A 72,089-nucleotide genomic window follows, 5' to 3' on the forward strand; every position below is an offset into this window, starting at 1 on the left:
ATGGTATCTAGTTTCCATAACAAGTGTACACATCTAGCACACAGAAAAGTCAATAAACTTTAATAGACAACTGACTAAGTTAACAATTACCTATAGAACTTGGAAAAAAAGACTAGATACAATTTTGGCTAGGTGTTGAGATTGTGAACTTCGAACAATTAGTTGTATGAGCATCCTTTTCAATCCTTAATTTGATTGTGTAAATCAATCTAAGAAACAAGTTAATTTTAAATATGAAAGCAAATGAATGCTTTAAAGCAGTATCCACAAGATCCAGTATGAAGTTTGTTGACAAATTTGGTTTGAGCATTGACCTGATAAACCCAGCATTGTGAGGTCACTCCCTGAGGCGGCCATTTAGGGGTCTGAGGCAAATAGATATTTAAAAAACAAAACAGAAGTGTCAGGGATGGTGCTTGGTCCTGCCAAGAGGGCAGGGGCCTAGACTTGCTGACCTGCAGAGGTCCCTTCCAGCTCTATGAGATTTGTATCTCCATGTATTAAATTATATTAATTTAGAACACCCACTACAACCACCATACCATCAGGATCTTCTGTGTTCTCATTTATTACTTCACATCTTTTGGCTTGTCTACATTGATCAGAAGATAGATCAACCAGGGCAGAATATTCAATTTAGTGTGCCTAATAGGAATGCACTAAATCAAATTCTAAGGGCACCCCCATCAAGCATGGTACTCCTTGTTGTGAAGAGTAAGGGAAGTTGGAGAGAGTTCTCTCATCAACCTCCCACATTGGGGCTATGCCAGAAATTCACCAAAGGTACGTCAATTCCAGCTATGCAATTCTTGTAGTTGGAGTTGTGTATCTCAGGTTAAATTTTCTAGTGTAGACCTGACCTTTGTGACAGGTATGAACTGGGAGATCATGCCCCACCCTCAACAGGTGTTCAAGTTTTCCTCAGATGTTTATAAAGTGGGCTGAAGATGTAAACTGCTATGAGGCCTATGAGCCAAAACCCATGAGAGTAAATATGCAGCATTTTGTTGCCTTCAGCAGACTCAGGATCAATACTACATAGTAGTATTAACAATGAGGTACAGTGAGATTTTCAAAAGCATCTAAGTGCTTAGAACATGCAGTTCAGGCCTACTTATTTTCTTTGAGACTTGGGCATGGATCATCTTTGAAAATCCCAGCACTCATTGGCTAGGTCTACACTGCAGAATTTTGTTAACAGAAGTTACTCTCAGAACATATTTCCTTACAGAACCTCTGTTGACACAACACATCCACACCTAATAGATGCTCCCCTTGTTGACGCCTAGGCCCTTGGGGACAGAATGGCAAATTAGAACCTCTGCAAACAGGGCTGCCTGGTGAACCAGAAGCCTTCTTTGTCGACAGAGGTCCCTCCAGAGTATCTACACTATTTTTTTTTGTCTACAGAATCTGTTGACAGAAGCATTACGCCTTGTATGAAAGAGACTTAACTCTCCCGCAAAAACTGCTACATTCTGTCAGCAGTTTCTCGACGCTCCATTCGTTGTGTCAACAAAACCCTGTAGTGTACACACAGCCATTTATAAACCAAAAGAATTAAAAACAAAACAAAAAGAGGTTACTAAGAACTCAATATTTTTGTTCTGAATGGCAGTATTATAAACTAAATAAATAAGGAAATGGACAATCTCAACATATTCCTTTATTTGAAGTTCCATGAAAATATAGAAATCCATACAAAAAGGTCATGTATAAAATCAGAATAAATCTATTTTCCCTACATGTATGAAAAAAGAGCAGCTATACATTCAAATTCATGCTTGGAATGAAATACAGGTCCATGTCACATACTTTAAAAATTACACCCAGAGATACAAACCCTAATTCAGCAAAGTACGTAAACGTGCCAAATTTAAGCACGTGTATGTACATTAACGTATATGGAAAGCTTCATATTTCCCCCTACTGAAACACAAGTTTCTGTTTTAAATTGCTTTCCATATAGGTCTTGAAATTCCCCCTCCTTTTTCAAATATATCTCTGTTCAAAAAAAAATTCAGGCAGAAAATAATATGGAGATGCATAGCAATGCAATTGCTCAGAAATTTGATTAGAAATGGAGTGAAACTGAAAAGTGATAATTAGAATCACTTTGAAGTCCTGGCTCTGCAACTGAAGGTCCTAGTTCTTTACACACACATACATGTGCTTCGTGTGGCCACCGCAGTTCCATCTCTTTAACATGCTTGAGTGTCGGCAAGTGCAGGGCTTTAACAAATAGGCACTGAATGGTAATTAACACCACTTAATATTTGTTATTTGTCATAACAGTTCCAAAAGACATTATGGTTCTCCTGATTCATAACATCTTCAAGCTTACATTTTAAACAAAACTCAGCTGGATTTTCCTGAATTTCATAAAAATAAGTATTTACACACTCCGATATATACATACTTTACTCTCCCTTCCTTGTTATGAATACATGTGTTTCCCCTTTTCCAATATTTAAATATCAAGAAAATTAAATGACTAACTGGAAGTTCTGTAAAAATTGTTGTAAGTGCCATCATTTTTCACCCAGGAAACAAGGCCCCAGTCATGCAGCAGAAACTTTAGTGGAAAGAGGATCTGGCTCTTGATGTCAAATTGCAGCCTGCGCCTCCAGTTTTCTGCTTGCAATTTCAGAACACAATTTGTCACTTATCTGACTGTATCTGGAAATCAGCTCTCACAGATGCCTGTCATCTCAGTTACGCCCAGCTCTCTGGTCCCTGGATCTCTGCTCATAGTGGTGGAAAGAAGAGATATGTTTTTCATATGTTATTAAACGACCAATAAAAGTAAGCAAAAATATGGAAGATTAAATGCTTGTGTATTACATCAAAGCTGGTGGCAACATGACAAAAATTAATTGACTTTCTTCAGTATTCAGTGGTCTGCAGGCAGCTCAATTGTCTTGAGCTCCAGTTGTCTCCAAGCTCTGCACTTGCACTGCTTTGAATGACAAGACATGCTGATATCACAGCTTGCAGCTATTGCTCTTGTGAGTTCTCTAAGTGGTATTTCTGGAAACACAACAGGTCTGGCTACTTGGCTTCTTCTCAGAACCTTTCTAGCTATTTTATTTTGGCTAAAAGTGTTGCATATTTTAAAGACGAAAAAGACAAAGATCCCCACTGATAAGATCTGCAGATTATTGAAGAGGCTTGAGGAAACAGTGGAACATAAATTCTCATATTTTAAGGCACATTTTTCTTTGGTGTTTGGACTGGAATCACTGCAAGGAAAATTTTCTTTTAATTTTCTAATGTAAGCATTAAACCATAACTTGAAGCAAAATGGGAGGGAAATTATGTTTTCACGACGACATGTTCAATAGTTCAATAAATGATTATAGAAAATGTTTTAAATAAATTGCAAAGTTACAACCAATTATTTTAAAATTAAATATCTTCCAATAATGTTATTCATTGTTGTTTCCATTTTCATTTAATGAAGTGCACATAGCAGCTAGAATTGGCTTTGATGGGGGTCTGTGAACCGTTTGGAGGGCCTCTGTGGGTCCGCATTAGTGAAAAGGTTGGAAACCATGGCATTAGGAGATAGGTAACAAACAGTTCACACAAATTTAGTTTAACAATGTTTTTTGTTGATCATTAGAGAGACTTTTCTGGCTTTCTAAATATGTTATTCTCTGCATGTGGGAGATGGGTCTTAGCCTTCAACAACATTATCCTACATGTGAAGAATTACACAGTAGAAAAAGAAAAAAAAAGGAAACATCATCCGTATTAATTGCTCACTGTAAAAGAATTATTAAAAACACTTAAAAGACGGCTGCTTTTTTCCCCTATTCTGATTTCTTATTTACAGACACTAGTGTAAGAAAACTCGTGCCATTTTTAGAAGCACAAGAAAGTTGGACATCTTCAGATATTAAGAACTGAAAGTTGTCAGTGTTGCTGGTACTGGTAGAGATGATGCCTAGTCAAGCTGTCTGAGGGATATGTATATTATGAGTGTGTATACTGCACAGTGCTGTATTTTGTGATCTTTGAAGACTTACTCAGGGTAGAAGAATCCTGCAAACCTAAACCTGTTTGGTTAAGGAGGGGGTCTGTGATTAGTATACGCTCCTGCCTTCCAGGTCCAGAAATGGTGGTCTGTGCTCTGATATTCTGCATCCCTAGAACCTCAGCTGGAGATTTGTAACTCGCCTGCAGGCCTGAGAGGGGTGTCCCCGCACTTTCAGTTATCACCACTTTCTGCCCCTCTGATAAACTGGGAATGCATAGTGAGGCCTTTAGATCTGAACTAGGTACGAGCAACCTCTCCCTCTCCCTCACAACAACATATTGCGAATCAGGCAGGTCATGAACTTTTAGGACTCCAGGCGTAGGGTCATCTGACCCAATCAGCCTTTCTGTAACGCTGACGTTATGGCCATTTGGCAAATCAGGTATTTCTAACATGTCCTGCAAACCAGATGCAGGGGCAAGCACTCTTTCTGTTACGAGAATGTTCTCCTTAAACTGCGGATCCAGAACAATGGTTTTGGGGTGCCCCTTAGGGCCAGGAGCATAGGATGTTTCTCTCATTATAACATTGCTCTTAGTCAAGGAATGAGCAATAGGACTAGCTTGTTGCAGGTCAGCCCTAGAGGCATCAGATGTTTCTGTGACCACCTCCTGTGACATGGTTTCTGAGCTGACACCATTTACTCCATGCACAGGCTCAGGTGGTTGGAAGCTGGTGCCTAACGAATAGGCACGCTCTGCACCGAAAGCATTGTGCTGATCTAAGAACTGTGGCAAGGCATCATTATGACGCAAACTTGACTCATGCACTGCTGGACTAGCATTCCTGTCTTTCAACACGTGGGAACTACGCTGGTTGACTTCCACTTCTGCACGTCTGCCCAGGCAGATATCTGCTAGGGTCTTAAATTTATCTCCCAAGTCATCCAGGAGGTGGTCATCAAAATCATCCTCAATAAAGCTGCAGCAGCCAATGGAACCGTCTAGAGAGCCTGCTTCTTCCTGGCAGTAAAGCAAGAGAGAGTCTGTCGCTTGCCGAGCTCCATCTTGACCAGCAAAAGAGTCAGCTTTCTGAAATAAAGGGAACAAAAAACAACAAAACTGTTAAATAAATGTTGGTTTAAAGCTTTAAAGGCACATTACCAACTTTTAAATAAACAATTGAATTTTTGTCAAAACAGTTTTCACTCACTGCAGTTATAGGTAATATCTAAGGCTACATCTAAACCAGTGTTTCCTGTGAGCTGTGCGCTTGTGTGGCCACTTAGGAGACACTCAGATGCCACCCAGCTGACTAGCAAAGTGTGCACAGCTAGGTTTTGGTTCAACTGATGGTGCAAATTCTCACATGCCTTGGGGCAGACAAATTTATTCCACACACAGATGGAAAAAAGCCAGACATTAATGGAGAACAAGAAGAAATCTTGTGGCACCTTATAGACTAACAGATATTTTGGAGCATAAGCAGGTCTTTGCCCAGGAAAGCTTATGCTCCAAAATATCTGTTAGTCTATAAGGTGTCACAGGATTTCTTGTTGTTTTCGAAGATACAGACTAACACGGCTACCTCTCTGATACATTAATGGAAACGATTAGTGGGAACACTGGTCTAAACCATGAGCAAAGGGTGCGACTGCCCTGCTAATGTACACATACTTGCATTGGCTCTCATTGTTCTAGCAGTACAAAGAGCAGTGCAGCTAGGGTAGTGTAAGTAGCAACACCAGAGTCATGGCTGAGCTATGCCAACTACATACATACCTGAAATTGATGGGTATGTACTTGGCACAGCACTGCCACCTATGCTACCCTGGTGACAGTGCTATGTGTTTTCATCCTAGTGTGGGAGAGCGAGTACCAGTAAGCATGAATGAGCAGAGGAATTATAAGCCCTCGCTTGTAGTACAGACATGCCCACAACAAACTGTAACCAAAAGCCAAGAATAGAATAGAAGGTTTCTGTCTTTCTCTGTTTGCATAGATGGCACCATTGGTGCCAGTCAATTTGCCAGTTCCTCTTTGCACCTGGGTATTTCACATGGCAACAGATAGTGGAGAGGAAAAAAAAACGTAACACAAATAAAGTTTGACTAAACCCACATAAGTAATCAACAGCAGTCAGAGAGTAGCTGAAACCAGTTTGTACTCTCTAGAGAGGGCCATAACACTGACAGTACCCTTAAAATGTTTACTTTTTTTTTAGGAAATCAGCTCTTATTAGACTGGTGCCCATTCATGCTCTTCATTTCCTCATTTCCCCAAAAATGCAAGCCTTCATTCTTTGGCAGATGGGCTAGAACACATAATTGGTATTTTTCCTCACTAATTTCTAATGTATTCAAGTCATTTATGAGGTATAGTAGCTGGAACTGGAAAATAATGCTTTCTGATTTAAATGTGTAGCATTGGTATAACACTAAAGCCCTGATCCTGTGAAGACTTAATAATGTATGTTAATTTATTTGTAGCAATCCTGTTATGGAAGCCACAGTTACACACTTGGTTATGTTTTATTGCTGGATTGAGCCCAAGGAAGCAACAGAAGTTGATTGTGAAGAGAAAATTTCTGTCAAAATAAAATTTCTAGCATATAAACACTCCTGATAAAATGTTTTTAGCTTTGAAACAGAACTAATCCCCGTTAGCAACTTACTTCTACTGTGTTTACCTATTTTAAGTTAACAATGTATGGACATTCTCAAAACAGGGCTCTTACATCACTGAAGTAGTTTCTCAAAAATTCTTCATTGATGGCTCCTTCCATTCCCATTGTCATGGCCCCGCCAGCTCCCGCTGCCATGGCCCCGCCAGCTCCATATTCTGCACCAGAAAGATGTCTTTGGTCCTCCCATCTCCTGTTGGCAGCATAAAGTCCTTTGACATGGGATGCAGAATGGCTTCCTCCTGCATCATCTGTCTCTCTGCGCATCACTGTTGCTGCTCCACTGCGCCCATTTGCCGATGAGTGGCTCACTGGAGTGGGAGTAATGAAATTCAGGCTTGCCTAAAACAACAATTAAAATACAACATGAAACGCTCACTGTGGAACTCTCTGGACACTTGGGCTGGATGGCATCCAGGCGGGAGGTGGTTGGCATGATTGTCTGTAACTGCTCATCTAAAACCAAATCAAAGGGCAAAGTGCCTCATACGGGCCTGAGCCTACACCATTTCCTCTATGAAAAGGACTGGGGCCTTTATGGTTGTGTAGCCAAAGAAGTGCATAAAAGCCATTTAAGGGATATCTTACATCATCCTCTGTTAAAACCAGCAAGAGGCAAGTAAGAAGCATCATGAACTTGCTGGAATTTCCTCTGGCAAAAAAATTTCAAATACTCCTTTCAGTGAGAAAAGCATGTGATCTCGTGCTACACCCTAAACCCTCAGATACAAGAGCCTCTGCAGAATCTGCAGGCCTTTGGTGGTGCAGCTTGGCCATATTGGCACTTTCTCTGGCACCAGTCTGGCTTGGTGGAGAACTTATGGTATAAGTAGGGAACTACGCAGCTTGGAAAAGAACCCTGTTAGGAGGAAGGGAGGGAACACAAGTCTCTATCCAGCAGAGGTGATGGCTGGGGAGCCAGAAGCTTAAGAACAGGTGCCCTTGATACACCACAAGGACAAATAGAGGTGCAGTTGCCTTGGACTGTGAGAATCACTATCTGCTCAATTATTTCTCTCTTTTTCTTTGAAATTTAGATACTTTAGTTGATATTTCCAGAAAGGTATACGGAACATAGACACATTTTTAAATTAATTAACATTAACAGGTGCCTAAATACTCTGCAGTTTTGAAATCTCAACCCACAATCTAAAACTGACACCAAGTGAGAAACTGAAGCATGTAGATGAAAAGAAAAAGATGATACGTGGCTAAAGTAAACTTGCCTTTTGTTCAGGTGCCACGCCTTCACTGTTCCATGTACGTAGCATCTCTTCGCTACTGTCAGGTATTGCTGTGAATCCTTTAGCACCTGATCCAGAATGGCACAACAGCAGTAAGAGTGGTGCAACTGCCGGGAAGCACAATGTATCATTAAAAATAGGACAACAACAAGAACCCAAATCACGTTTAAGTAACTGTGTAGTTAGTTAGATAATGAACGTGGATTGCATGTGTGCATGCAAATAAGATGTGTGTTACGGTCACCAGAGAATACATGTGTACTCTGGCTCTGATCCTGCAAACACTTGTGCACATGCTTAATTATGTTAATGTAATTAGTCCCAGGGTGTGCCTACACTAGAAACTAACTTTGAAGTTAGGCACTACTTCAAAGTAGCCATCAGAGAACTTACACACGCTGTCCTTTACTTCAAAGTTAACTTCAGAGTTAACTTTGAAGTAGGGAGCCCAACTTCGAAGTCCTTACTCCATTTCCGGGAATGAAGTAGTGCCCTACTTCGAAGTAAGCAACTTCGAGTTTATTTTTGTAGTGTAGACACAGATTGAGCCCTATATACAATTAAGTCCACCATCTTCTGGGTTTTTTTGTTTGTATTTTCTTCTGTAAATAGCTGACTCTATATAAACCTCTTGCCACTCGCAAACCAGAGGATTTCAGCCCAGCCTGCCTTTGTTTCCAGCTGGGTTACTGGAATAAGGAAAGAAGAGTTGGCATTTTGGAGAGGGACGGCCATGGGGACATTATCTGAAGGGAATGGGAAGGGTCTCATGATAATTCAGTGGACCAATAAGAGGAGTCCTAAGAAGAAAACAAAAGGATTTCGTAATGCTTTATTGTCTGTTCTAGTTTATTATGAGTAAATGTTAATGTTTATAAGCCACTAGAAAGACTGACACAGTTTTCTGTCCCCCGTACTTCCTCCAAGATGTCCAGGGTGAAATCCTGGCTCCACTGAAAGTCAGTGGGAATGGTACCACTGATACACACAAAGTATCCTTACATTATAAACCCTTGTGGGGTAGAAGCCATTTGTAAGTGTCTGGTATTGCACAGAACATGCAGTCAGTGCTAAAAAAAAAACCATATAAAATAGTTACTTACGTAGCAATAATAAAATTGCCAGGATAATTAGTGCAATTGCTCCAGCTCCCAGCCCAACAGAAGAGTTGATTTGTCTGTCTTGGCAGAAACCCCCATCCACACATGTACAAACTTCCAGTGTAAGGATCTGCTTTTCAGCACATCTTAGACCTTGCATATCTTTCACTACAATTTGAACTTGACTTGTGCCGGGTTTTATATCTGGTGGTAGTAACAACTGCATGCTTGTTTCTTTGTGAGGACAGCATTGGGGTAAAGGAAAAAACAATCAGTGAAACAAGAACCAGGTGGAGAGAACAAGTTAGAAATCATTGTCTCTTACTAGAGAACAACAAAACCGAGTTCTACCAATGCAATGCAACTGGCCTTTATTCACATCTATTGCTATTTTCACCATATAATCCACACTCTGTGATAAAATACAACCAGGCTGTGGCCACACTTGGCCAAACCTTAGAAATGGCCAAATCGAAGAATACTAACGAGGCATTGAACTGAATATTCAGCACCTCTTTAGCTTTCACATGATTCTGGCTGGGGCACTTTGAAAGCACTGCTTTCGAACGCGCGCGGCTACATGGGGTTCCTTTTCGAAAGGACCCTGTGCATTTTGAAATCCCCTTATTCCCCTCAGCCGAGGGGATTTTGAAATGTGCTGGGTCCTTTCGAAAAGGACCCCTGTATACCTGCAACAAGCGGCGCTTTTGAAGTGCCACAGCTGGAAGCATGCAAATGCTAATGAAGCACTGAATATTCAATTCAGTGCCTCATTAGCATTCTTCAATTTGGCCATTAGCATGTCCACTTCGAAGGTTTGTCCAAGTGTGGCCACAACCCCAATATTTATCTTTACACTTCTAGACTGTGGAAAAGCCCTGGTTAAAAGATTGTTGAATGGTCTATATGAAACCCTGCAAAATAGCATTTTAACAAGTTACAGTTGTCTAGTCTTCCACTTTCAGAAGGCAAGGAGGGCCCTGATGCAACGGAAACACCATAATTGTGCTGAGAAGGAGGGAGGGAGTAGGTTCGCAGGAATAGCCCTATAGGTAACCCGGAGAATAGCTCTGGAACATGTCTGTGTGCCCGATTCTTTTGGAGTGAGTGCAGGGGGGCAAAGGATTCTCCCTCATTACCTGATCAGACATGAGCACATGTGCTTGGAGGATTTCTCCCCAGTGGTGCTCTCAAGGAGATTGTGTATTATTTGGGCTAGGCATTGCAGCTCTCATGAACAATCTAAATAATATGGACAGATCTAACATACTATCCAAAACCATATATCTGCAACTAGCTAGGCAGCAGTAAATCAAGAAGGTTGCAAATGCTAGTGAGGTGACTAACAAGCTAATCTGTTGTGGAGAGGTGGTAGGATGTGCTGGGCAGCCCTCTGGCAAACCTCTGCGGGCGAGTTGCAGAGCTGCCTTGGAAGCAGAGGATCAGCCATTGAGCAGACAAACTCCTTGATTTACATGCAGCACTTCTAAGTGCCCGCACAAGTACTGGGGTGTGGCAGTGTGTTGTGGGGGCAGCACTGCATTGCTTATCACACTGTGCTATGGTCAAAGACAACAACCTATGATTGGGGGAGCTCCTGCCTCACCCAAATCAGAGAACAGACAAGACCTCACATTGTGAATATACTCTGGCAGAGTAGGACTCCTCTGGCAGATGGACACTATTGTGGGGTTCTTCTTTCTTACCCTATAACACTAGAGCAGTGTTTCCCGAACCATGTTCCACAGCACACGGGTGTTCTGCGTGATGTGCCCTGGCACAGTCAAAGTACTACAAGGTCGTTTGAATAACAGAAACTTGGTGGGATGATTCGCATAACTGGAACATGGTCATGGAAGGGTATATACTGTTTAGGAAGAACAGGCAGGGGAGAAGAGGAGGAAGAGTTGTGCTCTATGTGAGGGAGAAGTATGATTGCTCAGAGCTCCAGTATAAGGAGGGAGAAAAGCCAGCTGAATGTCTTTAGGTTAAGCTCAGATGCAGAAACAATAGAGGTGATGTTGTAGTTGGTGTCTGCTATAGACTGCCAGATCAATGAGATGAGGTAGATGAGGATTTCTTCTGACAGCTAAGAGAGGCTTCAAAATCACAGCCCCCTGGTTCTCATGGGAGACTTTAATCATCCAGACATTTGTTGGGAGACCAATACAGCAGCACACAGACAATCCAGGGAGTTTTTGGACAATATTTGGGATAACTGCTTGGTACAAGTGCTGATGGAACCGACCAGCAGCTGTGCGCAACTTTACCTGCTGCTCACAAACAGGGAAGAGCTAGTGGGAGAAATAGAAGTGGTGGCAACCTGGGCTGCAGCAAACATGAGATGGTAGATTTCAGGATCCTGACAAAAGGAAGAAAGGTGAGCAGTAATATAGAGACCCTTGATTTCAAAAGAGCAAACTTCAACTCCCTGACAGAACTGATGGGCAGGATCCCCTGGGAAACAAAAATGAAGGGGAAAAAGAGTTCAAGAGAACTGGAAGTATTTTAAGTAAGTCTTACTGAAGGCACAGGAACAACCCATCCCACTGCATAGTAAGAAATGCAACTATGGTAGGCAACCAGCTTGACTTAATAGGGAAATACTCAGTCAGCTTAAACTCAAAAAGGATGCGTATAAGTAGTGGAAACATGGACAGTTGGCTAAGGAGGAGTATAAACATATGGCTGGAGAATGCCGGGGAATAAATCAGAAAACTGAAAGCACAATTGGAACTGCAGCTGGCAAGGGATGTGAAAGGTAACAAGAAGGATTTCTACAGGCATGTTAACAATAAGAGGGTTATCAGGGAAGGTGAGGGACTTACTGGATGAGAGAGGTAACTTAGTGATGGATGATGTAAGAAAAGCTGAAGTACTCAATGCTTTTTTTGCCTCAGTCTTCACGGACAAGGACAGCTCCAACTATATAGTGTTAAGACAGTGAAGTATGGGAAGGTGGAGGGCAGCCCTCGGTGGGGAAGGAACGAGTTAAGAGCTACTTAGAAAAACTAGATGTATACAAATCCATGGGTACTGAGGGAATTAGCAATGTCATTGCTGAGCCTTTGGACGTTGACTATGCCTACACTAGCCCCCCACTTTCAAAAGGGGGATAATAGTAACTATGCAGATATGTCTGACATTAAGAATGAAATCCTGGCCCCATTAAAATCAAAGCCAAAATTACCACTGATGTCAATAGTAATAGGATCAGGTCCTAAATTTGTAGGGAAGTAGACAGGGGAGTTTAAGAGGGAGGATATGATATACACTGATTTCAGCAAAGCTTTTCATACAGTCTCCCACAATAGTCTTGCCCATAAGTTAAGGAAGTATGGATTGGATACATGGACTATAAGATGGATAGAAAGCTGGCTTGATGATCAGGCCCAATGGGTAATGGTCAATGGCTCAATATCTGGATGGCAGTCAGTTTGAAGTGGAGTGCCCCCAGGCTCAGTTCTGGGGCCAGTGGGGGTCAGGACAAAATGTAAGTGGCTGAAAAGAAGTTTCTTGTCCAAGCACGATCCCCACCTACAGACTAGCTGCCACGTAATGCCAGTGAGGGAAAGTTCCAGACTCTGTTGTACCTCTGGAGGGAGGAAAGGAAAGGGATATGTGGGGCAGGACAACATGTAAATGGCTGAAAAGAAGTTTCTCATCCTATTAGACAAGCACGATCCCCACCCACAGCCTAGCTGCAACATGGTGTGGGGGGCGGGGAGGGTGGGCAGTAGCTGGCACTAGGCAGCACAAAAGAAAAAGGCAGCTAGCAGAGGTAGACACAGAACCACAGACTCCACCGCCACATTAATAGCAAAGAAAAAGAAGGAAGATTTTTCAGCCTCTCATGACCCTACAACCATGGGCTTCTGGGTGACAAATTTAAATGGTTTTCCTATTGCCTAATTCCTCAGCAACTGAGAGCAGTGGAGATGGAAGAGTCCAGAGCGAAGAACTGTGGGGCATATACAGGACATCTCTGGAGGCCAATGAATTCAATTTAAAGACGTGGATCTTCTCAACTTCATTCAGAATTTTATATTTGAACTGAACGCTACACCTGTCAGGTTATTACAATATTATGATATTGATATTACGTCTATTTTAGTGCACCATAAATTGAGCTAATGGAATGTACAGTGAAAACTGGCACTTGCTAAAATTGGGCTAAATGACTTAAAATCAATATCTCAAAGTGTAGACATAGCCTTGTATTTATTTTCCCATAGTTTTCTGTAAAAATAACAAATGTATAAAAACAGAAAATTTAAAAGTATTTTTCCATACCTAATTTGTTTTTCATTTCTTTTTCACAAAAATATTTTTTTTAAGATTTAAGGAAGGACAGTCTTTTTTGAACAATATTGTCCTCTCTGTTTATGTACAAAAGAATGACACTAACCATCCTTCTTTCAACTGTTATATTGACATTTTTGTTTTGGGTTTGTACTTAATTTTTAATTTTTATACTTAAATACAGGGTTGCTAACTGTTCTATCAGGACATTAGTTGTTCATTCAGATGATTTTATCTTGTTTTTTTATGTTCTTTGTACAATAAAAGATATCTAAAAACCCCTAAATTCTTTTAAATAAACTTTTGACCATTACGTGCAGCAATATTTCAGTATGAAACCCTCCTCCTGCCCCCACAACCAGCACGTATGGGTTCCGTCAATATATTCCAAGTCCAAAAGTATTACATGGACAAATCAGTTTGGGAAACACCACACTAGAATAACTTGGACAGCCAATTAAGGATTTAGTTGATGTGTGTGTCAATTTCCTTTTTCTGGGTAGCTCAGCCCCTGAACTGCAGTGCAGTTCAGGAATGCGATCACTGCAAATTCAGTCTTGTAGGGAGGAACATCCATCACCTGAATACTGTGAGGTCAGGAGAAGGGAAGTGGACTTAGTCCCAACATCATTCTCAAGAGCCCAATGACAAGTGATCAGGTTACCTAGAACCACTTCGACTCCCAAAACACAGAATTTTGTATTCTATGACACTTAAAAAAAAGGGGTGGGAGGAAGGAGACAGCTTCAAACTCTAGATACAGCTCTTGGTGTGTCACAGAAGATGTGGCTGGATCAAGACCTAAGATTCCGATCTGCCCAGAGTTAATAACATATGATATAAATGCAGAACTGCAAAGAACTAAAACATCACAACGATGTTTATTGCACTTCAGATTGATACTTACCATTTACGTCTCCGATCAACCATCTCTTTGCCATCCCTTCAGGCTCATCAATGACATTAAACGTGAAAGGAGCACCATTTGGATAAGCATCTTGATCCTCAGCTGTAAAACTGAAGAACTTTGCATCTGAACAAACCGTTTGTGCTGGTGTCATAATGATTGGACAATTGTCATTGTTATCCACAACTTGAATTGCAATGGTACCAGTGGCTGTTTTCTGAGGATAATCTGCAGGTATAATTGTGAAAGTTTGAACTCGTGTACACACATTTCTGCTTTTAAAAAAGTCACACTTTTTCCCCCAAGAGTATAAAATGCATACAAATACAAATTTAGGACCTGATCCTGTTACTATTGACACCAGTGGTAGTTTTGTCTTTGATTTTAATGGGGCCAGGATTTCATTCTTAATGTTAGACATATCTGCATAGTTACGCATGCTAAATAGAATACATTTTTCAACTGAGGTCATGTCTACATTGGAACTTTACTGAGCTGCAACTTTCTGACTCAGGTGTGAAAAAACAATCCCATCATCCCCACCCTGGATGCAGCAAATTATAACGCTCTAATGTGCCAGTGTAAATGGACACCCAGTGCTCCTTGTTTAGATGGTTTACACAGAGTGCTGAGAGAGCTGGGATGTGGATGTAGTGGCATGAGCTTTGGCAAAGGTTAGTCACCACCAGAGGAAGCCTACCTGGTTATTTACCTGTGTTGTTGGCCTGAGCTAGGGTTCATGCAGTCATAGCGTCACTACTATTGTTATCTGTGCTAGCTAATTTTTTTTTTTTTTTTAAAAGAGTGCAGGTACGGCCTACCTGTGCTACAATCATGCGGTTGAGGCTAGCCACACCCTTCAGGAGGCACAGCACATAACTTGCAGCCCAGGAGGAGGAAGTGCTATTTGACTTTAAGGCACTTTTATACTGCATAGGTTCTGGACTGCTCTGGGGGCCAGAACATCCCCCAGCATAACTTAGACAGTCTTGGGGGACAGTCTGTGTTACGGCACCCTGTCCTTAGCTATTACAGGCAGCAATGCTGTGTATGATCTTTGCAGTGTGATATGCTATACCCCCACATGCACATGGAGCCACAGCATGCATCTCAGGCTAGTACTTGCAAGGGAGTCTCTGGAGGACAGCCTACAGATGTCTTCTACACTTTTTGTGCAAGGAGACAAAGAATTCTCCCCAGTTCGGAGCCCTTTTATGCTGCTGCTATCTTTTTACATAGCATATAGGGGTCAGAGTGGGGTGGAAGTCTCATGCTTTAAGCTAATCATCTTGTAAAATAGCTACAAAAAGGAAACAATCAGAATTTTAAAATAAAATAAAGCGCAGAATTTAGAAACCTTTTTATATGGTGTTAAAAAGGATGACAAAAAACTTCTTCCAGCTACATTTCCAGATTGCATAAGAACCAGGAAGTAACCATAATATACACAGACTTACAGTCAAAGGAGCCCTGCCAGCTTATGCCAGAGAAACTGACATTTACACTATTAATGTGTTAGGCCACAGAGCCCTTGTTTATGTTGGTGAGCACTTGCTTTCATTTTGATGGGCATCAAAATATGGCTGCAACGTTTTTCCTTGGATAGGTACTGATCATATGGTAAGATTTGTTCTCTCTTGCTATGCAACATTGGGTTCAGACCTCAGAAACGCAAGAAGCTTGTAAAGAAAGGTTTATGAATACATATGACATGAAATGTAATGCGTCACAACTTACCATTCGTTATGGCCAGAATAGTGACGTTGTAGGTACCATTGATTACATAAATTGATTCATAATCAGGTGTTTTTATGAGCTTGATTTCAGCGGTTGCAGAATTTATTGCAATCCAATTATCTCTGTCATATTTTTTGACATATCTGTTTGAAATAAAAAAAAACAACAACAAATTCTAATAAGCAATACAACCATAAGGTGGAGATGATAGAAGCTGCTACACATACACACATGCACACACACACTGAATATTTCCTCTGCACTCCTGTATCTCCATTTGCAGGGCATTCCCACATTTCATCCTAAATATCAGTTCACAGTATGAAACCAAAAATGTCATGCATTGGCTTACTTGTAGATTTACTAAATGGACACATCAATATAGATGGTTTCTATAGGGAGATACACTTCTCATCATGGCTGTGTCTACACTAGCCCAAAACTTCGAAATGGCCACGCAAATGGCCATTTCGAAGTTTACTAATGAAGTGCTGAAATACATATTCAGCACCTCATTAGCATGCTGGCAGCCGCGGCACTTCAAAATTGACGCAGCTCATCACCGCGCGGCTCGTTCAGACGGGGCTCCTTTTCGAAAGGACCCTGGCAACTTTGAAATCCCCTTATTCCTAACAGCAGATAGGAATAAGAGGATTTCGAAGTTGCCGGGGTCCTTTCGAAAAGGAGCCCTGTCTGGATGAGCCACATCAATTTCAAAGTGCCACTGCTGCCAGCGTTCTAATGAGGCGCTGAAAGACAGGTTAGTCACCGTAGTAACAGTGGTTCTTCGAGATGTGTCCCCGTGGGTGCTCCACATTAGGTGTCGGGCTCGCCCGGCGCCGCAGATCGGATCTTCCAAGCAGTTTCTGCCGGACCGCGCATGCGCCGGCGCGCGCCGCTCCCTTGCGCGCTCCTGGCCACATGCGCGATCCGGTCCCCGCCAGTTCCTTGACCAACCGCCTCGGATGCCCCTGCAAAACACTAACAGAGATCCGAAGCGGGGAGGATGGGCGGGTAGTGGAGCACCCACGGGGACACATCTCGAAGAACCACCGTTACTACGGTGAGTAACCTGTCTTTCTTCTTCGAATGTCCCCGTGGGTGCTCCACATTAGGTGACTACCCAGCAGTAACCCAAGATAGGAGGTGGGTAATCGGATTATGTGCAGCTTGTCCCCGAGAGGACCGCTGTCGAGAGACGGGTATCCTCTTGGAATACCCTGTGAAGGGCGTAATGTTTGGTGAAGGTGTCGTAGGATGACCAGGTCGCCGCTCTGTAAATGTCTTTTAGCGCAACACCCTTGAAACAGGCTGTTGATGCCGCCACTGCCCTAGTGGAATGAGCCCTGGGAGTGGCCAATAAAGGAGTCTTTTTGAGCTCGTAGCACATTTTTATGCAGGATACGATGTGCTTCGAGATTCTCTGCGAAGAGAGACCTTCTCCTTTCGATTTGGGAGCGAGAGCGCCTAGGAGTCTATCCGTTTTCTGGAAGGACTTGGTCCTGTCTACATAGAAGGCTAGCGCCCTCCTCACGTCCAGGAGGTGTAGGCGCGCCTCTTTGTTAGAGTTATGAGGCTTTGGATAAAACGAGGGTAGAACAATAGGTTCGTTAATGTGAAACTCAGAAGAAACCTTGGGAACAAAGGCTGGATGCAGCCGTATGGTTACCGCCCCCTTGGGAAAAACAGTGCAGGGTGGCGTTGCCATAACCGCCGCAAGCTCGCTCACACTGCGAGCTGACGTAATTGCGAGAAGAAAGGTCGTCTTTATCATAAGGAGGCGGAGGGGAACCGTGGCCAAGGGCTCGAACGGTGGTCCCGTTAGCGCGTTAAGCACCAGGTCCAAGTTCCACGAAGGTGGAATCGGTTTCCGAGGGGGGTATAGGTTTACCAACCCTTTGAGGAACCTGGTAACCATGGGATGGGCGAACACCATGTACCCTTCCTCCTCGTGTCTGAACGCCGAAATGGCGGCAAGGTGGACCTTTAACGAGGATAGTGAGAGTCCTCCTCTCTTGAGGTCCAGTAAATACTCTAATATTATAGGTATAGGCACCGAAAGGGGGGCCAGCTGTTTGGTAGAACACCAAGCCGTGCAGCGAGTCCATTTCTGCTTGTAGGTCTTCCTGGTGGAAGTCCTCCTGCTACTTTCTAGGACTTGCTGCACTTCCTCTGTGCATGTGCTCTCTAGGGAGCTGAGCCATGGATTAACCACGCTTGTAGTCGCAGGCCTTGGGGGTGCGGATGCACTATGGACCCCTGGGCTTGCGTGAGCAGATCCGCGCCACCGGAAGAGGCATCGGTGGATGGTCCGACATGCGCAGGATTAGGGGGAACCATTGCTGTCGATCCCACGTTGGGACTATCAGGATCATCCGGGCTCCTCCCCTCCTGGCTTTCTGCAAGACTTTGTGGATCAGCACTGTGGGAGGAAAAGCATAAAGCAGGGGGCCCCTCCACGAGATCGCGAACGCGTCCCCCAGGGACCCCCATCCCAGTCCTGCCCTGGAACAGAATCATGGGCACTTCTTGTTGTGTTGAGTGGCAAACAGGTCTATCTGGGGAAAACCCCATGCGTGGAAAATCGGTCGTAGCAGATCGGGACGGATCTGCCACTCATGCGCGAGTGCGAAACGCCTGCTCAGCTGGTCTGCCTTCACATTGGTGAGCGCCTGGCAAGTACGAGGCTTTCAAGATTATATTGTTGGCGATGCACCAGTTCCATAATCGGACTGCTTCCGCACATAAGGCACGGGACCAAGCTCCTCCTTGCCGGTTTATATAAAACATGGTGGAGGTATTGTCTGTACTGATCCCGACGACTTTGCCTTGTATATGGTCTCAAAAGTGTCTGCAGGTGTTGAACACTGCTCTGAGCTCCAGTATATTTATGTGCAGTGACTGCTCCGTGGAGGACCACAGCCCTTGCGTCACCTCTTCGCCCATGTGTGCTCCCCACCCTATGAGGGAGGCATCTGTAGTAAGAAAAACCGATATTTGTGGTTGGTGGAAGGGTACCCCTGTTAGCAAGTTCTTGGGGTTTACCCACCATTGCAGGGATTTGCGCACCTCTGCTGTGGGCGACACCACCCTGTGAACGGTGTGTGCTGCTGGTTCGTACACGCTCGCCAGCCAGTGCTGCATGCTGCGCATGTGTAACCTGGCGTTCTGTACTACGAATGTCGCCGCTGCCATGTGGCCCAGCAGCTGTAAGCACGTCAGGACCGGCACCGTAGGGCTGAAGGTGATGACCTGCACGAGGGAGCCGATGGCTCGAAAGCGAGTCTCTGGTAGATATACTCTCACTGTAATAGAATTTATGCGTGCCCCTATGAACTCTATGTCCTGTGTGGGGTCTATCTTTGATTTTGCCAGATTGATAACCAGGCCAAGCAAAGAGAACGTGCCTGCTGTGACGCGTATCATGCGTAGTACCTTCTCCTTCGAGGCCCCTTTGAGTAGGCAGTCATCCAGATACGGGAATATAAATACCCCCCGTCTGTGCAGATAGGCTGACACCACTGCCAAGGTCTTGGTGAAGACTCTGGGGGCCGAGGAGAGGCCAAACGGTAGGACCTTGTATTGAAAATGTTCGTTGCCTACCATGAACAGGAGGAATCGCCTGTGAGCCGGATGGATAGTTATGTGAAAATACGCGTCTTGTAAATCGAGGGCTGCGAACCAATCTCCATCGTCCAGTGCCGTAAGGATGGCGGCGATTGTGATCATCCGAAAGCGTTGCTTGCGCAGGTACCGGTTGAGGCCGCGAAGATCTAAGATGGGCCTCCAGCCTCCTGTCTTTTTCTCCGTGAGGAAGTACCTCGAGTAGAACCCTTTTCCTTGCAGTTGCTCCAGCACTCTTTCCACTGCCACTATGAGCATGAGATGGTCTACCTCCTGCTTGAGCCTCGCTACATGGGAGGCCTCCTGGAGCTGGGGCCTGGGTGGAGGTCGTGGCGGTGGGAGCGACTGGAAGGGGATGGCGTACCCCGTGGCTATGATCTCCAGCACCCATTTGTCTGTGGTGATCCTTTGCCACTGGTCGTAGAATGGTCGGAGGCGATGGTGGAATAGCCGCTTCGGATGACCTTGTGCGATGGTAGTGATGGCGCAGCTCTAGATCTGTGTGTCAAACTTGTGGCCTTTGGCCCTGCCCCGAGGACGCATGGCTCTGTTGGGAACGTCGCCTGGGAGTTCTGTACTGCTGGTGCTGTTGATGTCGCCCTTGCTCGTAACCCCTGTGGTACTGGGGACGCTGTTGCTGGTACTGGTACCGTCTTTGTTGAGGGTAGTACTTTTTCTTTCTGTATGGAGGGGTGTAAATCCCCAGGGTCCTAAGTGTGGCTCTTGAATCTTTACTGGAATGAAGGACCGAGTCAGTTGATTCAGCAAACAGCTTCTGCGAGTCGAAGGGAAGATCGACTATCTTTGCCTGCAGATCCCTCGGTATACCCGAAGTCTGGAGCCAGGACTCCCTTCGCATCACCACTGCCGTTGCTGTGGAACGTGCTGCTGTGTCCGCAACATCCAGGGCGATCTGAACTCCCATCCTCGAGGCCGCGTAGCCTTCTTGCACGATGGCCTTGAGCACCGGTTTCTTGTCCTCTGGAAGCAAGTCCATGAGGGAGGTTAACCTAGTATAGCTGTCGAAATTATGGTTCGCTAAATGCGCTGCGTAATTTGCCATTCGCAACAGTAGAGTGGAGGAGGAGGAGACCTTTCTGCCGAACAGCTCTAGCTTCTTGGCATCTTTGTCTGTTCCCCCTGTCCTGAATTGAGATGTCTTTGATCTTTGTTGCGACGACTCCACCACCAAGGAATTTGGTTGTGGGTGGCTGAACAGGAACTCCATGCCCTTCGCCGGCACGAAGTATTTCTTATCCGCTCTCTTGTGGACAGGCGGAATAGTCGCAGGGGTCTGCCATATCATAGTGGTGGACTCCAAGATTGCTTCATCAAGCGTTATTGCTATTTTGGAGGAGGCCAGAGGTCTCAGATTTTTGAGGAGCTTATGGTGTTTTTCTTGCACCTCTGCTGTCTGGATGCCTTGCGTGAAGGCCACCCTCTTAAACAGCTCTTGAAACTGTTTGAGATCGTCCGGAGGATGGACGTCCCCCGGGGCCGTAGCCTCGTCCGGGGAGGAGAGCGAGGAACCGCTGGGGTACGCCTGTCTGGACCCTTCCGGTTCCTGTTGGTGATGGTACACCCTCTCGCTAGAGGCTTGCGAGGGAAAATCTCGGGGTTCCATAACCAGTCCCCCCTGAGATACTTGAGTCTCTGTCCCCGGTCGCGATTGCCCTCGGGGATACGAGATCGTCTGTGGGGATCTTTCCCTGGTCGATTGCCAGTGGTGTCTATGCCCTGCGTGATAGGGGCGACCATGGCAGTATAGGCACTGTTCTTGGGAAGGTGACCTAGACCACTCCCTTGGTGCATACCCTCTGCGTCTGGGGGAGCGAGATCGTCGAGAGATCTGGGACACTGGAGAGAGCGATTTTGGATAGTATTCCAGCGGTTCAAACCCCAGGAAGGGTGAAGGTGGTCCCAGCCAGGGCGAGGCTGGTTGTAAAAATGGAGATGGGGGCTCCGGGTAGGCTAGGGGGGACCCCTGCCTTCTGGTTGGAGTCTGCAGCATAAGCGGAGGGCTGAAAGAAAGCAACTCCGCAGCCCTGTCTGGAGAGGGGCTGCGGTGCCTCGTTTTGTGTGCAGCCTTCTCCCTCCCTTGACGAGGCAGCTCCGCCCCCTGGTGTGTAGGGGATCTCTGCCCCGTCCGCGCCGTGCTCGGCACGCTCATGGGCGGTGCCGCACGGGCGGTGTCCTCTGGTGCCTGCAGGCTGCGTGCCTGCGCGCTCTGCACCGCCGGTTCCCTGGGGGTCGGTGCCGCTGCTTGCGGTGCCGCCGGTACCGGCGCTTGTTTAGCCGCCGCCCTGCCTGCGGTGCGTAGCGGCTGTTTGATTATCGGAGGCTGAGCCGCTTCCATGTGGCTCTCCGTGCCGCCGCCGATCAGCTGTTGCTGCGGCTGGGGGCTGCGCGCTCCTCCCGTCCCGCTCGCTGTTGCTGCCGGCAGGGATCGGGCTGGGGAGGCTTTCCTCCATTTTTGCGCTGATGGGGTGAGGGAGGCGGCTTTCCTTTTATGGGCCCCGGAGGGTCCCTCCTGCTGCGGCTGCTCCGGCATGTCTGGCTGGAGGGCCTTGTCGAAGAGCAGCATTTTAAGCCGCATCTCCCTGTCCTTCCTTGCTCTGGCTGTTAGTTTTGCACAGAAGGAGCATTTCTGTGTAACATGGGACTCCCCCAGGCACCTTATGCATAGACTGTGCCCATCAGACGCTGGCATTGCCTCTCGGCAGGACTCACATTTCTTAAATCCTGAAGAGGACATTGTTGGTGAGTCTTTCAGTTGTTAATGGGTACTTAGCACCTTCTCTGTGCTGTTTTTTCCCTTCTCTGATGGCCTGCCGCAGCAGGAGGCCTGATGGCCCTAGGCTCCTGGCCTCCGGCGCTTGTTACTGGGACTGGACTGAATGCCGTCCCGCTTGCTGTTTGTTTTTTTTTTTTTAAAAATAACAACCGGCTAACTTGCAGTAGCCTAAGAACTTGAAAACTTTAAAGAAAAAACAGTTAAAACCATTAAATATGCTAACTTGGCCTTAGCCTAGTTCGGATTCCGTCTGAAGCCGACGGTGGTTAAGAGGAACTGGCAGGGACCGGATCGCGCACGTGGCCAGGAGTGCTCAAGGGAGCGGCGCGCGCCAGCGCATGCGCGGTCTGGCAGAAACTGCTTGGAAGATCCGATCTGCGGCGCCGGGCGAGCCCGACACCTAATGTGGAGCACCCACGGGGACACTCGAAGAAGAATATGTATTTCAGCGCTTCATTAGTAAACTTCGAAATGGCCATTTGCAAGGCCATTTCGAAGTTTTGGGCTATTGTAGACATAGCCCATACGAATTAACACAAAACAGATGATTTTTTAAGAAGTCCACACATTCCACATAAGACCTTATAGAATTGTGCTTCTTAAACTTTTTGAGGCCATGGAACACCAAATCAATAATAATTTTTATGCAGAATATCTATGCAAATTTTCTTCAAAAAAACTGTAGTCATACCAAAAAACAAAACACCCCAAAATGCAAACAGCAACATATACACAAAAACAAAATGAAGTAATTTAATCAGGAATCATAGCAATGAAGAAATAACACTGTCTCTGGTTTTAATAACAGAAGTTGATACCATCAGTGTATTTTTCCAAACGCACCTGCCATTTGTTCACAGAGCACCAGGGTTCCACAGAACACAGTTTATGACACTGCTAGAGAATATCCATTTACATGATAATAATTAGACACATCTATCAAACAGCACGACTATGAAATAATTTCAACCTAGTGTTTCATAAAAGGAGAGTTGACTTTCTATAAATGACAACATTGTTAATTTATAAAAATATGATGCTTACGTGACACCTTCTGCTCCTTTTAAAGTACCTTCATCATAGGCTTGAAATGTCCCAATAATCTGGTTTATTTTCATACTCTCACTTGTTTTAATCACCTTTGTTTTGGGTTTGAATACAGGGCCTTCTGGAACATTTATCACCTTAACTGTGATGGGAATTGGTTTTGCTTTGTAGCTATTACTAATTGATTTGTGAAATGCTGCTTTATTTGTAACAATAACCTTCAAGTTCATGGTTTGAATTTCTTCATAATTGAACTCCTACAAGAAGCACAAAAAAAAGAAACCCTTGAATTTCACTCAGAAAGTAAGCACAGCACTTGGGACCCAGTTAATGTTTAAACATTCAATCTTTAAAAACATTTTCTTTGTTAAAAACCCAATAAATTAAGCTGACCTAAAGATGTAATATTTAGCTTGTCAAGTCTCCTTTCAGTATCTAATGCCCTGTATATCAAATAGTATACAAAATAAGAACACAGTATCTTGTTTTTTGTGTGGGTAAATTCAAAGTAATTACTTCAAGCTCCTGACTTTGGGGAGGACAGTGCTTCTTGGCCTTGGGAATGGAATCTCTCAGTCTATGAATCACAACGGGAAAAAGGATGTACAAAGCATCGGTTCCATAACTAACATTCGTGCATTCTAGCTTTTGCTCTCTAATAATTATCATATTTAGCACTGAAAGTGCTTTTCATCTGTAGGGCTTAACTCACTTTGTAAATGTTGTTGAACACTTATCTACAAATAAAAGAAAGAGATACAAGACCTGATATGTAACAGCAACAAAAGGTCCTGTGGCACCTTACAGACTAACAGAAAAGTTTTGAGCATGAGCTTTCCTGAGCACAGACTCACTTCATCAGATGCTGGTCTCGGAAATCTGCAGGGCCAGGTATAAGTAAGCCAGAGCAAGGGTGGGGATAACAAGGTTAGCTCAGTCAGCAACGGTGAGGCTTACTACCAGCAGTTGATCTGGAGGTGTGAACATCAAGGGAGGGGAAGCTGCTTTTGTATTTAGCCAGACATTCACAGTCTTTGTTTAAGCCAGAGCTGAGGGCGTCGAATTTGCAGATGAATTGTAGCTCAGAAATTTCTCTTTGGAGTCTGGTCCTGAAATTTCTTTGCTGTAGGATAGCTACTTTTAAGTCTGCTACTGTGTGGTCTGGGAGATTGAAGTGCTCTCCTACAGGTTTTTGTATATTGCCGTTTCTGATATCTGATTTGTGTGCGTTTATTCTTTTATGTAGAGACTGTCCAGTTTGTCCAATGTATATAGCAGAGGGGCATTGCTAGCACATGATGGCATAAATTATATTGGTAGATGTGCAGCTGAATGAACCCCCGATGGTGTGGCTGATCTGGTTAGGTCCTGTCATGGTGCTCCTGGTGTAGATATGTGGGCAGAGCTGGCAACGAGGTTTGTTGCATGGATGGGTCGCTGAGTTAGAGTGACTGTGGTGCGCTGTATAGTTGCTGGTTAGGATTTGCTTCAGGTTGGCAGGTTGTCTGTGGGCAAGGACTGGTCAGCCTCCCAAGGCCTGTGAAAGTGGGGGATCATTGTCCAGGATGGGTTGTAAATCCCTGATGATGGATTTACAACCCATCCTGGACAATGATCCCCCACTTTTCACAGGCCTTGGGAGGCTGACCAGTCCTTGCCCACAGACAACCTGCCAACCTGAAGCAAATCCTAACCAGCAACTATACACCGCACCACAGTCACTCTAACTCAGCGACCCATCCATGCAACAAACCTCGTTGCCAGCTCTGCCCACATATCTACACCAGCAACGCCATTACATGACCTAACCAGATCAGCCACACCGCACCACAGTCACTCTAACTCAGGGACCCATCCATGCAACAAACCTCGTTGCCAGCTCTGTCCACATATCTACACCAGCAGCACCATTACAGGACCTAACCAGATCAGCCACACCATCGGGGGTTCATTCAGCTGCACATCTACCAATATAATTTATGCCATCATGTGCCAGCAATGCCCCTCTGCTATATACATTGGACAAACTGGACAGTCTCTACATAAAAGAATAAACGCACACAAATCAGATATCAGAAACGGCAATATACAAAAACCTGTAGGAGAGCACTTCAATCTCCCAGACCACACAGTAGCAGACTTAAAAGTAGCTATCCTACAGCAAAGAAATTTCAGGACCAGACTCCAAAGAGAAATTTCTGAGCTACAACCTGCAAATTGGACGCCCTCAGCTCAGGCTTAAACAAAGACTGTGAATGGCTGGCTAAATACAAAAGCAGCTTCCCCTCCCTTGGTGTTCACACCTCCAGATCAACTGCTGGTAGTAAGCCTCACCGTTGCTGACTGAGCTAACCTTGTTATCCCCACCCTTGCTCTGGCTTACTTATACCTGGCCCTGCAGATTTCCGAGACCGGCATCTGATGAAGTGAGTCTGTGCTTAGGAAAGCTCATGCTCAAAACTTTTCTGTTAGTCTGTAAGGTGCCACAGGACCCTACGTTGCTGTTACAGATCCAGACTAACACGGCTACCCCTCCGATACTTAAGACCTGATATGATGAGTTGCTGAGCATCCTCAACTCATGTTGACTTTAGGGGAAATTCAGGATATTCAGCAGCCTACAAAATCAGGCTCTAAAATCAGACCTCTGTGGTTTTGGAGTCTAATCAGCAACCAACATTAACCTAAAAACCACAGACGTGTGAATTCATTGTTTCATTCACTAAAGTACTATTCATATTTAACAAGGGAAATATTTAGTGTGTTTGTGTATCTATATTTTCTCTCACGGCAAATAAGTTAGTAACTTTGTATAAGTTACTTCATTGATTAACGATATAGTAAGAGCATTCCGATAACTTAGATTGGTTAGCAACTGGATCACAGTGTTTTACCATTATGTACCTCACAGAGCCTCAAGCCATTCTTAAGTGTTACTTGTGGCTATTATTTGCTATTCATGTGCTGGTAAAATGCAAAGAGTTTTAGTTCTAATTAAGATCCTACGTAATTTATTCTAATTTTTTAAAAAGTCTCCCTTTGATTAAAAAACCCATTCTGCATTCGCCACTTACCTTCACAACTGTCAAAACTCCTTCGTTTGTTTGAGCATCTGTCTCTATATGGAAATAACCTCCTTCATTCCCAGAAACAATTGTAAAGTTTGCTAGCCAATTATCAGAGAATTCTTCATCTCTGTCAAATACTTTCAGTCTTATAATTTCCACATTTGCTTTATTTTCCTCAACACTGCCTTCATACTGCAAATCAAACAACATGCCTTTTAAAAAGTGTTAAGTCTACGACAGAATGAGTCCTTTGTGTTCCCTATGGTAGTAAATTACAGTAAAAGCTGGGTTACCCAGAATTCGGATAACCGGTATGCTTAATCAATTGGCACTCACTGTGCTAGTGGCTGCCCGGCTGGGGCTGGGAGAGCAGGGCTGGTTGCTGTGGGGCCTGGCCAGCGAGTGGACATGGGGCTAACCGCCCAGCCAGGGCTAGGGCCAGTGGCTGAGGGGCCAGCTGTGCAGCCGGTGCTGGCAGCTTCAGGGATGGGGCAAGTGGCAGAGGGCCAGGGCCGGCTGTCTGGTGGGGGCCAGGGCCAGTGGCTGGCTGGCTGGTGCTGGCGGCTCAGGGACTGGTGGCAGCGGGACTAGGTGCCTGGCCTGCAACAGCAGCAGATCAGGGCCCATTGGCTCTGCTCCAATATCCAATGCATTTGATTATCCGGCACCCCAGTTCCCCAGGGATGCCGGACAATCAAACTTCTACTGTACTTATTACTACCAGTCATAGGAACACACAGAAGCTGTTAACCAACAAACTTACACTCTCCTTTTCAAGAGTGGGCAGATTGTCGTTGACATCCAAAATCTGGATTTTTACAGTACAGGTTTTAGCTAGACCAGTTTCGCCTCCATTTCTATCTTTCGCTTCTATAGTCAAAGTGTAGCTACTTCGTTCCTGTGTCACATTGAAAAATAAGTGCTTAAATTTACGCAAAAAACAATTACGAAGTTGTAAACATTTATTTTGACCCAGTACTGTACCTGCATTATTTCTTTGCTATGGAATGGCTGACTATGGTAGTTTGTTTAATTGATATTAAATTCCATTCATCACAACCATCCTGATAGCTGACCTGTTGTACCAGAATCCTGAGCTCAGGAAGCTACTTAGCATTTTCCCAAAGAACTTAGCAAATGATGGGTGGAAAGAATTTGAGATACATAAAAAACAAAAGAACAACCACCTCAGTACAAAGGTCTGTAGGAATTTTATGGCTGCCCTTTTACTGGGGGGTTAGGAAATTGGGGTTATACACACTTTTCGGATATAATTAGCAAAGGGTTGTACAGATAGTTCAATTACCTCCCTTCAGGTTTTAGTGAACTCCATGACAACAATGCCCATGAAAATGACAGATGGATAGTGCTAGTTAGAGCTAGACCTGCCACATCCTCCCACTGTCAGAATGCTAATCTGGGCGTTAAGTAGGGTGGCCCATAGAGGCTGTAAGTTAGTGTACAAGAAGATACTGAATGGAAGAAGCACCATCTACTGGGCAATAAGAACACACAGCCTTACATACAAATGAGGAGGTTCTATAAAGCTGTTGATAACACTTAACATGCAGCTTTCAACAGGAGGTTACCAAAGTCTTCCTGTGGCAATTCATGTCTTAATTTTCAACAGAAACCCACAAAAGCTATGGCCAGCTCTATGTATCAGTAGTCTTGAAGAACCAGATTGTGACTCTTGTAATTTGCTCGCCCTAGGGTGATTGGATAGAAAGAGTGAAAAGTTGGGACTGAGGCGAGGGAGAATAGGCACCAACATGAGAAAAGCCTCCAAAACTGGAACTGTCCCTATAAAATTGGGACATCTGGTCACCCCAACTCACACACAAGAACAAGATCGCCCCATATTACTCTCTTGTGCTTGGTATGCCTACTGTGGGCAGCAATGTAAAGGGGAGGCGGATGAGCTGTCAGTAGGCTACCACTCCCCCCTGTGCAGTTTAGAATGGCTGGCTGAGCGCAGCCCTAATTCTTAGCCCAAACAAAATGCACCAGCCAGCACAGCTGAGCAGACACAAAGGGAAAAGTTAGCTGTTGCAGGAAATGAGGGTGGGACATGCAGAATGAGGTTGGGGGTCAGACAATCTCTGTCTCCAGACCTTATCTACTAAGCCTGATGAAGCAGCAATGAGATAAGAAGACTGAAACAATGTTGTTAAAACTCTGGGCAAGGGCCAATATCAGAGTGTAGTTTACCTCTCTGTCAAGGTATAACGCTGATGTTGTAATTTCGCCCGTGGATTTTTTAATATGGAATGCAAATGGCTCGTCGAGGTTTTCAGAAAGAATCTTGAAAGCAATTTTGGAATTTAGATTATTTGGTTCATCTGCATCTGTTGCATTTATCCTTATTACAAATGTACCTGAAAATTAAAATACACATACGTACATATTGATTTACATTACCCTGTCATGCATTAGCAAGTATCTTTTACAAAATGATACTTTTCCTACCCACTGAACTATTGTATTTTGGTTTTAATTATTAATTTTATTAAGAGTTGGAGAAATGTCATTTTAAAACTAATATTTCACTTGACAGTATGCACAAGCAAACAAATACACATCATGGATATACATACAGTGGATCAGCAAAAACAAGTGGCCTAATATGGGGGGTCTTTAGCAAAAAGTTTAAAAAATATGGAGATTACAGAGTTATAATTTAATACAAAGAGAAAACAGATGAAATGTCTTTTTTAGGTCATCTGCTCTACCTCTCATGCTTGACTCTCTAAAAAGGGTTACCTATTGAAAACAGTTCTTGGACTAGTATGTACGCATGCCACTGCCCCCCGAGGTCTACAATGAGAACCATATACCATATTTATACACCATAGCCTCTATCCTGCCAGCATACAATGGAGTGTCTCTTTTAGCTCAGGTGACAGGAGTCTGTGTTTGAAGAAGGTGGATCTTAGTTCAAACTGGCGTCTCCAGTTGCAGTCAAATCTGTGTCTAATACTGCCTGAAATCACGCCTGATTTCAGCAGTGCTGATCACCAAACAGCTCCCATTTGAGTTGAGGGAGCTCAGCATCTCATCAGAGCACACCCTTTATAATCTCTTCTATAAGATTGCCATATACAAATGTATAGGGTTTATCAACCTCTTTTCCCAAAATGCTCCTTTTCATAGCTACTGACAACAGATGTTTTCACCTCCCAGAGGCTTGATTGTAAATCGCTGATGTCAACAGAGAGAGACTATCATTGACTTCAACTGCTTTGAAGGATAGGTTCATAATTCAGAATGATCTGGACAAACTAGAGAAATGGTCTGAGGTAAACAGGATGACGTTGAATAAGGACAAATGCAAAGTACTCCACTTAGGAAGAAACAATCAATCAGCTTCATACATATAGAATGGGAAGCGACTGTCTAGGAAGGAGTACTGCAGAAAGGGACTTAGGGGTCATAGTGGACAACAAGCTAAATACGAGTCAACAGTGTGATGCTGCTGCCAAAAGAGCAAACATGATTCTGGGATATATTAGAAGAAGTGCTGTAAGCAAGACATGAGAAGTCATTCTTCTGCTCTACTCAGCACTCATTAGGCCTCAACTGGAGTACTGTGTCCAGTTCTGGACACCACATTTCAGGAAAGATGTGGAGAAATTGGAAAAGATCCAGAGAAGAGCAACAAGAATGATTCAAGGTCTAGAGAACATGAGCTATGAGGGAAGACTGAAAGAACTGGGCTTGTTTAGTTTAGAAAAGAGAACATTTAGAGGGGACATGATAGTGGTTTTCAAGTATCTCAAAGAGGGCTACAAGGAGGAGGGAGAAAAAATTGTTCTCCTGAGCCTCTGAGGATATGATACAGAGCAACGGGCTTAAACTGCAGCAAGGAGGTTTAGATTAGACATTAGGAAAAACTTCCTAACTGTCAGGGGGCTTAAACACTGGAATAAGTTACCAGGGAGGTTGTGGAATCTCCATTGCTGGGAATATTTGAGAGCAGGTTAGACAGACACCTATTGGGGATTATCTAAATGGTGTTTGGTCCTGCCAAGAGGGCAGTGAACTGGACTTGATGACCTCTTGAGGTCCCTTTCCAGTTCTAGTGTTCTACGATGTTGCTTTGCCCAATTAACTGAAACGAGGGTATGCAATGCACATCTGAACACTAAACTGGCAAGGGACAGTAATCCCTGCACACTCCTAATAGGTAGTTTTATGGTCACTGGTTCTGGGTAAAACTCAAAATCAGTAAATACTCAAACACATTTCACATGTCAGTTACCTATCCACCCAGCTGGACACAGTTCACTGCCAGCTGTTTTATTTACTTGCATGTCCACAAGTACGGTTGCTCACATTGGCTGGAAACAGCAATCCAAAGCCAACAGGAGCTGCGAGCAGCCATACCTGCAGAAGTAGGAAATTTAGACGACGTAATTCTTCATCTCTTTGTTGTCTGGACTTTTAAAGGGCTGCAGCTAGGAAACAAAAGCTGAGATCTCTAGGGCTAACCTGGGTTAGTCTTATAAGACATTCAGTGCTGACAGATTACATCTGTCACCTATTGGAACCACAGACTATAACTCGTGTGTGTGTATATTTTATTATATATATAAAACACACACACACACACACACACACACACAAAAATGCAACACATCTCAGACACTCCAGTGTTTGTTGCCACCCAGGCAAGCTTGACTGTGTGATAGTTGGTTGCCATATCCCAAAGATCACAAAAGACTCAGGTTGTTTTTCCATCCCAAAAGACCAGTCACTTACCTCGTATCAATTTGTACTTCATATCTCACACCAAAGACATACTTATAGCTCATCCTATAGTAAACTAACTAAGGATTAAATGGGAGAATTCTTACAGGTTCAAGTAGGCATTATAGACGTAAATAATTCTCCCATTTTTTCCTTAAATCCTTAAGTCAGTTTACTATAGGATCAGCTATGTCTTTGGTGTGCGAGATGAAGTACAAATTGATATGAGGTAAGTGACTGATCTTTTGGGACTGGAAACAACGTAAGTCTTTTGTGATCTTTGGGGTATGGCAACCAACTATCACACAGTCCAGCTTGCCTGGGCAACAAGGTAGACTGGAGTGTCTGAGATGCCATGGTAAGACTGTTACAGGTGTTCATATTTGTTACACTATTGGTGAAATCTAATTCTAGAACATAGAACACATGTGGGATCTCAACCCTGCTTCTTGACCATCTGCCCTCTTGCACTCACAGTCGTGAACCACTCCAAACACCATAGTATCAAAAAGGAAGGGCAGAAGGGGTTAAGTGTGACAACATAGAATCATTATAGTATTTTACCTGTTTCACTTAACTCTTCAACAAAGCCAGAAAAAACTTCTGCTGAAAACACTGGGTAATTGTCATTTATATCACTAATTTTAATTCTCAGGTCCAGTGGTTCTTCCACATTTTTCCCATTCTGATCAAGTGCATAACCTCTAAGCTGAAACAGACATATAAACAGGAAAATAGGAATACCCACATTGACAGAAATTCTTAATTATCACTTTGCATGAGAGAAGAAGTCAGATGACGTTCAAGGAAATAGAAGGCAATGAATCTGAAAAGTTAAAGAGAAGGTACATATGGAGAAAAAAAAAAGAAAAGTTATAGCCCACAAATTCAACTTACGTGAAACATTGGAGTTTGTTCTCGGTCAACTCTTCTTGTTATGTTCAGTTCTCCAGTTTTTCCATTGATGACAAACAATCCATAAGGTGGTTCTGTCACTCCTTGCCCAGAAACTGTGTAAGTAATTATCATCCCTGGATCAGATGCGTGATCAGAATGTATCTAACAGGAACACAACAAAGTTTATTACATTCAGCAGATGGAAGTTCCTTATGTACAGAAATATACTAAGGGCAACCAGCAAGGTATCTATTTCTGTGCAGTAGTACAGGTCCTAAATATGTAGAGGAAGCTGTGGTGCATTCTCTTTAATTTTCAGGAAAAAATAGGGAGTTAAAAAAGGACAAGAAAAGATGGTCTTATTTTTACAATAACTAACTGACTAAATAAAAATTAAGGGCCAACTTTAGATGTCCCTTGTTTGGTGCAAAGAAAGAGAGAAGATGTAGGGAGTGGGAACCTTAAAAGTCCCCTGCAAGGACAGAGTGCAGGTACTATTCCCTCCTACTAAACCTGCGAAGCACAAACGTCCCCAAAACAGGTGTGGAAGAGAATCACAGATCCCTCCACCCCTACCCCCTGTGCACCTCAGGGCTAACTGGTTATGCTACATTCACTATACTGTACTATCATTAAAAATACAGCAACTTTGTGTGCTCTGCTGGAAGCTCTCCAAGACACAATCCTTCCCAAAATTGCACCTACAACATAAATTATACAATCTGGTCCTAAAATATTTGCTTTGTGTCTTTACAGGCAGGGCTCACAGCACTGTCTCTTACTAAGATTGCCCAACACTTCCTTTTATAGGTAGGGCTTTATATTTGTCGCTCTGGAAGGTATTGATTTCTGCGATCTCTGTGACTTCTGCAGTGGCCCTGAGGACAGCTACACTAGTTCTGTATCCAGCTGCTCAGGCAGCCCCATCACTGGCTGCTGGCATTATGGGCTGTCCTCCCCTCACAGTGCTCCTTCTCCCTCCAGATTCATTTGGAGGGTATTTATGATATAAGCCATGGACAGGTCACAGGTTGTGATTTTTTTTATTTCTGTTCATGAGTTTTACTGAAAATACCATTGAGTAAATTGCAGACACTCTTTCCAACAGCTTACAGCTTTGACACAATTCAACCGTTTGGATGAATTTCTCCATGCTAGGTGTTTGAATCAGGCTGATTTTTTTTTTGAATGCTTCAGCCAAAACAGCTCAGCCGTTTCTGAGAACATGGTTGGGAAAAATATTTTGCAATACTGAAAAAGTTCTAAGGATCTGTTTTTGAATAGGGTCCTCATCTTTAAACCAGGGACATAAAATTTGCCATGGTGGGAGGTTGTTTTTTAATAGCAGGAATATGCCCAAATTTGGTCAAATGAAAAACACCAGTTCATTCCCATGATCAGCAGACATTTTCAGAGTTTAGCAACTAAGCTGTCTGAAGATCCTAGACTCAATGAGCATGCTTCATTCCCTCACAGTTCCTAAGTATGATGGAGTATTATCATGTGCCACTACTACAGAAGGACTGAGCACGCTCTAGTAGCCTAGTGCTAGAAGGGCAAAGTCAGACTTCCCTTGTAATCAATACTCTGGGCTGGGATCATGTCAGGCACTGTAGCTTCTAGAAGAGAGGCCAGCTTTCCTATGCTTTCAGTGACCACTGCTAGAGGAAGCCATCTCTCTCAAAAGCAGGGGGGCAAGAGCCAGACCCAGTGGGGAAGGAACGGAGTTGGTCAGAACAAGGAACTGATGAGATTGGCATCGGTCACAGAATGAAACTCTGACCAGGAATTGTGGGGCAGGAGAGGTTGGGATTGGCTGGGCAGGGTGTGAGGGTGCAGGAGGAAGAGGTGCGAGGACTGGGATCACTTGGTCAAGGATCCTGGGAACTGGTGAGGGGTGATAGGAAGCCAGTTGGTGGGGGGGATAGGGGAAACACTAAGATCGGAGGGAAAACAGGGAATCAGGAAGGTCTGTGCCTGGGTGCACAAGACGACAGACTATGAGGAGAGCTAGAGAATGGGACTCAGAGGAGGAGCCTGGAGTGGGAAACCAAAGTGACTCAGTGAGGAGATGCGGCCGTGAAACTTGGTAATTGGAGATTGGGATAAGGGCAGGGTGGGGGTGGGAAAGAGAGACTAGTATGACTAAACAGGACAGAAAGGAGCAGGAGGGGACAAGAAGAAGGGTTCACATTCACCACAGCCCACTTCCCCCTGGAGAAGAAAGATGAAGCCCAAGATGGATGAATCCCACCAGTCTGTTGCTGTTAGCAGGTATTTGTGAATGCCACTGGCAAACATGGGATTTAATTCCCTTATAGTTCTGATCCACACAGAGAATGAAAAAACATTACTGCCACCCATTACTCAATCAGCTCAAGTGTCAGAGAACTGTGCAATCGACTTAAAGATTCCAATCCATGTGACAAACCATGTCATTATGATACCATGTGATTTCTGTTTGATTTTTTTTTTAAAAAACCTAGTATATTACACACCAAACTGTGTTAAAAGAGCATTAAGACTACCATTAAATACTGTCATAATGCTTATACTCAAAGGGTACATGAGGTGCACATTACAATCGTATTTAATTACATGCCATTTGATCCAAAAGTCCATTACTTCCTTCAGTGAACAGGGCAGGGCCTTCTCCAAGGAAGACTCAGTGTACAGAAGGAGACTGCAGAGTCCCTACCTCATTTATTGTGGAAGCTGAAAAGTGCGTCATGAATGGGGCAGGGAACTGTAAGAACTGAGCATCTTGTAGTTCAGGCAATTGGATGTTGCCCTATATAACTGGATTCTGTTCTTCCTTTTGCTACAGACTTCATATGTGATTCTAAGCAAGTCACTTACAACAAGTTTTTCCACTTATGGTCACTAATTTTGCAATCCACATTCTCCGGATGTCCCTGGATTCTGATTTGCAGCAGTGCTGAGCACTCAGCGAAGGCAATGGGAGTTGGTCGCTATGTGAGTATCCTGCACTTTGAAAAATTAACTCTTATGCATCATAAATGGAGCACTCAAAATTAATGCATACTTGATTTTAACCTCTCTGAGCTTCTGCAGACAATCACCCCACTGCACACACACCTCCCAGAGGTGTAAATAATTAACATTTTGAAGCACTCTGATATTCTAGTGGTAAGTACCACATAAAAGAACAGAGGAAAATTAAAAATTATGTTCTCCAGAACAGAGTTTGAACAGTGTACAGTAAATAAGACCAGGGGAACACATTTACTAATGAGGATAACATACACACATACACAAAATTGTGCATTTATAAAGCAACATCTTTCCTGTCCACTGAGTGGGGCCAATCATGTGGATAAAAATACTAAATGATCACATAATTGCATACATTCAAGGCACGAAAGTCAAATTAAGATTGCACAACCAACCTCAGTTCTAGCTTCTCCTAATGTGAAGTGTTTGACTTTGTAATGTTAGTTTATTTTTTAAATGAGTATCTTAAAAGAATGTTAACCGCAGTATAAACTTTATGAACTAAAAGAAGAGAAATACAGATTAAAATTGAGGCCAGCCAACATTACCCAGTGTCCACTGACATTTTTCTTATTAAGTGGGGGGAAAAGAAGAAATAAAAAACACTTAAAAGAAATGCTGTAAAATACAGGCACTCAACACATATAACTCAGTACTGCAAAAAGAAAGTTGCTCATGAGTTACACAGAACCTTGAGCAAATTGTTACATTTCTTTGATTTTTCATTTATTGCAGAAGAGATACAAAATTTAGGTTTTCTTCACACATGTAAGGCATAATAAGAGCAATTACCATTGGCCTAAGCCTACAAAGTGTTCATGCTCAAAATTCCGTAACTGGGACCTTTGCCAGCATAACATTTTCTTTAAATTTCTAGCTTCAGGAATTGGAGGGTGTCCGTAACAGTCTGTATATTCAGAGTAGGCCCCAGCCATATTTTACATGTAAAAATGCATTTACAATAATGTTTCCATCTTACTGTGTTTCAGTGGTTCTCTGACTTACTTTAGCAATCGGATTTTTCCTCAAACTGTCATCCTCTTCCGGAACCACAGCAGGTGGAACAATCCATTCTCGCTTTTGTCTGATTTTATTATTCTGATTCGAGCAATGATCATTTTTGTCACCTTGATTAAAAACCTATAAAAAAACAAGTTTAAACTCCAACATTACACTTTGGCCAAAAAAGAGTCATACTTTTCTCAAGTGGCCACAGCTACAACCAGAACTTCTGGATGCCACTTTCTGCATATAATTTTAATTAAACCAGATGACTGTTTAAATTTGCACTCTGATTTTACCCAACATGCTCTTTTTTTTCCTAATAAGTATTGTTTATTTTAACTGTAAGGGTCAGAAAACCCATGAAAGAAGGAAATGTGCCTACTTTTAGAAATAAATAAATCACTGAAAATGAAAGTTATGAGACAACAGGGAATTAGTTAAATCTCCTAGAATGGGTGTAAAGAAAAGTGGTTGCTATCAGACAGGAAGAGATTTTTCTCTGTGTAGTCCTACTCCTCTCAGATGTCCTTGTGTGCCTTCCCCTCAACCTCCCTCACCTCCAACAAATGACTTCTATTTTCTCTCTTTTGCTGCTCCTTCCACATTGTCTTTAGAACCTGAGGTCTCCACATCCATATTCCCAGCAGCATTTTGTCACTCACCCTTGTGCCATAATCTCGTTGACCGCAGAGACTTGCAAACAACTTGCTTCCACTACCTTGTTCTCTTCCCCATGGAGACCCACCTGTTCACTACCATTCTCTGGCTTACTCAGTGCAGTGCCTCTCAGTGTCCAGGTTCAGCTGTAGGGTGGGATTCATGATGGAATGGTAGGTTCCTAAAGCAGCAGCTAGATTCCTAAGTCCAACATTCAGGTACCACCAAAACCACTGCTTAGCTGTTGCCTATTTCTGTAAGTGCTTAAACTCCCTAGGCACCTAAATTTCCTACATTAAGGTCCTAGAGGTGCCTAAATTTTGGTTGCTGAACATGAAGGCAGCTCCCTTACTCGACACTGTTGAGCAGCTTGATTCCTTATTCATGCCTAAACTCTAGCAGGACTCACAGACTATGTGTTCCTCTATTACCTTGCTAGTGCAGAAGTAATGGTCTTTGAATGCCTAAAGCTGCACAAAAGATGGTGGCAGTGCTTAAGCCCCCCTGACCTTAATACATGCCAGAAACTAACCATCATTAACTAAGAGAACCTCAAAGTTGATTCATGACAACCCTCATATTTTAGGGAAATTTTCTTCCCATGAAAAATATCAATTTTGAGAGGCTTAGGACTGGGCCTATTCACTTACATTTCTGCAGCAAACAATAGATATGTGACCTTTGTGTCGTGGCTACAGCAGAGCAATTCAAGAAATTTACCAATTGTAAGTGCTCTTTTTCTATTTATTGTTCAGGCAGAAAACCTTTTATACAGATGAGCCATTGTATTTATTTCTCAGTCATTGCCTACCTCTAGGTGAAGTCCATTTCCGAAGTTCAAACAGATCTGTCAAACAAATGAGATAGTCAATGTTATTCATTCTGCAAGAGTACAGTGGCATAGCTTACACAACCACACTCAAAACGAAGTTGAAAAATAAAAAAATTAAAATTAAAAAACAAAAGTAAGAGTCTGATTCCGCAAGTCTAGGTACTTTTGAAAATTGTATCCACAGTTTAATCTATACAAATACTTTATAACTAGAAAATTAAATAAGGTTAAGATCTTTTTATACAAGACTTCAACAATTCTCTTTTCCCTTTGTGTGGTTCAACCATAAGTCAATGTGAACCTTTCACTGACTCGGATGGGTATAGGATCAAGCCCATAATGCTGAAGCTAGAAGTATTACAGGGAACCTCTCTCTCTCCTGGAGCATCTCCGCCCTGGTAGGCCACAGATCATGTAGTAGCAACAAAAAGGTTTCAGGTAATGAGTTAAGGAAATAATGTACCAAAATAAAGTCTCCATTTATACAGGTGGAACCTGCATAGGCTGGTCCCTTTGGGACCTGACAGACACAGAATCAGAGAATTTGCTTAACCACAGGAGATTAGTATTGTCTAGCAGCATTACCAACATTTCCACTGCTCCTGGCTATTAGAAGACATTTAGGGGTAAAGTGGAGTTAAATAAGAGCATAGAATACTGAGAGCCAGAATTGGTGGTTATAAACAAGCTTTATGGGACCACGTGTGCCTGTAAACAAGCTTTATGTAACCATGGGAAACACCCATGGTAGGAGGACCTCCAGCTATCTAAAATAATGAGGGACAATGCACTTTGCCGGACCAGTGAGTGCTGAATTAGAGGTTCAACCTGTACTTATGAAGTGAAAAAGATAAATTCTGTGCTCAGAAATCTTTACAATATCATATTATCTGAATTGTATTAGATATTCCACCCCTTCCCCCATCTATAGTATATGTCACAGTTCAGAAGAACTGCACTTACATTTCCTCTCTGAGGTCCCTCAAGGGCACCACTGTAAACTCCCAGCTCCTCTCTTGGCCTGAAACCCCATCTGTCTCCCTCATAACTGTTTTTTAAGGTAGCTCCCTGCACTACATTGTGATATTCTCAACAAGCCAGACTACCTAAACAGGCCAGCATCTTTGCTGTTCTTTTGACAGTATAATTGCCCACCATTACATGCTACCACACAGCTCTTTGTAAGCAAGCACGTTTATCCTTAAGGTGAAAGCATTGCTGAGAAAACGTAATCGAAACAATAAAAGAAACTACACATGCTAAAAAGCTTAGAGGTCACCCCACCTTTCACCTCAGGCTGTACTAGTTGTCACTTCTCTAAAACCCACAACTGGGTTTTGCCTGTGAGAACATGAGAACGGCTACATTGGGCTAGACCAAAGGTCCATCTAGCTCCGCATCCTGTCTTCTGACAATAGTCAATGCCAGATATTTCAGAGGGAACGAATGGAACAGGGAATGATCAACACAAGCTAAGAACACCATCCTGGCTAATATCCATTGATGGGCCTAACCTCCATGAATTTATCTAGTTCTTCTTTGACCCTGTTGTAGTCTTGGCTTTCACAACAGCCTCTGGCAAGTTCATAACTATCTGAAATATAGAACCAGAACCCAGGCCAGGAAGTTCAGTAGTTTCTTAATATACCTCAAGCCTCTTTGATTGTGGCTCTAGAAATAGGCTTTCAGAAAGCAGTGACCCACTCCTCAGCGCGAAGCTTCAAAAGAATGCATTTTTGCGTAACCAAAGGAGGGGGAATTTGCATTAATTTCTTCCTAGGTATTTCTAAAGAGATCTTATTGTCCAAAAGTCCATTCTTATCTGGTACATGTTCAAAAATCCTTTGAACTCCCAGTCCTCATATTACATCTCCCAAGTTATAAACAATCCTGGCCCAGAATAACACAAACTTTGCACTTAATACAGTGAGGTTTTCCCAAGGACATTTGCAGGAAATGACCATATCTGTAACAGTGGTGATATGTGCAGGAAATTACTATATCTTCACAATGTCACTCAGAGAAGATCAAGTTTACCCAAAAGTCAGGGAAAGATCAAGGATGTCCACACAAAGTATTCCCGTTCAATTATTCAATAGCTTCTAGCGTCTTAAGTATTTCTGAAATCATGTTTTTAAACAGCCCTTCAATGTAGTTTCTCAACTGATTTTAAATCACTTAGCGTTCTTGTCTAGGTAGAAATATCTTTCAGGTGACTGCAGGATCTTATCTAAGAGCTATTCTATTGTTTGCAAACCCTAAGCTTGAAGTCAATGGGAGTTCTGGATTAAAATGCTGGCAAGAGATATGATACTATTACAAGCCATCTTTAAACGGATAGAGGAGAGAACAATATCTGCCTTGCTCACTGTTATATTATTATCCACTTAACAACAGAGGCATACATTCTTTCAAATTGTTGCAGAACCTGCTTCAAGATACGGAATAGCAGCACAACAAAGAGTAGCAAACTTAAAGCAGATTTTCAATGCTATTACAATCAGCCGTGGATGTGGCCTCTCATGTATAAACCTGACACTTCACAGAACATTTTCCTTTCATTTCTTATGACAGATGGGTACTTGTCTGATGTTAATAGGTTAAGTCAAAAAGACCACCTCACCTCATCATATTTTCCAGATTTATTTCACTGCCCCAATGTTTTTGAAATGAAAAGTCCTCAAAAGGTGAAGCAGCCTTAGGTATTTGAAAATTAGAGGAAAAGGAATCCAACTGTTGGAGAAAGTGAGAGTGTATGATACTGGAAACTCAAACTGAAAATCTATGTTTTCTAGGGAGAGATCAGAACAGGTTAACTCTCTTTTCTGCCAACACTTAGGGCTCAGATTTTCCATCCTGGAATATTTTTTGGCTCTGTTAGTACACATGACAGGGCTGAGGTCAGATGCAACTCACTCAGCGAGTAGTTCTTTATCTTCTCTTTCACTGGTACCCAACTGAGCTCTGCAAATTTACTTCTGCTGATTTAGATTTAATTGTTCTTGGTTTATTTACAGCTGTTCTTTCAACTTCTGCGTCCTCACTTTCCCCATACTATGCAGTAGGTGCTGTCAGGAGATTAGTTCTCAAACTGGAACAATGTTCAGACCAAAGGGTATAAAATCAGATTGGGCATTCATAGAAGGAACGTGAAGGCTGTTGTCAGCAGAGGCTAACGTACGTCCTTACTAACAGGCAACAGAAGATGCAGGCGCAATGCCTGAAGATGACAGGCACAGTGGTGGGAATTACAGAACATCTTCCTACACTTTAAAACCCCACAAAAACTTTAAATGCAGAAACAAAAGAATGAAAATCTGCATAAAAGTTGAGAACTATGCACGCATTGAGCAAGGTCAGGAAATGGCACCCTTTCCCACAATTAGGAGACAATGTACTTGGCACTAGGGTAGCCTACAGAGGTCTGCTGCACCTCACCTTACATATAGTCTAGTACAGGGGTTCCAGCAACTGGTGACACATGAGCCAATTTTCATTGGCACACAAGTTGGGAGCTCAGCCCTGCCCCTTCTCCCCCATGCAGCCAGGAGTGCGCTCAAAGCCATGTCGCCTGTGGATTAAAGACCAGCTAATGCTACTAACTACCACTTCAACCAGGGATTTCCAATCCACGGGTTGCAATCCAAACATGGTTTGCCATTAGAGTCTAAGGGCCACATGTGGCTCTTTAAGGATCTGCCGCTCACTCCTCCAGCTCCGAGTCCCTGACCAGCTGCACTGAAATGAAACTCAATTTAAGTGGTTTAAACAGCAGTCAGGAGGGATCTGGCTGTTAAACCAATTGAATTGAGGCCCAGTTCAGTGCAGCAAGGCAGAGAACTGCCTGTACTGTAGGTGGGAGAAGGGAATCCGAGGACTGCGGGGGGAAGCCAAGTGGAGGAGGGGTGGCGGTCGGGCAAAGGAGCAGTGGGGGGCAGAAGTGGTGCTCATGTGAGGGGGCATTTGGGCGCCATGATGGGCTTAAGTCTGATAGCAGAGAGATATTTTGGGGCTGTGAGGTGGTGTAAATCAAGAGTTATAATTTTTTTCCCCCAAGGGAGACCCTCTTCCTCCCCTGCCCAGGTATTGAATTGCCTTGGGTCACAAAGTCTTACCAAACTGTCAAAGTGGGTTGCTGTCTCAGAAAGGTTGGGAACTGCTGACCGAAATGGTAAAGCTCTGCACCTTCATTTATTAACGAAGTTGTTTTATGTAGGACTATTAGTGACTTTAAAAAGTATCACCCGCACTTGGACCACACATAGTGGTCAAAAAGTCAAATTTCAGCGCTCTGCTGGAAATTATTGCTGACCTCAGTCTAGTATATACAAATATAGAACATATTGGCTACATTTCTATTATCTCACTTTACCCCCTAGTGCCAGTGGAGAAAATGTTGTGGAAATTCAGCTGTGTTGCAGGAATGGAGCTGCAGAGATCCCCTTTCTGTAACTTCTTTGCTCCCTGATCTCTGCCGGTTGGAGCCATTAGGGACTGCTCCAGTTACACTGTGGCCTTTCCAATGTGTTCAGTGGGAGCTAGATCCGCGGCCCAAGAACATGTTTAGTTAGTTGAGAAGACTATGTTGCCCTCTGTTAATTTCAGTTTAGCTTGCAAAGAGAATCAACTGCAGCCTGAATGACAGTGCAGCCCACAGAAACCGTACGTGCTGACCAAATATGAAACATACATACAAACTTGATGGATGAAATCCTAGCGCCAGTGTAGTCAATGGGACTTTTTCCCATAGGTTTCAGTAGGGTCACAATTTCATTTCACACAATGAGTAGAAAATAATTCCAGGGTAGGCTGCCAAAAGTTATATTAAATGTAAGTCTCAATCATGATTACATTTTCTCTAAATTAAAAATGCATACAAATCCTCCAAAAATCCATGGGATTATCACACCCTTGTGTCTCACATGTTTAGATTATAAACTTTGAGCTAGAAACTCTATTTTTACTCCATGCATGTATAGTGCTTAGCTCTCTGGGATCTTGACCCACAACTGAAGCCTCTACGCACACTACCCCAACAGAAATAGGCCGTGTCTACACGAGCCCCAAACTTCGAAATGGCCACGCAAATGGCCATTTCGAAGTTTACTAATGAAGCGCTGAAATGCATATTCAGCGCTTCATTAGCATGCGGGCGGCCGCGGCACTTCAAAATTGACGCGGGCTTGCCGCCGCGCGTCTCGTCCCGACGGGGTTCCTTTTCGAAAGGACCCTGCCTACTTCGAAGTCCCCTTATTCCCATGAGCTGATGGGAATGTGCTCCTGTCAATGTGGCTGTCACAGGCTGCGGCTCCTGCCAGCCTGGCTTGAGCCCTGATGTGGGCGCAATTTGGCTTGGGCCCCAGCTTGCACAGCTCCTGCTGCTCCTGAGGTGGTGACGCATTCAGTTTGTGCTGAGAGTGCCTGGCTCTGGGGGAGGGGGAGGGCATTTATTTAGATAGGGGGGCCTGGCTCTGGGGGATGGGGGGATTGGTTTAAAGTGAGGGGACTAGAGGAGCCTGACTCTGGGGGATAGGAGGGGGGATTGGTTTAAAGTGGGGAGATGGGGGTGCCTGGCTCTGCGGGAACGAGGATTGGGTTAAAGCAGAGTGCTGGTGCTGCCTCGCTCTGGAGAGGGGAAAAGGGATTGGAGATTCTGCATGTCTGAAAACTGTGGGCACTAAGGTACTTTTACCAAAAAAAAGGGGTACTTTATTTAAAAAAAAGTCTGAGAAACACTGGAGTAGAACTCAAATTAATTGGTTTAACAGCCAGCAGGAGGGATCTGGCCATTAAACCAATTAAACTGAGTCCTATTCTTTCAGCACAGCAGGGAGCTGCCCCTGCTGCGATGTTTGGGCAGTGGCTTGGGGCTATTTTATGTTCAGCCCCCAGAACACTGAAAAAATTGCCATGTGGCCCCCCCATGAAAAAAAGTTGGACACCCCTGCCCCTGAAGTTTTCCTCAAATAATCAAATCAATCTAGAAGTCCAACCTTTCTAAAAATTAGATTTGTCATATTTACTTTGTATTACAAGTATAAACCTGTGACATAATTTAAGTAAGTCTCATTGTTATTGCAGAACTTTCCAAACATAAACCAAAAACTTTCTTTCATATGTGCATTGATTTTTTTTTTTATTATTATAATGCTAAATATCTACTCATGTTCTTAACTTCCTGTACGCAGGGCTTGATTTCACCGGGATTTTGGCTCTGGGTCAGGCTTGACAGGATTTTCTGAGCCATGTGAAAATAGTCATATGCATAAAAGTGTTGACAGGATTTTACCTAGTGCTGTGAAATCTATGCTCAAAGTGCTAGCTTATTTGATGGTGCCAAGAGGGAGCTGTAAAAATCTTTTGATAAAAAGATTTCCAAGAACCCAAGTGAGAAAGTTAGTTTCTTATCTATTGAATAATGAACAGAAAAAGTTCTTTGTATCCATTTTTTAAAAGGAGGCTCGAGGCCCAAATATAAGATTTTGCACGAATTTCTGTATCAGCTGCCTAACCAGCCATTTGCTGAGGCTTTCATTTAATCACAACAACTAATAATGACATTGACAAACGCAATGCAGGGCCTGTGCCAAGGCTAAGTACTAAGTAAAAATCAGTAAACAGTTATGGTTACGATTTTAGGACTGAGTGAGAGTTTCTCGGTTGAGTGCATCCCTGCACCCTCAGACAGGTTCTCTGCACTGCTATATGGGGAAGGAACCAGGGAGGGGAGCTGGTGCTGTTCCCGTAGCTCCAACAACCTGCAAAACTGATACGGGGCGGGTGGGGAAGGAATGGAGGATACCAGTTACATGGACTAACCACCACATCAGCAGCAGCAGATCACCCACTCTGTGCTCTCGCCATGACTCTTCCTTCCTAACTGCTTCATACTCTACTTCACAGAGCCTGAACGCATGGGCTTTGTGCAAGTGAAACTCCACTTAAATATATAACCACAGGACATCTGAGCAAACCTATTTTCTAAAAGTTTGACTTCATGGTTTTGAAATGGGCAAGTGGGTGTGGGGTGGGGGGCGGGACACAGGGTTGTGAATACCCCCAGCATAAGGTTTTTCAAAATATATTTTTAAAAAAATGTTTGTTTTTTTTTAAAGAAGCGTTCAATGTGCTTAAGTTCCCATACTAATGAACACAGATTATTATAAAACTGCACTAAAGTCAACGCAAAGTTTATTTCTAGCCAAATGCATGTGTAAGGATGGATCCTGAGAATTGCAGCATACTCTCAACTTCCAGTGAAAACAGTGGAAGAGCTGAAGGCACCTGCAACCTGGGTGAATCAACTCATTAACAATTAAGAATCTTAACTCATTTTTGCATGTCTTCACTATTAAACCTTTTGTGTATCCGCCTTTTCATGTCTGTTGCTATTTCACATGTTTTAGTGTTGAGTGCAGACAGAGGCTAAATTCTCTCTGGCTATGTCTACATGAGACACATTTCTGGGCTTTTGTCATGTAAAGCCACGGAGTGTCTGCATGCAAAATACACTTTATCGACAGTTTGTTGACAAAACCCAGCATATCTGCTGGCAGCATTATACCTCTCCCTGTTCATAAAGGCACGCTAGGTCAACAGAAGAATTCTTTGATCAGCCTAGCCATTGTCTCTCTGGGAGGTGGACTGCCTATGCCAATGGGAAAACCCTTTTTACTAGTGCAGGTAATGAACACATTGTAGACATATAGATCATAATACAGATGCTTTGCGCTTCAAATGTAGAAGCTTTCAGATGCCCTGGTGGTCAGACTTCATGTTCTGTCTCTGAGGTGCTCCACCTGACTCTGCTTTATATTTGTCACCATACCCACTTCCAGTTATGACAAATTAGATAAGGTTTTATTGGCAGCATGGAGGAAAACAAAAATGAAAACAAAACAAAACAAAACAAAAGCTGAACAAAAATACATTTATTAACTCAGAATTAAAATAAGATTTAGTAGGTCACTATAAACATGCCCTTACAGTTAGGTACACACTGCATGTGGGAGTGAGCCTCCCAGCTCACGTCCACAGATTTGCGCCAGCAGGCTTGAGCAAAAGTGCTAAAAATAGCTAAGCACATGCATCTTGGACTGGAAGTGGGGCTGTGAAGAACCCAAAGGACAATATCAAAGCACCATCTTCTCAGCTATTTTGGTAAAAGCCCCACTAGCAGACATCTGTAGATATGGGCAGAGACGCTTGCTTCCGGATGCAGAGTATACATACCCTAAGTGGCCCATACGCAGTCACAGGCCATTGTTAAAGGAAACTGGCACATTACATAAAAACATGTTCCTGTGTTGTCTCCCTGGGCTTAACACCATCCTCAGTGTCCACAGACCCATTATCTCTTTCAAGCTCCAGCCTGTTTGAAGGAAAATTCTGATGTACCCCAAGGCAGGTGTCTGTTCAAGGATGGATCTTTCTGTTTTACAGAAGTCCAGTTTTCTTTACCTGCCCCAAAGCCTAGCCTTTCATCATCTAGCATGCAACCATTTTAGTCTCACACGTGTCTTGTCTCAGACCCAACAGAAAAAAGGAAATATCCTCTTTAAGGGTGTGACCCAAAGTTTCCCCTTGACTTGGGAGTCTAGGTCAGGCTCTATGCATTCACTGCAGAGATTGCATACAGAACCAACAAAGTCTTTTGCTCAATTTAATGACTTCCAGGAAACACACCAAAAGCACAGTCTGCCTTGAACTGGTGCTTTCATCTCAACAAGCTAAATTATGTCAGTCAAAATTATATAAGACTCTAAATATTAAAACCTTAAGCATTTACAGAGCAGGTAAAAAATATAGCCTGTTTTTATTTAAATGAATTTAGCGGTGTATTTACCCCACTATGGGTTTAATTCCAAGCTAAACAGAGTTAAATTGCCTCTGACGCTTCTCTCAAATTTGGAGGCTCTAAGAGCACATGAAGCCCAGGATAATGAACACAGACACAATCTCGGGTACAGAGTCTTATCTTTACTCCAAATTTTATTAAAGCAGTAAGTTTCAACTACTCATGCATATAGAAACCGTTTAAAAACTTACACAATAATTGTAACTATAATCATATTTGCATTGTCAACAATGTGTCATGGTCAGAGGTCATCACTCAATAGATGATGGATGGTTCCTGCTGGTATTTCTTGTTATTCATCCCTTGAGCCTTCCTATTTTTACCCAATCAGGGAACCTTCTTTTATACTGGAGTTCTGATCACACATGCATATACATGAAGGTATTTATCTTCATCCTCACCTCCAGTTCCAAACCCAACGAACATTTGGGTGTCCCATTTTTCATAGATTGTTTGAAGAACCCCTTATTCTCATCAGCATCTATCTATCTATCAGCATACCCTGTAGTCAGACAAAGATATTAACAGCCAGATGTTTAGCAGTCTATTGCAATCTAGTTTTTCGTAATATTACCTATTAGCACAGCTAATGAAATAATCATGTCGCCTTGCTGACATACAGTTATCCCTATGTCACTTTCTCATGCCAAGCATTTTACGGCTAAATTAAAATTGTACAGCTTTCCGCCTACTGTAGGCCTTACTTTTCACCCATGCTTTATGTAATGCAGACTCAGCACTCCTAAATATTTATCAAATCTATATTTCTATAATCCTGAAACTTAAATCTATTTAGCATATATTTGTTATATATGAATAGCATATGAACTGAGTGTAATATATCACACAACAATACACAGATGATAGTATGAACTAATTGGCTTGGCAAAGTACACACACAATTTTGTGCTGACTTCTCAATACAATATAACACAACCCTCCACAAACACCATGGCTACATCTCCACTAGCATTCCTCTTTAGAAAGAGGCATGCAAATGAGGTGTAGATTTACGTATCTGTCACCTCATTTGCATATTCTTCTTTCAGAAGAAGAAAAGCATTGTAGATATGGCTCTTTTAAAAGTAAACTCCATCTTCGAAAGAACCCTTCTTCCTATTTTTTTTTAAAGGAAGAAGGGTTCTTTCGAAGATGGGGATTACTTTCGAAAGAGACATGTCTACACAGCTTTTCTTCTTTCAAAAGAAACACTTTAGAAAGAATATGCAAATGAGACAGCAGTTCTGTAAATCTGCACCTCATTTGCATTTTTGATTTCCTCATTGGCATGCCTCTTTTCAAAGAGGGATGCAAATTTAAACACAGTCCATCTGTCAGTTTCCCAGTTACACACAGAAAAGTGTTATTTCAAGTAAGAAGAATATTAATCCAGGGCGTATGGGGTGTCCAGCGAGGGTTAGCACCTCTGGTGTGGGGACTTGTCGTGTCTCTTTGGGGCAGTTTCTGCACCTTTGGTTCCCACCTGGCACTCAGCTCTCACCCATGGCTCCAGGAAGCTGTAGCATGCAGTGGCCACACTCTGATAAACCGCTTCGACAGGCGGGCTAACCCAGGTGAGGGTAGCAGGCAGATCTGAAACCTGCGGCGAGACAGGGAATTGCCTATCCCAGCATGCAAAGTCAGCCCCAGCAGACTGGACAGATGAGATCAACAACAAGATCCAACAACCAGGAAGGCAGCTCTGCAACACTCCGTGGAGAGCGAAGGGCATGACAAGGCACCAAAGACAGCATGACTGCAGCCTAGGAAGTCCCAGCAGACTTTCTGTACCACTGGACCCAGGCTTCTGAGGTCAAGAGAGTGGAACTGTCCCTGTGCAACAGCTTTTCCACTTTAAACATTCTCCCGCACAGGTGATGAGAATGTGCAAAGAACTTCTGTCTACCCCAAAGTCCTGTGGCGATGGGGCACATAGGTGGCTTGCGGACTTTGGTCGCTCATCTCTGACCTGGGGACAACAGAGGAGTTCAGCAGCATCCCAGGCGACTGAGCACGCCTTTTTAGGAACAGCACTGCCCACCTTCAAAATGAAGGAGGAGACTAGAAAAGGTGTCCCAAAAATTGCTTGTGCCAGCCAAAATGGCCAGCTTGCCGCAGCTGGCAGTTTTACCCTCACAGCGGTCAAAAAACAGTGAAAAGAAAGATGGTATTTGCAGCATGGAATGTTTGCACCCTCTTGGACAGGGAGAATGCTATGAGGCCTGAGAGAAGAACGGCCCTCATAGCAAGACAGCTGGCACATTATAATATTGATATAGCCGCCCTAAGCGAGACCAGACAGGCAGAGGAAGGATCCATATGTGAACCAAAAGGAGGTTGCACCTTCTTCTGGAAAGGCAGGCCAGAAAACGAAGACCGAATTCACAGAGTGGGACCTGCCATCAAGACATGACTTCTGCACCAGCTTCCTGACCTACCAACTTGCATCAGTGAGTGTCTGATCAAGCTCCGCTTCCCCCTCAACACCTCTGGCCACATTACAGTCATCAGCGCTTATGCCTCCACACTGACTAGCAGCAACGAAACAAAAGAAAATTTCTGTGAGGACCCTGACTATCTTTTGAAAGCAACTCCTCCTAGTGACAAGCTTCTCCTATTGGGTGACTTCAATGCCAGGGTTGGCAAGGACTGTAGGACCTGGAAAGAGGTGATGGAGCATCACGGTGTTGGTAACATGAATGCCAATGACCCCCTTCTGCTGAGCTTGTGTGGAGAAAATGACCTGACAATTACCACCACTCTCTTCAGGCAAGCCGATAAATACAAGACCACATGGATGCACCCAAGATCAAAACAGTGGTAACTGATTGACTACGTCATCAGTCGCAGGTGGGACATTCGAGATGTTAAGATCACCAGGGCCATGCAGGGAGCTGAGTGCTGGACTGATCATCGACTCGTCAGATCAGTCCTTATGCTCCACATCACACCACTGCACCGCAAGAAGCTCAAGATTGTCAGACCCTCCTTCAACATTGGGAAGCTGCAACATACTGGTCATCGTGAGAAATTTGCAGCCTGCCTTGACAAAGTGCTGACATCCCATGGACCTCTCACTGGAGACCCAACGCAAAAGTGGGACCAGTTCAAAACCCTGGTGGCAGTCAGCCAAGTCAACACTAGAGAGTTCACCAAGACTGGTGTGACGAAAATGATGAAGCCATCATGAAGAGCTTAGAGGAAAAAGAGAACGCATTTCTGCTATGGCAAAATGATCAGTCCTCAATTGCCAAACATGATCATTTCAAACACCTTCAGAGCCACGCGCAAATGGCACTTCGTAAAATGCAAGATTAGTGGTGGGAGAGTAAAGCTGATGAAGTCCAATACTACGCTGACACTAAGAACTCCAAGATGTTCTTCAGTGCTATCAAAGCTATATATGGACCTTCAAAGCCAAGTACTACACTTCTCCTGTCTGCAGATGGCATGACCCTCCTGAGGGAGAAGAACATCATCAACAATAGGTGGAGAGAGCACTTTAGCAACCTTCTCAACAGACCCTCCATTGTTGACCCTGTGGCCCTAGACCAGATCCCTCAGAAACCCACAATAGACAGTCTTCACCTGCCCCCTACGATGGATGAGGTCAAAACTGCAATCAGCCAGACCAGCTCTGGCAAAGACCCTGGGATGGACAGTATCCCCACTGAAATTTTCAAAGCAGCAGGACCAGTGTCACTTGAACCCTTTCACAACATCTTGATCAGCATCTGGGAAGAAGACATGCCCAAAGACTTTTAGGATGCTACAATCATCTCACTCTTCAAGAACAAGGGCAACAAAGCTGACTGTAGAAATTACTGGGGCATACTGTACTGCTGGGAAGATCTTGGCTCAAGTCATCCTCCATCGTCTGATCATCAGCATCTCAGAGGAGAACCTACCAGGGCACAGTGAGGTTTTCACCCAGGCCACAGCACCATTGACATGATCCTTCCTGTTCATCAGGCCCAGGAAAAGTGCACGGAGCAGAACTTGGATTTGTACGCTGTCTTGATAGACCTGACCAAGGCATTTGACACCATCAACAGAGAAGCCCTGTGGATTATCATGTCAAAACTTGGTTGCCCGAGAAGATTTGTTAACCTCATACGCCTGTTCCACAATGACATGACTGGTTTTGTTCTTTCAAACAGTGAGCCCCCAGATCCATTTGAGATATCCAGTGGTGTGAAGCAAGGGTGTGTGCTGGCTCCAGTGTTATTCAACCTCTTTTTCACGTGCGTCCTCAGCCACGCAGTTAGGGACCTGGACCATGGAGTCTATGTAAAATATAGACTTGATGGGTCACTTTTCAACCTTAACCGTCTACATGCTAAAACCAAGATGCCTGAGAGGCTCATCCTTGAAGCCCTTTTTGCTGACGACTGGGCACTTATGGCACACAAGGAATCTCATCTCCAGCTCATTGTCAACAAGTTTGCTGATGCCACTTGCCTCTTTGGTTTGACCATCAGCCTAGGAAAGGCTGAGGTACTGTTTCAACCTGCTCCAACATCTACTGTTCTCCCCGCTTCAATCTTTATTGAAGGAACAGAGTTGAGAACAGTGGAGGAGTTCAAGTACCTTGGCAGTGTGATAGCCAATGATGGCTCCCCTGACAAAGAAATCAATGCCAGAATCTGCCAGGCCAGCTGGCCGCGAGGACATCTGGGAGCACAAGTGTTGAATCAGCACAATATCTGACAGTTCACTAAACTAAAAGTGTACAAGACTGTAGTCCTGACCAGTCTCCTGCATGGCTGTGAAACCTGGACTTTGTACAGAAAACATATAAAACTGCTGGAGCACTTCCACACACGCAGCCTGAGGTCAATAGTGCACATTCAATGGCAGCACAGAGTTACGAACCTGGAAGTCCTAGACACAGCAAGAACCATGAGCATCGAAGCCATGATTCTGAAAGCCCAGCTTTGCTGGACAGGGTATGACATATGAATGGGGGAGTCAAGAATCCCTAAGCAACTCCTGTACAGTGAACTATCCCAGGGCAAAAGGAATCAAGGTAGGCCTCGCAAGAGATATAAAGACTGCGTGAAGCCCAACATTGCTCACGTTGGTTTAAAACCAGATCAGCTAGAGCAGCATGCAAAAGACCAAACAGGCTGGCGTGCTCTCGTATGACATACATATGACAACTCTGAAGACCAGCACTGCGTATGTCTCATTGATGCTCATGAAAGGAAGAAAGCAACAGCAGCAGCCGCACCAACAGAGCCAGGACAATTTCCTTGCCCCCCCACTGCGAATGCCCATGTCGTTCAAAGCTTGGTCTCCTCAGCCACATGAGAGTCCACAACCACTGAACCTGTGCAAGCTCAAGACGTCATCGTCGGACATAGCGGCCTACCTACTACTAATATTAATCCAACTTTTTATTAAAATGTTGCAGATTTGAAATTCATCTCCAGAACCCTCAATATTCTTTTATTGCTACAATTAATTTTTTTAATCAACACAGCAACCATTCTAAGCCCCAATATTGCCATTTTTTCCCCTCTGCACAAATGTATTCTTATGCCTGTGGGTATCCCTTTGAAATTAACTGAAATCTGCATGGGTTGAGGGGATGTGCCCACATGAAGCCAGATACTGGGTTGGAACCCTAGTTTGTAATTTATTATTCACAATATGACTTTAAATTACATACAAGCATTACCATTCAGGTTAAGTACTATAACAGAATTCAAAGAAAAAAAGTAACTTGTCACAGATAGGGAGAATATGAAATATCTTGCTCAAAATCTAGCCAAATACATTGCACATTCTTTTTTGCAAATGCGGATACATCTCTCATATCCTAGTACAATACCTGTGTTACTTCTGTTGAGTCAGTAACACAACATTTTAATGTAGGACTCCCAAGAAACTTCCTGGTGAATGATCCCAATTCCTAAGAGTGCATGACTGAACAAACTATTATTTTCTATTTAAACAATGTCATTGTCTCAAAACCACAACCAGGTTATAGGGCAACATCACTAAACAAATCTATATTTTTGGTTTTGCTGGAAATTCATATCTAATTCTGAAAAATGAATGAATACAGTTAACTTTCGTATCTGGCATTCTATCATCTGGAACTCTCAAATAAATTTTAGTTATGTTTTCCTTATGTACAGTATGGTGAAAGTAAAGACAAATACAGTGTACAATACTACTGTTGTTGGTAAATAAAGTACTCTGCATACATTTTTGTTTGTTAATAGCTAACCTTGTTTTTCTTTAGTGTTATGCTATGCTAGGTATACCTTTCTATTAGCCAGAGCATTTGGCTGGCCAGCAATCTCCTAATCCTGGGGCGACCAAAATGAAAGTTTACTGTATACTGATGTTATAACTTAGTTGATCAAGGAGGAGGAAGAGATTTTTAGTTGTATATTTTCCTGAGAACCTCTTTGGCATGCACCTCACATTTTGTACTACCTGGGTTATGCCAGAGACGAAATCTTTGCTCCTCTTAAACCCCAATGAGAAATAAACCATGGCAGGAGTAATTTTGTTGTAACTGAAGAGGAGATTGGGATGTCATTAAAGCTGGGGAACGCACCCAAACAAATCTCTTCAGTTTGATGGAAAAATTTTAACAACTCCCAGATGATCCTGCAGAGCATCACCGCTTTGAATTCACAAAAGATGTAGCAGCTCTGATATCAGGTGCACTATCATGGCTCAGTTACAATGACATATTAACAGAGTATATTCTGAAATTTGACAGGCCAATGTAACTAACATTAATGCCAATGGAGTTATGCACAGTGAGAGGACAAGTTCTATAATGGACATGCAATATTGAAGATAAGAGTCTTAAATTATATAACAATTTAGTGTTAAACTTTTTGCACCTTAGCTGGGCAAGCTTATTTATAATTAGTGACACTGCCCAGATGTCACTAAGAAAAGAATCTGATCACTCGGTGCAGAGTGTGCCCTGATATGGAATGCTGACAGACTAATTTATTACATAAAATGTCTGAAGTGTATGAATAACCATATGCCTGCCCACGCTGGACTCTCAAAGTAAGGAATACTAGTAAAACAGAACCTAAATACCAAACAGGTAAGTATGCTAAAAGGGTCCATAAAGACCCAAAATGACAGATTTGATGTGATTGCTTGATATTCTGTTTTTTGTTTATTTGTATGCTTTTTATTGGTTGAAAGTTTTACAAGGCTTTTGGTTTAATGATGGCACTTCCTTTCTGTAGAACTGACTCTTTCAAGTGTTAATAAATAGTGATGTTTTCAAATGGCTACTGATTTCTGAATGTCTGTTTTCATATTAACGTATTGTTATCCATGAAAGAGCTCACTTGGATTTGGAAAACAGTATACACCACAACACATAGGGTAAGGACTTTTCAGTGTTCTGCTTTGACCTAAGCATCTCCAATTAAAATCAAAATACACAGCCCTCTTCAGTGTTAATCTAAGATTTCTTTAACATACACTTGTTTTCTAGAGATACACCTAAAGGCTTTTTACTTTAATGACTCAAAAGCTCAGAACTGTTGTTGAGGGAATTGCAAACAGAAAAGTTACCTTTTCAGGATGATGCAAACGCTACACCCCACCCTTATAACAAAGCCCTTTATTTAAACACCATGAATCATACTCTGATCTCACATAACATATGTCTGGAGCTGGAGGCATGATTTCCAGCTTGGGTATAAGTATGCACACTAGTTTTGATCTCTCTAGTACACTTAAAACAGAAGTGTGGCCAAAGCAGTGCAGGTGGTAGGATAACTAGGTGCCCTAAGTACAATGCTACATGGTATTCTGGGCAGTTTCTTGAGTGGTTAGCCCAGTTCTTTGCCCAGATCCCTGCAGCTTCACCTCAAAATCTACCTGAGCTGGAAAGTGCACTTCTTGCTGGACTGCAGAGGTACCCTTACACTGGTGTGAATATAGACAAATACCACCATACTTAGTTGGATGGAAAAGCCAATATATTTAACTGTTTGTAAAGTTATTCCCTGTTCACACTGATTTTTCTTAGATGAGAACCTAGCCCCAACTGTTGATGTACAAAGGGCCATGTAGGCTCAGCCCTTTATTGGGGCTGAGATGATGCGGAGGAAGCTCTATGCTGTATAAGAGAAATGTTCTCTCTACTTCGTTCTTATGTGGGTTTAGCAAATTCCTCTCCCTGATGCGTGACTATCATGCTCTGGCAACCAGTGCGAAGCCTTGGCTCTGCTTGTACTCCACTTCTCCCCATCCTTTGGGACACCACATAGCCAGGCCAGGGTAGTAGAACAATACGGGTACATCTACACTTACTGTAAGATTGACATGGTGGTTGATCTCCCGGGGTTCGATTTAGCATGCCTAGTGAGACATGCTAAATCAAACCATCAGGGTTCCACTTTCAACCCTAGTACTCCTCACTTTTGCAAGGAACACAGGAGTCAACAGGAGACTTTATCCTATTGACCTCCTGCTCCAGGGACAGTAAGACAAATCGATTTCTGATATGTCAACTCCCTCTACACAGTTCACATAGCTGGCATTGTGTATCTTAAATTGTCATCCTAGTGCAGACCTGGCCATAGAAACATAGGGCTAGAAGGGTCATCTCCTGAACCTCTCCCCATGCTGAGACAGAATTAAGTAATGTGAACATCCCTGATAGATGTTCATCTAACCTGCTCACAATAGTTTTTGTTGGAAGTATACAATGCTGGCAAGAAAAAGATAGGGCTGGCCAAGGTCACTGAAGAGGACTGATGCACGTCATCCTCTATCCAGCCCCACAAAAGATGCCCAAACAGTTAATATAGTTCTCGTCCCTTAGAGTTGCCGAATTCTGAAATCTTTATTTGGGGATGATTTTTACTACTGTTTATACCTTGCTGAACGAAAATTCTAAAGACTTTACAATTTGTAAGTTCCCCCACTCTGACTCGAGAAACATTTTCCAAGAAAAGTGACTTTTAATACATCTCTTAACTCTGTCCTTATAGTTTGCTGCTGCTGTCTTAGTAACACAGAGGCAACTATGTTAGTCTGCATTCTAACAAAACAGCAGTCATGTAGCACTTTAAAAGACTAACAATCATTTATTTGGTGAATAAAGCATTCTTATTCTTTAGAGTGCTACACTTCTGCTGTTTTGTTTTGCTACTGCCTTAGAAAACTACAAATAGAGAGGACCAAAAATAAAAAAAACCCAACCCCCTCCCCCCCAAAAAAACCCCCACAACTTTGAGTTGCTCAGTTTCACATTAGAAAATGGAAATCTCAGTGGAATTGAGTTTTCCATGGCAATGTGTTGATTCCATCGAAACCTTCAGGGGAAGGCAGGCGACAGGCTGGCCAGGTGACCCAGTTCCCGGCTTCCTGTGCTGTGCTATTAACTACGCGGAGGGAGAGCCTGCAACCCTAGAAAGCAAGGTAGCCCTCCATTTGGTCAGCTAGTTTGTCCCGACAGCCAGCAAGGCTATACAGCAGGTTCTCGTCCCAACTGACATGCTCGGTTTTGTTTTGTTTTTTTAATTTTGACTTTTCACCCCAAATCAGGGTTCTGTCCTACCTCCAAAACACGCAAAAGTTTTCGTAGGCTGGAAATCATGTTTCCAACCAGCTCTGACTCCAACCAACCAACCAGAAAACGACTGAAAACCATTTTTAAAGCTAACGTAACACTAACGGCAGCCTAAGGAATTCATTTGCCAGTGGGGTTCACCTAGCAGCAAGCTTCAAAGCCGAGGAAACCAAAACCTCGCAGGTCAGAGCAGCAGGGCTGGGCAGGGTGGGGGGCAGGGCTGACTGGAGGGAGAGAACAGCTGGCAGCCGGTGAAACAGCTGCGGGAGCCGACGCCCCCCGGGGCCCCGCTCGGCACACGTGCGAGCCCCGGCCGGAGGAGGCACCAGAGCACGACCCCGAGCTGCTCCCCACCCCCCCACGAGCAAACGCTCTGCTGCCGCCTGCGGGCCGGGCCGGGCCGGGCCGGGCCGAGCAGAGCCGAGCGCGGCAGGAGGGCAGCCGGCCCCAGCCTGGCACGGGACTCACCGTGACAAGCAGCAGCGTCTCCAGGACCCGCGCCATTGCCCCGTCCTCTCTGGCTTCCCCCCGTGCAGTGCCGCGGGCGGGCTCGAGCAGCACTAGGGCCGCGCCGCAGGGGCGGAGTGAGCCGCGCGGGGCCGGCCTGGCGTCGGCACACCTGGGGGAGGGAGCAGGTGAGTCCCGCCTTCCTCCGAGGCAGGGCAGGCAGAGGGGGTGAGGATCGCCCAGCCCGGCAAAGGGGAGGGGCTGCAGCTGGCCGGCGTCTGCCCCCGGACCTCCTGGGCAGGCGCAAATAGAGCGGGGGAGGCAGAGGGAGATGCCGCGGGCTGGCACGTGTTCGCTTGGGAAGGCGGCAGAGCGCAGCCCCGCCCGGCGCCTGCCGGCTGGGCAGTGCCTCCTTCTCGAGCCGCTCAGGGGTTGTCTGCCCTCTGGGGCTGGTCGCTCCTTGGAGTTTCCAGGGCGAGGAAATGCGGGAGGGGGAGTGATTTTTTTTTGTTTTACGCGGTGGCTCCTTTTTTAATCCACTGGGGAGAAGGCCAGTGTCGGGGCTCGTAAAGGCTGTGTTGCGATCTCTGCTACTCCTACGTGCGTCTGACCCCGCAGCGGGTTTCTCACAGCAGATGCTCCACCTAGCCATGCTTCTGTCTCGGGGGAGGTGTCGGCGGGAGGCTTGTGTGTACAAGGATTCCAAAGACAGGGAGGGCTCTTTCCGCCCCCTTATTGTACAAAACAACCCCGCCAAGGCAGAGCAAGCGGGCTGCTTTCGAAAGTGAGAGTCCTGACACAAAAGAGGCAGCCCACTTGGGAAAGCAGAAAGAATTGCACCAACACAACCTGTAGGGTCGCTGCTCCATAAGTATGATATTTCCGGGGCCTGCAGAGGGGTTCCCTTGTATGCATGTCCGGTTCTGCTCACCACCTGATTAATTAGCACTGATCACTCCAGAATGTAATATCCAATGCATGAAGGAAGGGTTTAGGTAAGTGTGCTTCCTGCTTTTATAAAGAATGGAATACCTTTTAAAGTAATAGATGTTGATTGATTAGTATTGAGCAAGTCAGATTCAGCTGTGGTAAATATTTTCACATAATTTCTGAAGTAATCAATTGTAATATCATGAATTAGGATGCTTTTAGGGGAATAGGCACTGGAGAACCCTGGTCTCCTCAGACAGGGAACGTAATTTCTGGGTGCCATAGTTTAGCAAACTGTGAATTGGTGTTCCAATTTTTTTGTTCCTCACAAACAAGCTTTAAAACTTACCTAATGTTAGTTAAAGTGCTGAGATCTTGTTTTAATCTACATCTACAATAGAAGCATGTATCTACAGATGTTACTGTTGGAAGAGCTGTTTGGATAAAACTTGTGTCGACAGATCGCATCTACACAAAAGCGGATTGATCTTTTTATCTGCTTTGTTGACAAAAGGGCCCGTGGAGCGGCTACACAGCTTTTGCCAACAAAACACAATGGCCGTGTCTACACTAGCCCCAAGCTTCGAAATGACCATGTAAATGGCCATTTCGAAGTTTACTAATGAAGCGCTGAAATATCTGTTCAGTGCCTAGTTAGGATGAGGGCGGCTGCGGCACTTCGAAGTAGGCGGGGTCCTTTCGAAAAGGAGCCCCCTTGGGATGAGCCGCGTCAATTTCGAAGTCCCCTTATTCCCATCTGCTCATAGGAATAAGGGGACTTTGAAGTAGGTGGGGTCCTTTCGGAAAAAGTCCCCTTATTCCTATGAGCAGATGGTGTGATGGGGTTCTGGGGTCCCCCAAGCTCTGCACCCTGTCCGCAGGCAGGAGTGACTCTCACTCAGCAGGAGAACAGCGGGTTTATTAGCTGACAGGACACAGCATCGTACAGAGGAGTCAGTGCAGCAGGCAGAGACAGCCAGTGCCATCCATGTTGAGGAGAGGAGGCCCCAAGGGGCCCCCAGAGCTGGGGCCTGGCCCCCTCCTTTGTCTCGCTCTCCCTCAGCCCAGACTAACTGCTTCCCAACTCCCAGTTCCAATTCAAACCCCTCAGGCTCCACCTCCTCCTTTGTCTGCAGTACAAAGGTGTTACCTGGTCATCAAGGTTACCCTCAGCAGGAGCCCCACACCCTCTGTGAGCCACTCACACACACACAGGTATCCCCCACTCCATCACAGATGGGAATAAGGGGACTTCGAAGTAGGCGGGGTCCTTTCGAAAAGGAGCCCCGTCGGGATGAGCTGCGTCAATTTCGAAGTGCTGCGGCCGCCCTCATGCTAACGAAGTCCCCTTATTCCCATCTGCTCATAAGAATAAGGGGACTTTGAAGGAGGCGGGGTTCTTTCAAAAAGGAGCCCGGTCGGGATGAGCCACGTCAATTTCTAAGTGCTGTGGCTGCCCTCATGCTAACGAGGCGCTGAATATATATTTCAGCGCTTCATTAGTAAACTTTGAAATGGCGATTTCGAAGTTTGGGGCTAGTGTAGACATAGCCAATATGTGTTTAAACGCACTGCGAGTTTTGTCTACAAAATGCTCTGGTGTAGACGTAGCCTTTAAGTTTTGTAATTCTTGAATGAAGGAAAAACAATATGAATATAAATTGTAACTTTGGTGGGTGCAGAAGAGAACAGGACTGTTGCCCTTAACGTGCTCTACGTACAATATTTTTCATTGGGTGTGTTTACCATGATTCAAAGCTCCAGCATCATTACAATGTAATTGGAAAAGACTTTTCTCACAAGTCTTTTGATATAATAAGACACTTTCAGTTGCTGAACAATAGAAAATGTGTTATTGTCTGTTAGTGCTCTGTAATGTAGCGAAGTGGAACCTTGATGCAAAGTTAGAAATTATGTTGCTTACTTATAGAAATGTATTGCATTAACAAAGGGCCCTAACAAACAATCAACTTAAAATAAAGTTTCTCACTTCTGTTTTAAAATCAGTTAGAGTAGTAGACCCACGCATAGTACTAAGACCCCAAGCCTTTAAATATTTAAGCAAATGTGTAACTAATCATTTACATAACCTTAGTGACTTTACATGCATATGCATTTGTAGGAGCAGGCCATATGCAGGAAGAGTGAGCTACCAGGGAGCAGTAATAACTAACTATTGTGTACCAAAGCACAGACCAAAGAAGATCAAGTAGAAAGTATACAGAAGCTCTGCTCTCAAAAACTTCCCTTTGCTGGACCTGCTTCTGTAATGCTTTTATAACATTCACATGTCAGTCAAAACTTCTGCAAATACTTTCAGTTGCCACTGATGCTGCGCTTCCTGATTTCTTTTAATTCCCATAGCCCTCATCAGGGCAGATCAGGTGGGATAGGGGCAGGAGGGCCATTTGGCCTTGTCCTTAAGCTCAAACAGAGCTTCAGATTTAGACACTTGCTAATTAACTAGCATTTCATAAGTTTTGCAACTTGTTTCAATGCATATCCTTCAATAATTACTGCATTTGGACAGAAAAGGGCTGTGGATTATTCAGATATTCAAATTATGAGTAACTCGTTTTGGTGCCTTATTTTCTTTTCATGTGTCATTATTTATTTTTATCTTCTTGGCCTTTTGGCTAAGATCATGTCTAGAGGCCTCAAAAGCTGAAAGTGACCTAGGACTGTGGATCTCTGAGAGGGTCTGGTGCCCATTACTGACATACCTAAAGATTTGCATGATTTTAACGATGTAACAGTTTCTTTTTAAGATGGGAAAACATTATTCCTACTGTAATTTGCTCTGGTTCATAGTACATCTGGCAAATGCAGGAGCTGACTTCACATCTGTTTACAGCCCAGTCCCTTCATGACATGACTATCCAACTATACTGCTCAATCCTAGCTTTCCATCTTTCCTTATTGATATTTGACACAATGAGACTTTACTTTACATTTTAATGATCAGAGCTCTTAAGCTGTCAATCACTATATACCCAGAGCTTTGCATCTACCTTTAACTCACCCATTAAAAATACAGATACTATTATGAGCTTCAGTTCTGTTCTCCAAGGCATTACAAGCATCAATGCACATTTTAAAATTGTAATTTTCACTCACTTTTTTTCTTTCATTCAAGAATTACCAATGTTTAAAACAGAATTTCAGCACTTCATTAAAATTAGCCCTAAAACTGCAATTATGGCCCAGGAAAGCAGTTTATACATGATGCAGGTAAACTATATAAAGATATAGTTGCTTGTATCCTACTCATCTATCTGGTATAGGCACAAAGGTCAAACATGCTGGAAAAACAAGAAGGAAGTAGCTCCAAACTGTCAGGCTGCATAGTAAAGTTTCAAAGCTATAGCCAGTTAATGTTCAGTTTTAAACTTTTAAAGGAACAACCATAAACTTTTGTCCACGGTTATGAATATTTCAGAGTTACACAACCTCTTATTCTGGGGTGTTCATAAGTCTGAGCTTCTACTGTACTTTGATAAGCATTGGAGCAGGCTCTAAATTGCTATTGCTTTCTACAAGTTTAAACATCCATGTAATTTTCTTCATAAGGATTTAACAACAATACATTCTCACATGATCACTCATGAATACCACTCCCATTTCATACTGAGTAATGCTACAGTAACAAATCTATCCAAAAGTCATGTATGATTAATTTCTCTTTTCAGGTGGGGAAGAAGAGGGCAAGGAGTTAGTTCTTTATTAATTTAATGACAAATCTGTTATAATGGCTTTAAAGTGTTGAAACCAAAGATTCTACAACTATCTGTGACTTTATTTTTTTCAAGCTTTTGAATTAAATGGAACAGGTACTGTGTTTAATAATCAAACTCCACCCTGTTGCATTGTTTTAAAATTCTTACTACACCAGTTTTGTGACTATTCTCAATCTGCAAAGAAATTGCAACTAAAGGGCATTGCCCAGATTTCATAGAGTTGCATAAGAATTTACTTCCAACTACAGTTTGAAACTGTCTAATCCAGAACAACATCTGTAATCCATATGGTTTTTTTAAGCTGGATAACCACTTGTCATGGGTGTGGCCAAGTTTCCTGTGGGCCCATAAAATTTGTTTACAGCGATCAGCCCTAGCTCCCACAGTATTCTGTGCTGTTATTTAGCAGTAATTTACCCCTACATGCCTTCTAAGAGCCCAGTAAGCAGTGGAAGTGTTGGTAATGTGCTAGAAAATATTGACTTCCCATCATCTGGCTAATTTTCTTGTCCAGCACCATTTAGGTTCTAAGGGTGCAGGACAAAGAAGGTTCAACCTGTAGTGCTAATGTTAATACCTTTCTTGCTTAACAATTGTGTATCCATGCCTCAGATTCCCCATCTGTAAAATGGGTTAATACGGACTTTCCTTGTAAAGTGCTTTGAGATCTATTAATAAAAAGTACTATGTAAGGGTTAAGCATGAAGTGTTGTCAGTTTTAAAATGTATAATTGAAATAAAAGATTAGAAGAAAAATGCTTCATATTAAGGACCTGATGCACTGAATACATTTAACTTTAAGAATGGGAGTAATTCCATTAATTACAGATTTATTTCTGTATTTATGTTCTTACAGGTCTGTGGCCCATGTGAGAATATTAGAGAAGTAGAAAGTACAGACAGGAAACAGTAGTTCACTGTCATTACTTCCGATTAAGCAGACTGTAGTTGGACGCACAAAAATGCTTTCGATTTTTTTTTTTCTCAAAAACTGTATTTGATCCTTTTTTGTGCCACCTCTGTTCATGTCTTTTTAATACATTTAAGATGGTTATTTCTCTTTTACTGGCTGGGAAAATTTTCTTCCTCCTCATGTGCTACCTCTTCTCAAACTCAACCTCTGTATCATTTCTTTCCCACTTACGTTCCCATCCTTATTTTACGTTCTCTGTCATAATTATTGTCTATTTCCCCAACCTTTTCTTTGTTACCCTTGTATTTTGTGATGAAGGTAGATAGAGTGGAATAGCTACATGGCTGTACTCTGACCCTTTTTGTTTAGTGATTATGGCAGGCTGCAGAGGCAATAATGCTGCGGAGCCTAGAAAATTTTACCTCCAGTTCAGGGAACACCTGTAGGGTGATACTAAAAGCCCACTGAAATCAATGGAAAGATTCCTGTGGACTTCAATGAATTTTGAATCAGGCTTTTGGGCAGCATGGTTACAGGAAAGGCAGGGTGCTATGTCTCTGCAAGAGTGTTGATAGATAACTGATTTTTTTTTTTTTGTTCATCAAAGTTTCGTAACAATTATTCATTCAGTTTATGTGAATTCTAATTATACATTTCCATTAGCATGTTGAACACAGATCTGTTTGCTTGGTGAATCTGTAAAAACCAGAAAAAATTCGGGCGTTTAACAAAGGTTTCTGTCATCTCACCAAAGTTTGAAAAAGAAAGTCCCTTACACTGTACAGAAAAGGGAGTGGCAGAACAATTCATTTGTTGTTTCAAGCAGTGTAACAACCCAGGTAACTTGATATGGATTTGTATGTTATCTGAAATATCTTCCATTAAAGTACATCATGATGGTCTTTCTGGGCAAGCTCAGATAGGATAGCCAGACAGTGAAATAAGCTAAATTAAAGCTATTGATTAACAGGTGTATATTGAATTGGTCTGTTTTCTCTGTGATGTACAAGCAGACTTTGATATTTGCAAATCAGTTCACTTTTTATAGTTATTCAACAAACAGCTGCTGCAAACAAATTGCAGTCTGAATGGGGAGGGCATTACTATTGCTTGCATTGATATCAGTAGGAATTTTGCTAATGTTTCCAGCAGGATTTCCTCTTTAATGTTTAAGTTCATGTCTATGCTAGAATCTTTTGTTAATAGAGCAATGTTGGTTGGGCTGCATGGGATTGTTTTGTAACAGTTTTAGTATAGGCACAAATATACTGATGTAAAAATCTTTTTGGTTGTATACTGCATTACAGTCACTGAAACTATAATCTGTACTACCTAAAGCAGTATTTTACTGGTATAAGATGAATGTTTGGAGACATAGTTATACCAGTACAGATTTATCAGAAATCCTCTACTAGTATATAGTTAGCCAAAGACTACATGGAAATCATGTCTACTTCTGAATGACATAAGAAAGTGCTGATCACTTCTTCAGTCTGAGACGACAGACCAGGAAGTGCTTTGGTCAGAGATGAGCTCTGTGCAAGTTTTTAAAGGGTATATTACTTAATGTCAAAGTGAATTAGCCTGGGAGTCGCTTGAATTCTTAGGGTATGTCTTCACTTTAGTGAGCCTACATTCTTGCTTGGGTATTGCTCCTATCTTTCCTCTGTTCCACATAGAAATATGTCTCACTCCTGAGAAGTGATGCTTTCAATACAAGTTAACTTACATGACTGAGGATAAAGGCAAGAACTTGCGTTCCACTTTCAGTTGATCTGGTAACCTGTTTATTTGGCAGTGAAGATGCACGCTAAACCACTCAGATGCTGATAGTCTTCTAGGACTTTCTCAAAATTCCTCCCTGTGCACCGTGAAAGCCACACAGGTTCTCCTGCAGTACGCTGGGAAAAATGATAGAACGAATCGGAATACTGCAGTACAAAAGAAACATATGCTCCCTACAGTCCTAGTGATGCACATGGGTAACTGTGGCACCGGTGAGGACACAGTATCTCAGGTGGGTCTTTGGATTGTCTCTACTCACAAGTGGGCTAGGCTAAGCCAGGTGCTCAGACCTGGGTGACAGTCATCCAAGTTATCTCTACAGGGGAGTGTTCCTTAGGGAACACTCATAGGAAAGGAACATGGTCTGATGGGAAGATACAAACACAGTGCTGATCTCCCTTTTCCTCTGCAACACATTGTAGCTGGCATTTAGTTGATGAAGCAAAACTCACCATCATGTCTCATACCAAAGCTATTAATAGTAGTACTTTCAAGGTAAGCTTTACATAACTAACTTCACATCTCCCAATAGCTCCACATCAGAAGGGGCTATAGAAACCACATTGTCAATATTTGAACAGTAGAAAAAGAATAGTGTACGAAGGTGGATAGCATTGGAAGTTGTGCATTTAGTCTCTTTTTAGAATTGGAGAGTGCAAATGCAGAGAGCCCCATTTGAACCTTGATATGAATATTCCCTGGGGCTAAGGCTTTGCTGCTGTTTCTGGTTTGGGATAAAATTGGTGTGCAGTCAAACGCCATGCTCAAAATAGCAGTTTTCATAGTATGAGGGTTAGTGGGAAGTTTGAAATAAGCACTTATTTTGAACTCTGGTGCAGTGTAGCTTGCATGGGGTTTGAAATAAGATGCCTCAAAATACATTACACAAGACGTGTGATGCATAACTTATTTCGAGGTAGGGCTACAGTGTAGCCCTAGCCTGGGAGAGCAGGAAATGTGTGTACTCTTTGTGGTAATCTGATGGATTTTTTCTTTTCCTTACTGAAGTCTCCCATAGAGACCTGGATTGCCCCTGAATATGCATCCTTTTTTCCACCCCAAGGAAAAAGAGGACTGAATCTTTCTCCAGAGCACCTTTCCTTCCACTCTCTGGATCAGATAGAATAGTCCTCTGTGAATCTGAGTCCACTCTTGGGGAGCAGTGGGTACAGCACATTGTGCTGCCTTTGAACTTGTAGAGATTTCTTGAGAAAGTGAGTACAACATGAGTTTGTTTTATCTTTTCTCCGTACTCCATTCCCATGGGGCAGCTGTCACTGGGAGGGGCCCCTCACGGTGTGGTTTCAATGCAAACCACTCTGAGGCCAGAATCGTGGCAGATCTTTGGGGATTGGCCAGTTTGCAGGCAGACTCCGTGGCTATAACCAGTTGGATCTCATCTCAGTGCCCTGACAGAGTGGATCTTTCTGATGTGATCCATCAAGAGAGTTTTTTTTTTTTTTTTGCATTTTTCACCATGGGGTTGTTTGGGCCATCAGTCTACCTGAGAGAGGTTGATTACACTGCAGCTTGAGTAAAAAATAGAATTTGACCAGTAAGACCTACATAGATGAAGGCTCAGTTGGAGCTTCAAGTTTTGGAGTCCTACTAGAGAACGAAGGAAAAAGATACTGTAACTATTGTGGGGAGGTTCTTATTTTTGTGCTGATCCAATGGGATTTGCCATCACACAGTTGTTTTTTTTATTTTTTACAGGAGATGCTCTATGACAAGATATCTTCATAAACCTCAGTATTTCATTGGATTAGTTAAAGGTTAAATTTTACTTTTAAACATTGTTTTTTGCATTTTACAGTAGTATAGTATAACCTTTGCAATGAAACGTTAACTTACTTTTGGTGATACAAATCCACTTCATTATTTCTTTGTTGTCATCTGTCCAACAAGCTTCTCTTTCTTGCCTTATTTATAACATAAAAGCTACGTCTACTGTAGCACCCCCCTTTTGAAAGGGGGATGCTAATGAGACACTGCGAGATATGCTAAAGAGGTGCTGCATATTTATTAGCCTAATGGCGGCCGTGGCACTTTGAAAGTGCCACTTTCGATTGCATAGGAATAAGGGGATTTCAACATCTGTGGGGATCCTTTTGAAAAGGACCCCGTGTAGACGAGCCACGCATGATTGAAAGCGGCACTTTCGAAGTGCTGTGGCTGCCATTATGCTATTCATTGCAGTGCCTCGTTAGCATCCCTCTTTTGAAAGGGGGTGCTAGTGTAGACATGGTCAAAGTGATCTGTTTGCTACAGTTTGGCATATTCAATGGAAGTGATTTAGAAAAATTTTAACACATTGAGGATAAAATGTTACAGAGGGGAAAAAAAACTGCAAGAATATTGCATAATACCCAAGACTTCCTAACTGAAAACTCATAGAATGTCCAGCTCCACTTTCATTTCAATAATTTGCTCCCTGGGTACTTGTATGAACTTAGATGGGATTACTTATGTGAGTTCCATCCTGCTCAGTGGCTGGGATTTTCAAAAGAGAGTAAGTGACTCTGGAGCACATTTTCCATTGAAGTGCTTTTGAAAAATCTTATTCAGCGTGAGTACAAGCGACATGTTGAAACCTGAATGAACATTAGACTAATGAGTTCATGACTGCCAGTAAATTTTAGAGAAATTGTAGGTAAAGACAACATAATATTGGGATCTGTAAGGTCTAATGGTCAGTTAAAAGTCAATATAAAATATTCAGATTTCTCTCCTGCTAGGTTTTTTTTCTTTTTTTTTCCTACAAAATAACTTTAAATTAGATACTGGTAAGACACAATGTTGTTGATATTCCATGGCCCGGTTTTCTTACTTTTGTTAAGTAGCATATTTTTCCTTAAGAAATCTTTCTGACTTTAGTGGGGCTACTCACAGAGTAAGGTGTGATTCATTCTGTCCCCTAAAAAGTATTACGTTACGTGCACTGAAATTTTGCTTGAGCCTGTTCATAAAAGATGCTGAGTTGAAGTTCAGAGGAACTCAAGGTACTCAGCAACTTTCATGATTAGGCCCACTCTCTCTCTCTTGCTCTCTCTGGAGTTAAAACCTTGAAACAAAAAACAGAGAGAATAGTTACTTACGTCTTTGTGCTTCACTGTTAGTTCTTTACCACATTGGGAGGTTTCAGTACGATTTGGTGACTAGTGAATCTGAGTTTTTTCCACATTCTTCATGCTAGCAGTTGTTGCGAGCTTTATGTGGCTGACTCTGTACATCAAAAAGAAGAATTTAGATTAGAGAAACAGTAGAGAACGAAAGCGCTCTAAAAAGAGGCTTATCTTCATCCTGTTGAACAAGAATACCAGGTACTACAGCGATCTCTCAGTGCCCTGGAGGGGGTCAGTGTCGTGTTCTATGCAGTAGAATTTGGTCTTAGTTGGATCAGATTAAATGTAAGAACAAATGCAGCAATTTAAGGGACATATAAGGGAAGACATATGTCTAGGACCTGAAATCCATGATGTCTGATCCATCTTAAAATTTATTGCACCAAATAAGGCCCCAGTTGTATGAGAGAGAAAACAGATGAGACACCCGATGGCAGCTGTATGGTTCGGAGACACCATGCACTGGGGAGAAAGAGCCTTGACCCATAAACAATTGACATTGTTACATATTACAATATTATACAGCAATATTATATGTTTATATGTCATACAGGCTACATCTACACTAGCCCAAATTTAGTGAGGATAAGGGGATTTCGAAGTTCCCAGGGTCCTTTCGAAAATGATCCGTTTGGATAAGCCATGCGGCAGCGAAAAGTGGCAATTTTGAAGAGCCACAGCTGCGGTATGTTAATGAGACACTGAATATGCATTTCAGCACCTCATTAGTAATCTTTGAAATGGCCATTTGCATGGCCATTTCGAAGATTTGGGCTAGCATAGACATGGATATTGTCAGATACAATGGGAAAGTGAGAGGCCTGGCACATCCACACATTTTGCTGAGTGTGTTGCCTTGTGGCACAACCCTGCAAGCCCTTCATGAACAGAAAAGTTAATGAAGTCAGGGGGACTTTCAAGCATGAAGGATTTATCGGGTCTTTTCCATGATACTGCTAATCTTTGGTAGGGCATAGTCTGCATCATATCGCAGCTGAAAAGCCTGTGCATGCAAGACTATATGCCCTAAAATGCTGCAACCCACATCACACACAGCCTGCTGTTTTTGGTTACACGTGGTTTTATTAAATTAGTACCAAAAATCTCTCGTATCAACTCTTTCTCAGGGATCTGACTTTTAACAGATTTAAATCCATACATGTCCTTTTCTTTTGAAATGTCATGTTACTGTAGTGATAACAATGGTTAGTTTTCTTTTACATACCATGAACAGTAATAAAGAAAGGTAATACCTGCCACAAGATGACAGTTCCACAATATGGCTGTGTCTGCACTGACAGAAAACTTCGAAATGGCCATGCTAATGGCCAAATTGAAGAATACTAAGGAAGCACTGAAATGAATAAATCAGCTGATAGGAATAAGGGGATTTGATATGGGCAGGGTCCTTTCAAAAAGGACCCCGTGCAGATGAGTATTCTTTGATTTGGCCATTAGCTTGGCCATTTCAAAGGTTTTTGTCAGTGTAGATGTAGTCTCTATAACATGCCATCTATTTTTAGGCCCTAATTCTCTGTGTAGAATGATTACCGGGTACACCCTTTCGGTCTACTAGTTTATGGGAATGTCCATGAAATCCTGGTTTAGATGGCAAACGTAAAGAAATTAAAAGAATGCCAGACCAAGAAAACCCTCCAGTCTCCAAAATGACTCTCATTCTCTTTCCGCTGAAGTTAGAGGCAAAGCTTTCAAGGTCTTCAGTGGGAACAGGCTCAGACCTGTGGACCATAATCACTGGACTCCCAGCTGGTTAATATCAGTATAACAAGAATTATCCATTTTGTACCTTATTCTGATGTTCTGAGACATTCAATCCTGTTCTGGGATTCCAAGAATCTGGGAAATGCTCACTCACCTAAGGAGGCTCCTGCCAGTCCTGTGAAGGACTGATGCAAAAAATCTACTAAAGTCAATGGAAAGGCTACCATTAACATTCTTGAATTTTAGATTAGGTTCTTAGTGCATAAATAAATGATACAATTTATGGGACTTTGTCACTCCTGCCCAATGTGTATATTACCACAATCATGCACAGGTTAGAATGGATTTATATTACTTGGTTGCATGTTTATTTTATCATATTTGCAATGTTTTTGAGAATTTAAGTCCAAAACTTCACTGTGAATTTTACTTTGAGTAATGACTTAAGGGCTGGACTTTTTGTTTACATCTCAAGTTTTAAAAAGTTATAGTAGCAATGATAGTAAGACAAGTGGAATAATACATTTACTGCGCAGCAACAATAGTAACACAAGTGGAGTAACACATTAGTTGAACAAAATAAATGTGCTAAAATATATACCCCAAATAATATTGGCAGTACATTAAATATCCAGTAAATTGTGGCACCATTATACATTCATAAGTTCTGATTTGACTTCATGTAAATACTGTGGATGCTTTTGTCTTACATCAGAACTGCCATATTGGTAATGTTAACCAACCATTATGAGGGAAACTTTAAACTTCAGAGAAATAATTTGGAAGTTAGCTTAATACTGGACTTTTTAGCTTGAAAGAGACAGACTGTCAAAAGCGAACTGAATGTAACAGAATTACTCCAAAATACATTTTACAGCAAAATGTGCTGGCAGCCCTCAGTTTTGGTTGGCTTTCATGGGAGCTGATGGTGCTCAGCACTGAAGATTACTGGAGTTCAGAGGCCCACAGTCTCAGATGCTGAATGACATGGTTGGTAAATCTACCTAGGTACTTATATGATACCCAGCACCGGAGTACTCCACTACCACACAAACATGAATGAATGTATCCTCGCAACACTTGAAGGGTATGCAGAGAAAACCCCACACTGTTAATTGCAGAGCCCAAGTCAGTTGACTCATGGTTTCAGGACAGGAGTAAAAATAGCAGAGTAGACATTTTAGAATTGGTTTGCAGCTATAAGAACTTCATCCCTTAACCTTTCAGCCTGAGCCTGACTGCTTACGCTGCTATTTTTAGCCTCACAGCTTGAGTGCCACAGGCTTGAGTCAAGTGCCCTGGGCTCTAAGACTAAGTGCCACAGGCCGTTTATTTCAGTGTAGACATATCCTAAGAGGCAGAGAGTTAATTATCATCCCAATTTTACAGGTGAGGCACTGAGAGTTGAGAGAAATTAAGTGACTTGCCAAGATGCCACAAGAAGTCTGTTGTGTATCCATGTCTCTTGAGTCCCAGTCTGGGGTCCCAAGACCACCCTTCCTTCCTAAAGCATTGATCCTGCAATGAGCTCCACATAGACAGATCCACGCACTGGTGCAGAGCTTCGCTGAAGTCAAGAGAGCTCCTTACACATGGACACATTGCAGGATTGGGAACTCTGGGAATAAAATTATCGTCTCATACGCCTAGAGTTTGAATGACTTTGAACAACCCCTTTAATGAACAAGCTGAAAACAAATCTGCAACAAATGCAGTATATATTTAATATCACTTTATTAAGGCATTTGAGGAAATACAAAAATATAGCCAATCAATAGACAATATGTATAAAATCAGCTAAACGAACTTATTTGCAAGTAAATCTGATGATGCATAATCAATATCAAAAGTCAGGCTACATTGCAAATGTCAGTTAACAGCTCCAAAGTACTTATTTTGTTCCTTAAATAAACTTTACATTTTACTTAACTCTATCTTGAATGTTATATTCCTTTCCCTGGAATACCTCTGATGGCATTTTAAATATCAATGGCAACAAGGAAAATGTGACAGTTTATGGTTATATGATTGTGTGTTGAAAATATCAGAGGTATATTTTCTCATTGTTTCCTTTTACATATATTTTCTGTGCAACTAGAATATGGTGTTTTTATTTAGGGCCATAGGCTATCCTTAACCTATTCACGTAACTCTCATAGATTTCCATGGGGGTTACTTGCACAGAAAAGGGGCATATCTAATCCTTTATGTCTCCATTTTTCTTCCATGTTGAAAAGTAGTGGGAAGCTTCTCACTACATTGAATATAAAGGGAAAAAAATCTCGTTTCCAATACTTTTTTGTATTGTATTGCTGTCTTCCCAGGACTGTCACTATATCAGTATATGTTGAACATGATCAATGACAAATAAAAGATAGAACTTGATGCCCAGGTATTGAAATCAGTTGTTTGCAGTGTTTATATAAAATACCGAAGGGAAGGATGTAAAGAAGTAACAGCAAAATATAATGCTCAATTAGATTTTTTTTAAATTTATAAAAAATGTACTTTATTTGAAAGCAGTATACTTTTTTTCTTTTTTTTTTTTAAAAAAAAGGTTAAAAAGTACTGTGGGTTGAAATTCAGAATTTCTGTCCCATGGGAAATGTCAAGATTTCAAAACGTTTTTATCTCATATTGGGTTGAAAAGTTGAAATATATTTTTAATAGAAATTTCAGCAAATGATTGATTCAGAATTACCAGAGGCTATGGTTACACTACAGTGCTCCATCAACAGAAGTCACTCTTGGAAGAGATTGCCCAAGAAAACTTCTGTTGACAGAGTGCAGCCACACTCACAAAAGCCAACTGGGAGACCAGTCTGCTCTGTTGACAGAGCAACCAGACTGCCCGTCTGTTCTCTCAGCAAAGCAGGCACCCAGAAGCACAGCAGACAGGGCTGCCCATTGTCCTGGATGCCGGTCTGTTGAGAGAAGGCCCTCCCAGAGTGGCCACACAGCTATTTTTTGTTGAGAGAACCTGTCGACAGTGGCATTAAACCTCATGGCTTTGAGGCAGAATGCTGCTGGCAAAATTGCTGTGTTTTATTGCGATACTATCGACAAAACGCATTTTATGCGTGCACGCTTCATGAGTTTTCTCAACAAGACTGAGGTTTTGTGATGTGATTCAATACTAAATTGTGTCTGTCTGAGTTGCTCCAATGTGTCCTGGGAGTTGTAGTGTATGAGCCTTGTGCCTCTATTCTTTTGTACGGGCTGGACTATATCTCCTCAAGATGCACTCAGATGGTTGAGCCAGAAGGAAGACTGCAGAGCATCATAGAAGATATCATCCAGACAGGGAGCATGGCTCATAAATCAAATGATGGCATGTAAGGCACTGCATCAGCCTAG

At 42.9% G+C, this 72,089-nt stretch overlaps 1 protein-coding gene and 1 long non-coding RNA gene across 2 annotated transcripts; one reads left to right on the forward strand and one right to left on the reverse strand.

Moving 5' to 3' along the window:
• Positions 1 to 1,646: 1,646 nt before the first annotated feature.
• DSG2 (desmoglein 2) lies at positions 1,647 to 56,636 on the reverse strand. Its single transcript, XM_074985815.1, has 15 exons — positions 56,542 to 56,636; positions 37,622 to 37,657; positions 36,154 to 36,288; positions 32,134 to 32,295; positions 31,801 to 31,945; positions 28,699 to 28,865; positions 27,251 to 27,385; positions 26,494 to 26,679; positions 23,417 to 23,676; positions 15,955 to 16,097; positions 14,218 to 14,445; positions 9,012 to 9,242; positions 7,891 to 8,015; positions 6,719 to 7,006; positions 1,647 to 5,073 (listed from the first exon to the last, which is right to left on the reverse strand). Exons 1-15 carry the CDS (start codon positions 56,575 to 56,577, stop codon positions 3,979 to 3,981), a joined length of 3,372 nt encoding a protein of 1,123 aa, XP_074841916.1. The 5' UTR covers positions 56,578 to 56,636; the 3' UTR covers positions 1,647 to 3,978.
• An 8,306-nt stretch (positions 56,637 to 64,942) lies between these two features.
• LOC142008585 (uncharacterized) lies at positions 64,943 to 70,605 on the forward strand. Its single transcript, XR_012644181.1, has 3 exons — positions 64,943 to 65,099; positions 65,602 to 65,660; positions 70,122 to 70,605. It is a non-coding gene; the product is annotated as an uncharacterized LOC142008585 (long non-coding RNA).
• The last annotated feature ends 1,484 nt before the right edge of the window (positions 70,606 to 72,089 follow it).

Source organism: Carettochelys insculpta, chromosome 2, assembly GCF_033958435.1.
Source record: "Carettochelys insculpta isolate YL-2023 chromosome 2, ASM3395843v1, whole genome shotgun sequence".
NCBI lineage: Eukaryota > Metazoa > Chordata > Testudines > Carettochelyidae > Carettochelys > Carettochelys insculpta.

Coding starts and splice junctions, on each gene's coding strand:
- DSG2 (XM_074985815.1), bottom strand. CDS start 56,577: ATGGCGCGGGTCCTGGAGACGCTGCTGCTTGTCACG. Junction 27,386..28,698: donor CGTTATACCTTGACAGAGAG/GTAAACTACACT, acceptor AATGTGACACAG/GAACGAAGTAGCTACACTTT. Junction 16,098..23,416: donor AAAGGAGCAGAAGGTGTCAC/GTAAGCATCATA, acceptor TATTTCAAACAG/ATATGTCAAAAAATATGACA.